The sequence below is a fragment of the Coregonus clupeaformis genome, chromosome 1 (assembly GCF_020615455.1).
Source record: "Coregonus clupeaformis isolate EN_2021a chromosome 1, ASM2061545v1, whole genome shotgun sequence".
In the NCBI taxonomy this organism is placed as follows: Eukaryota; Metazoa; Chordata; class Actinopteri; order Salmoniformes; family Salmonidae; genus Coregonus; species Coregonus clupeaformis.
The window spans coordinates 83,752,571-83,823,418 of record NC_059192.1 but is presented as its reverse complement, the minus strand read 5'-3'; the positions used below and the strand labels follow the sequence as shown (position 1 = coordinate 83,823,418).

Below are 70,848 nucleotides of genomic sequence, written 5' to 3'. Positions count from 1 at the left end.
TCTTAAAAAATAATATTTCTACACACATTACAGAACAGTTACACACTGCATTGACTATATTCACTGTTCAAGCATGCATCTGGATTACAAAGTATCAATCATGTTTACTATGTTTTATCTTTATAATTTCACAACTTTTGTATTAGAAAATGATCTATAAACGCAGCAACCTTAGCAATGTAGCTAGCTAGCTACAACAAGTAGACCTGTTGCTAGTTAGCAGGAGCAGATAGCTTTATCACTACTAACATGTCATTCCGGAACAGGGAGCTTTAGCTATCATTATTCCAAGTAATAGATTACCAAAATCTATAGGACAAGTATTGTAAAGCTAATACTGTCATCAAAGCAGGACTTGCTAATTTCATTCATGTTGACAAATAAGAAATGCCACATTATTCCTGTCAAATAAAATAACATTGTATTTGTCACATGTGCCGAATACCACACCTTACAGCCTTGGTTTCTCAAATGACTGCCTCGCCTGGTTCACCAACTACTTCTCAGATAGAGTTCAATGTGTCAAATCGGAGGGCCTGTTGTCTGGACCTATGGCAGTCTCTATGGGCGTGCCACAGGGTTCAATTCTTGGGCCGACTCTTTTCTCTGTGTATATCAATGATGTCGCTCTTGCTGCTGGTGATTCTCAGATCCACCTCTACGCAGACAACACCATTTTGTATACATCTGGCCCTTCATTGGACACTGTGTTAACAAACCTCCAAACGAGCTACAATGCCATACAACACTCCTTCCGTCCGTAGCCTCCAACTGCTCTTAAACACAAGTAAAACAAATCTCTGAAGCTGGAGACACTTATCTCCCTCAATAACTTTAAGCATCAGTTGTCAGAGCACCTTACCGATCACTGCACCTGTACACAGCCCATCTGAAATTAGTCCACCCAACTACCTTATCCCCATATTGTTATTTATTTTGCTCATTTGCACCCCAGTATCTCTATTTGCACATAATCTCTTGCACGTCTATCATTCATGTGTTAATAGTAATTGTAATTATTTTGCACTATGGCCTATTTATTGCCTTACCTCCATAACTTGCTACATTTGCACACACTGTATATATATTTCTGTTGTATTTTTTTACTTTATGTTTTGTTTTACACCATATGTAACTCTGTGTTGTTGTTTTTATCGCACTGCTTTGCTTTATCTTGGCCAGGTCGCAGTTGTAAATGAGAACTTGTTCTCAACTGGCTTACCTGGTTAAATAAAGGTGAAATAAATAAAAAACAAAAATAAATAAATAAATAAAATGCTTACCAACAATGCAGTTTTAAGAAAATTAAGTGTTAAGAAAAAAATAGATAAGAAAAGATACAAATAATAATAATAATAATAAAAATGAAAGAGCAGCAGTAAAATAACAGTAGCGAGGCTATGTACAGGAGGTACCGGTACAGAGTCAATGTGCAGGGACACAGGTTAGTCGAGGTAATTGAGGTAATAGGCCTAGTTGGAGTTAACCCAAAAAGGCTCCCAGAGATCAACCAACTACATTTAGGGGCCTATTGACGATAGTGTCTTCTGGCTGGAGGAGTTTTGTTAAGAGCCCCGACGCTCGTTCTGAACGTTAAAACGCATCACTTGCGGTACGGTTTTTGGAAACATAAGGAACATATCTTTCATATCAGCAAGAAATAATTTTCAAAAAACAAAAGGTTAAATTACTACACACCTTTATAGGATTAGGGTTAGTTTTGCCACACGGCCATATATCCATGTTACAGCGCTTGTTTACGGAAGACATACAGAAGACATAGGCACCTGTGTGTATATGTAACTGGGGAGGAAGTGTAGTTCGTCAACTGGAGGCACACACAGCTTCTGGATCTGTGCAAAACTGCTACAGTAATTGTATCTTTTTTATTTGAAAGATTCTCACTGATGTGAAAGTTAAGGGGCATATCAGTATATGTTTCTAAAAACGTTTCGCAAGCAATGATTATTGACGTTTCTAAATGTTAAAACACAGCATCGGAATTGTAGTTCACACACAGCCAACCATGGGCGAAGCTAACTGCTGAAAACCCAATGGATTAGAAAGGATTTCGAGAGCTAAGTTAGAGTAGGATGCAGAGCACCCTGCCTCTATCCTTATCTTAGTAGCCTAGTTCTTGTCATTTTTTAGACTGTCAGGATGTTCATTTCTAGCTTATAAACTACCATCCTTTGCTGTGATGATTTCTTTGATTTATTCTTGTTATTACCTTTTGTCTCCCATGATCTATTCAGCTCTCTCCTGTGTCCTGCTCCCAGAGATCAACCAACTGCTATTCACCAAGCATGGACCATCCTACTGCAGTTTGAACTAGCCCTGCCGTCACTATTAGACATTGAGACCCCATATGCATTTGCCTGTTGTCTTTTCTTTGTGGGTTTTGTCTTACAGTCTAACCAGTCTAGAGCATTTTAGATTTAAGAGCACCAACTACAGATACACATGCATGTTAGAGCATCTCGAAGACTAAATTCAATATAGAATCAGTTTGACGAGGTGAAAAACTGATTGTTTTACTATTGTAATTCTCTCTCTCTACATCGATTGGCTACATTGGTGACCAGGGTGAGATCCTTTTGATACACCTATGGAGCCTTGGCACACGAATGCTCCTAGAGAGAGGGAGGAATACTGAAGCATGCGTTGATGACCGTTCTACTGTCTCCATAAGAGGCTCAGGCTTTTGGCATATGGTAAAACTCTCATTTCTGGATTGCAACATTGTAAGATTGTTCTCCCCCCACGACACTTCTCGCTCTCTCTATATATACATTGATTGGTAGGTTACACTATATTTCGATACTTCAAATACTGCCGGAGACACCTTTGTTATTTGTCTCCATACTCCATAAATGGGGAAACACTAAATGTAGCTAGGTGTCCATCCAATTAGCGACAGTTTTTCATGCGAATATGCTAAAATCCTCATAAAGAAAATATGCACATTTTCTCACCAGTGGTGTTTCTACCAAACTGACTTGTTGCGGATGAAAATCAGTGCGTGATGAAATGTACTTTTTCGCTTAAGTTTTCATGTACTGAATAAAAATCGAAAGTTCAATGTGTTTCCATCACATTTTCAACTCTACCGATAGTTTTACCAAGAAAGCTGTTGTGTTAAATGGCAAATCTGCCTACTCTGGACTTGGCACGTGCAACAGCTCGCAGATACATTGAGATTATTATAGATAAGAGCAAGAATATCTGTATTTGTCAAACGGCACTCAAGCATCGATCATGTCACCAGAATAAGACCCTCAATACTTATTGGATTATTTAAACCACCTAAATACATTCACATTCACTGAATATTTAGTACTTCCCAACTGCTTTTTCTATATTCCTGCAGACTATTCTCCATACCTTATTCCAATGCACTCAACATTATGCATGCCCACCATGGTATTGGGCAACTGCTGACATTTGAGAACTCATCTGGTTTAGAAATCAAACTCTGGTCACCTTGTATAAACCAACACCTTGTATACATTTTGCCCAGCTGATTTTAGAGAAGATTATATTGCAAGGTATGCTTTATGTGTAGGATATGCCATGTTGTCTAATATGCATATGCAGCTGTAGTTTTTAAACCTCCATTCTAGCATACATGACACACACCTCTTTCTATCTACATGCTTTTATTTGGGTTTCTATGCAAATTATATGATTGAATGTTTCTTTAAGCCTGAAGCTAGTTACTTGACCATGACGAAACATGAGAGAGACTTAATGAAACACTAGCTTCCTGAGCAGGCAAATTGACATATACAGTAGCTGGCTAGGCTAGTCAAACTGTAACATTGGCTAGCTTTTAATACATTGGGTATGTGGTCAGTGGAATTATCTCTTCATACAATCAAGACAATTAGCATTGTATGCTGCATATTTCAAGTGCACTCGAAAACAGATATTTAGATAGCAACATGAGGGGTATGTATGGGAGTTCTGATTGGTTCCAAGTTTAGCAGTTCAGCAAATTTGCCTGAGCAGACAGTAATGAAATGAAATATACTTTTGATGAGAAAATGTGCAAGAATTAAAAGCGCCAACAAATGTTACAGTCATCATAAGAATGTTTAACTGTCATATACAAAAAATCTGCTCCTCCCTTGATGGGCCCGCCACTTACCCACTGGGCAAAAACAGGTTGAATCAACATTTTTCCTGCATAATTTCAACCCAAAAGTTAAATGTGATGACATTGAATCAACATGGAAAAATGATTGGACTTGCAAAAAGTCATCAATTTAAGGGAATTTCTTTCTTTTTTTCACCCAAGTTTTAGCCTAAATCCAATGACAGAGTGAATTTTGTTGGTTGATTTCACGTTGAATTCACGTTAATTGACAACTCAACCAATATGTAAATCAAAACTAGACGTTGAACTGACGTTTATACCCAGTAGGTAATTAGTTGATCAAGGAGCATGCTGTCACTTAGCTAGCTAGCTAGCAGGAGTTAGCTGTGTATTGTCAGCTAATTTAATGTGTACGGATGAGAAAACAAACCCTTTAATTGTCTGCACATGCTTGTGAATTGTTGAATTATTCAAGAGTGTAATATGTTTTAGAAGAAAATTGTTAAATAGTTTGTGCTTAGGGATGGATCAAAATTCACAGAATGGTTACTGGGAGGAGAATGGGGGAGGGTCATGCTTTTTCAATTTCAGTCAAGGGGAGGGTTTAGTATTTTTTTAATGTAGTACAGGGGAGGGTCATGTAATTTGTAATTAATTACATTTCTATATTTCTCAGTGTTTTAGAATTAGTTGCTTATTAGGCTACACTGTATATCAATGTGTGCCCGATACCGCCCCTCATCTCTGATTCTCCGCTGGGCGCGTAATAGCCTATAGGCTATTTAGTGTGGTCTCAATCAAATGATCCATAGCCTATAGACTATAGGCTACGAAGTGCATGCTAGGAGAAGCACAGAGAAAAGTTATATTTCTAAGATAGGCTGCAATGGGCCCCGGCCTGCTCTGCTCTTGCTGATCAAAAACTTGTTTTTTTGTGCTCCCTAACAAATGGCTGTGCTGTGTAGGCCTACTCAGTGGCCTTGTGGTTAGAGTGTCCGCGCTGAGATTGGAGGGTTGGGTGTTTGATCCCTGGCCGAGTCATACCAAAGAAAAATGGGGACCAATGTGTCTCTGCTTGGGGGTAAGGCCCTGCGATAGACTAGCCTCCTGTTCAGGGGGTGTACTTGTACAACAAGCTGCATCATGCTACAGAAACAGGAGATAGGCTCCTGCTCTTATGAGCCATTCTGGCTTGCACAAGCCAAGGTTTGTGCAAGGCTACTTACTAACCACTGGCTGTGTAGGCCTAAGGTGGCAGTTCAGGAGGAGAGTCAAAGGCTTCTTCCGAAAATATTTTTTGATTAGGTCTAATCTTGCGCGCAGACTAGCCTATAGCCTATGTTCTGTTCAGTTTGAGAAGGAGAGCGCTAAGATGAGAAGGAGGACCGGAGGTGGTGCAGCAGCCACGGCACAATCAATCGGAAATGGACAGCTCATGGTGCTGAAAGTAGGCAAATTCGAGTAGGCCTTGGCATACTTAATTTTAACTGTCTTCATTTTAATTAGACTACTAACAACAAGAGGGCTTTGTGTTGGAGCCTATTTCTTCCTATTTATGAAATAAGAGGTAGGCCTAAGAGGTAGGCCTGTTTGACAGACAAAATTAGGCTATAGGCTGCTTTATCCATAGATTTGTCAGTCAATTACTCCACCCACCATGCACTCTTTAAATAGCCTACCTCCGTGTCACTGAAGGGCTGTTAAGTTAAAACCACGACTCGAATTAAGGGGGTATGAGAAGATATGCCATAGGCCTACCTTTCATTAAAGAAAATGGCAAAAAGCACAGGCCTACTCCTTGTTAGCTTGTTAGATCTGATTATATAACATGATCTATAAAAGCGATGCTTAATGCTAGAAAAAGGCTGTAAAATACCGGGAAAGATATGACTTCGATGCATATGGGAATATCATTGTTTCGTTTCTTTGAAATTCAGAGGCTGAGCTACAACCTCTATAGCCGAGGAGACAAAGAAATTGACTTTGCTTGGGAAGTAATCTAATTCTGTCACTAACAATTGATTACGCTATTAACTTTCTGTACAATACAAAAACGATGATAGATTAATGCAATGCTTTTACTATAAAGGAGATCTTTCCACCCCTACTTTTGTCCACGGTGGTCTGTGAACCCACAACCTTCTGGACTGCAGCCCTGTGCGCTATAAACTGTTCTGCATTGCCATGTAATGCTTACAGGACGAAGAACAGTTTCTAAAACCACATAGAAACTGGGTGGTTCGAGCCCTGAATGCTGATTGGCTGACAGCTGTGGTATACCACGGGTTATGACAAAACATTTATTTTTACTGCTCTAATTACATTGGTAATCAATTTATAATAGCAATAAGGCACCTCGGGGGTTTGTGGTATATAGCCAATATACCACAGCTAAGGGCTGTATCCAGGCACTCCGCGTTGTGTCATGCGAGGAGAACAGCCCTTAGCCATGGTATATTGGCCATAAATTCTGATTTCTAAAGGTGGAAGTTGGGAGAGTTTTTGTTCGGGTGGTTCAGTGAAACAATTATAGTTTCTGAGGTGGAAGTTTTGGTGAGGGAGGCCCTGCTCTCTCCTCTCCCAGATGTTTAGTTCATTTCATTCCGATCTCCTCTGCATTATTGTAGCCATTTGCTACAGCCTGTCAACTATGCCTCTGCCTATCCCTGTTCTCTCCTCTCTGCACAGGCTACACAAATGCCTCACACCGCGTGGCTGCTGCCTCTCTAACCTGGTGGTCCCTGCACACACCCCACACCTGGAGTTCCAGGTCTCAGGCAGCCTCTGGAACTGCCGTTCTGCTGCCAACAAAGCTGACTTCATCCCAGCCTATGCTAACCTCCAGTCCCTCGACTTCCTGGCGCTGACGGAAACATGGATTACCACTGAAAACACTGCTACTCCTACTGCTCTCTCCTCATCTGACCATGTGTTCTCGCATACCCCGAGAGCATCTGGTCAGAGGGGTGGTGGCACAGGAATCCTCATCTCTCCCAAGTGGACATTCTCAATTTTTCCCCTAACCCATCTGTCTATCTCCTCATTTGAATTCCATGCTGTCACAGTCACTAGCCCATTTAAGCTTAATATCCTTGTCATCTATCGCCCTCCAGGTTCCCTTGGAGAGTTCATCAATGAGCTTGACGCCTTGATAAGTTCCTTTACTGAGGATGGCTCACCCCTCACAGTTTTGGGGGATTTCAACCTCCCTACGTCCACATTTGACTCATTTCTCTCTGCCTCCTTCTTTCCACTCCTCTCCTCTTTTGACCTCACCTTCTCACCGTCCCCCCCTACTCACAAGGCAGGCAATACGCTTGACCTCATCTTTACTAGATGCTGCTCTTCTACTAATCTCACTGCAACTCCCCTCCATGTCTCCGACCACTACTTTGTTTCCTTTTCTCTCTCGCTCTCCAACACTACTCACTCTGCCCCTACACAGATGGTAATGCGCCGCCGCAACCTTCGCTCTCTCTCTCCCACTACTCTCTCCTCTTCCATCCTATCATCTCTTCCCTCTGCTCAATCCTTCTCCCTCCAATCTTTGTTAAGTCTAATGACACTGCTGGTCCTACTCACACTGCCCTACCCTATGCTTTGACTTCTTTCTCCCCTCTCTCTCCAGATAAAATCCTGCGACTTGTGACTGCAGGCCGCCCAACAACCTGCCCGCTTGACCCCATCCCCTCCTCTCTTCTCCAGACCATCTCCGGTGACCTTCTCCCCTACCTCACCTCGCTGATCAACTCATCCTTGACCGCTGGCCATGTCCCTTCCGTCTTCAAGAGAGCAAGAGTTGCACCCCTTCTCAAAAAACCAACACTCGATCCCACTGATGTCAACAACTACAGACCAGTATCCCTTCTTTCTTTTCTTTCCAAAACTATTGAGCGTGCCGTCTTTAGCCAACTCTCTTGCTATCTCTCTCAGAATGACCTTCTTGATCCAAACCAGTCAGGTTTCAGGACTGGTCATTCAACTGAGACTGCTCTTCTCTGTGTCACGGAGGCTCTCCGCACTGCTAAAGCTAACTCTCTCTCCTCTGCTCTTGTCCTTCTAGACCTGTCTGCTGCCTTTGATACTGTGAACCATCAGATCCTCCTCTCCACCCTCTCCGAGCTGGGCATCTCCGGCGCGGCTCACTCCTGGATTGCGTCCTACCTGACCGGTCGCTCCTACCAAGTGGCGTGGCGAGAAGCTGTCTCCGCACCACGTGCTCTCACCACTGGTGTCCCCAGGGCTCAGTTCTAGGCCCTCTCCTATTCTCCCTATACACCAAGTCACTTGGCTCTGTCATAACCTCACATGGCCTCTCCTATCATTGCTACGCTGACGATACACAACTAATCTTCTCCTTTCCCCTTCTGATAACCAGGTGGCGAATCGCATCTCTGCATGTCTGGCAGACATATCAGTATGGATGACGGATCACCACCTCAAGCTGAACCCTGGCAAGACGGAGCTGCTCTTCCTCCCGGGGAAGGACTGCCCGTTCCATGATCTCGCCATCACGGTTGACAACTCCGTTGTGTCCTCCTCCCAGAGTGCGAAGAGCCTTGGCGTGACCCTGGACAACACCCTGTCGTTCTCCGCTAACATCAAGGCGGTGACCCGATCCTGCAGGTTCATGCTCTACAACATTCGGAGAGTACGACCCTGCCTTACACAGGAAGCGGCACAGGTCCTAATCCAGGCACTTGTCATCTCCCGTCTGGATTACTGCAACTCGCTGTTGGCTGGCCTCCCTGCCTGTGCCATTAAACCCCTACAACTCATCCAGAATGCCGCAGCCCGTCTGGTGTTCAACCTTCCCAAGTTCTCTCACGTCACCCCCCCTCCTCCGCACACTCCACTGGCTTCCAGTTGAAGCTCGCATCCGTTACAAGACCATGGTGCTTGCCTATGGAGCAGTGAGGGGAACGGCACCTCCGTACCTTCGGGCTCTGATCAGTCCCTACACCCAAACGAGGGCATTGCATTCATCCACCTCTGGCCTGCTGGCTCCCCTTCCTCTGCGGAAGCATAGTTCCCGCTCAGCCCAGTCAAAACTGTTCGCTGCTCTGGCACCCCAATGGTGGAACAAGCTCCCTCACGACGCCAGGACAGCGGAGTCACTCACCACCTTCCGGAGACATTTGAAACCCCACCTCTTTAAAGAATACCTGGGATAGGATAAAGTAATCCTTAAAAAAAATAAAAATAAAATAAAAAATAAAAATAAAAAAAAGTGTAAATTGGTTTTCCCACTGGCTATAGGGTGAATGCACCAATTTGTAAGTCGCTCTGGATAAGAGCGTCTGCTAAATGACGTAATGTGCCCTTGAGCAAGGCACTTAACCCTAATTGCTCCTGTAAGTCGCTCTGGATAAGAGCGTCTGCTAAATGACTAAAATGTAAATGTAATAAACCACACCCCCTATGGCTTTATTGCTTAAATAATGCCTTGTTTACATCGTCACATATTTCATTATGCCATACGGCATCTTCACGGAGTCTTGCCCCACTGCTGAACGGACAAGTGTAGTGTTTGTAAAGCAAGAAGGAGGAGAACCTGTCTCTCGTCAGAGATCACATTTATTTTGGGAGATTGCAAAAAATGACATTTTTAATCAAGACAGGATAAATATTGTTTCAGGTGATAAAACATTTTGTTTGGTTACTTTTTCCTTAACTTGTTTCTCTAACTTTATAGCAAGTCAAGCTAGCTTGCACTGTAGAGCAGCTAGCTAGTTAGCTAAAAGCTAGGCTAGGTTGAAGATACCATTGTAGCTACCAACCTCCACCTAATAATTATCAAAAACCATCACAATAAACTCAAACAGGAGGCAAAAGTCATATAATATAATTGGCTTAACAGCCAATGCGTATTATTTAACATTACTATTAAAATAGTACTCACTTATAGGAATGGGTCATTGAAGTTGCTAGCTATCCCATAAAGCCATCACCGAAAACCATATTTTATCTTCTTCTGTGGTTTGGTAACTAACTTTTCTTCGACAGACTCTGGCTGGACTGAATACGATGCAAAGTTCGAAAACGTTCAATGTGGTGTCCATCTCGCAACGGAGCCTTCAACCGCAAGGGGGCGTTGCATTACCACTCCGTTGTGGATGTCCCCATTGAAATGCATGGCATCGGGCGCAATGTAACAGAGTGTTTATGGGTAACGTGAACAAGGCTTTCCAGGCTAGTGGCTACTGTGATATTTACGGTCAATTTTAGCTGCGGACCAAGAATGTCACAATGCCAGCCACAACGAAAGATAACACAAGGATATAATGTGAATTGAAATGTAGAAATCTCTTTTGTCTGACTGCTCCTCAGACTCTCCTTCATCTCTGGAAGTGTGAATAGGGACTTAAAAGCGCTGCATGGTCATTCCGACATCTGCATTGGCATTGCAGCATTTATGTCTTGATCACACCGACGGTGTCATTGCATTTTGGTACACCAGAAGCACATTCATTTCCAATGGAACGCTGCGTTTGCCTTGCAGCATTGTGTTGCAGAGGCAGTTTCAGTGCGTCGTGTGGTGCATAAATTGGATTTATTAAACATATGCATCAAACGGCTTGACAGAAATGGTAGCAGAAGGTGAATGTTGAACTTTTGTTGCACACATATCCAGATGATGCTGCTTCCCATTTTATGCAATACTCTGTCCATGTGATCGAGACATTATAGTGATATGGCCTCTGCAGAAGTCAGGGCATTCATACTTCTTGCGCTTCACCGAGCAGCTCAGAGCTGTTGTGAAGGAAGTGAGTGTGTGTTTATACAAGATCTCCCTCCCTCACCTACCGTCAACCAATCATGTCAATGCAGAGCTATATGGAGCCCTCCGCATTGTTCCAAATTTGAGAGCCGCACAGCAATGCGGTACAGAGCTCAATTTGGCCTCTGCGTGCCTACGATGCGTCACACCATTCAAATGGCGCCTCCGACAACATTTTCGGATCAAGCATAAATTGGCTCTAAGTCAATGTCCCTGAGAGCTGCAATTGTGTCTGTCTGCTTTCAACCCTCAAGGATCAGAGGGTTTTAAGTGGCAGTGTGGCACCAAATGTCATGCCAGCCTCATCTGTTCCTCTGAAAGAGGCAGACTCCTCCCAAAATAGACATGTCAGTCCTTTGAAGCGGTTGTAATCAGACCATGAGAGGAGACGATGGGAACGAGCATCAGATGTTGAACATATGGAGGTTGGAATTAAGGGTGCAACAAACATATTAGGGTCATCTTGCAACAAAGACTGCATTTTGCATCAGAATTTAAAATGAAGGCGCCTTATTTTTGCCTATGCAAGTGTGTAGATTATTCGTGCTACTTCAATTGCATTTGTGTGTATGTGTGAAAAAAATATGTTGCTAATCCAGAGCTACACTCACACTTGAATGAATACAACACTTTAATGAATACCTCTCCTCCAAAACCAGAGGGGGAGGGAGAGAGAGCCATTGCAGTTGATATAGATGGGTTAGCACAGAACATCACAAAAACAATGCGCACGCTTCAATCGGGCAGAAGTTGTTGTGATTCTGGATGGCCAAATAGCTACCAACAATGTCAAGAAATTACCATGTGGGGAATCGTAGGAGAGTGAACGTTATTTATAATAAGGGTTAAATGGAGAAAATCGGACCTCTCTGAAATGAAAATGGATGGCCCTCATTCAGCAAAATCTATTTTACATAGGCACGAAACTTTGGTTTTAGAAATGCGGGGGACAGATTATATATATATATTTTTTCCTCACTCAGAAAAACACTCCAAACAGCCTACACGACCGCTCAGAGGCATCCGCATGCTCCTAAAGCACACCGTTGCCGTGTTTTGTATCACATTCCAATGATAAAACTGAGGGGGACAAAAATGCAATTTCAGAATGTGGGGAGACATGTCTCCCCTGTCCCCAGTGAAAGTTCCGCCCCTGATTTTACCTAAACCCTGACCTATACCCAAAATAATAATTAAAACAAAGTGGATAGCAGAGAACATGCTTACCATTTACCTTAACTTCTTGGACAGACCAGCCTTAGATATGCAGTTTTACAAACTGTTCTTCGTCCTGTAAGCATTAGATGGCCATGCAGAAATGTTGATAGCACACAGGGCTGCAGGCCAGAAGGTTGTGGGTTCTCAGACCACCGTGGACAAGAGTAGGGGTGGAAAGGTCTCCTTTAGAGTAAAAGCATTGCATGAATCTACCATCGTGTTTGCAGGTCCGAGAAAAAATGCCTTTTATAAACGTCATGCAATTCTACGTCATTGTACATTTAACATTTACATTTACATTTACGTTATTTAGCAGACGCTCTTATCCAGAGCGACTTACAAATTGGTGCATTCACCTTATGGGGGGGGTGGGGAGAAGGATTACTTTATCCTATCCCAGGTATTCCTTAAAGAGGTGGGGTTTCAAATGTCTCCGGAAGGTGGTGAGTGACTCCGCTGTCCTGGCGTCGTGAGGGAGCTTGTTCCACCATTGGGGTGCCAGAGCAGCGAACAGTTTTGACTGGGCTGAGCGGGAACTATGCTTCCGCAGAGGTAGGGAGCTCAGCAGGCCAGGAGGTGGATGAACGCAATGCCCTCGTTTGGGTGTAGGGACTGATCAGAGCCTGAAGGTACGGAGGTGCCGTTCCTCTCACAGCTCCGTAGGCAAGCACCATAGTCTTGTAGCAGATGCAAGCTTCAACTGGAAGCCAGTGGAGTGTGCGGAGGAGCGGGGTGACGTGAGAGAACTTGGGAAGGTTGAACACCAGACGGGCTGCGGCATTCTGGATGAGTTGTAGGGGTTTAATGGCACAGGCAGGGAGCCGAGCCAACAGCGAGTTGCAGTAATCCAGACGGGAGATGACAAGTGCCTGGATTAGGACCTGTGCCGCTTCCTGTGTAAGGCAGGGTCGTACTCTCGAATGTTGTAGAGCATGAACCTACAGGATCGGGTCACCGCCTTGATGTTAGCGGAGAACGACAGGGTGTTGTCCAGGGTCACGCCAAGGCTCTTCGCACTCTGGGAGGAGGACACAACGGAGTTCTCAACCGTGATGGCGAGATCATGGAACAGGCAGTCCTTCCCCGGGAGGAAGAGCAGCTCAGTCTTGCCAAGGTTCAGCTTGAGGTGGTGATCCGTCATCCATACTGATATGTCTGCCAGACATGCAGAGATGCAATTCGCCACCTGGTTATCAGAAGGGGGAAAGGACAAGATTAGTTGTGTGTCGTCTGCGTAGCAATGATAGGAGAGGCCATGTGAGGATATGACAGAGCCAAGTGACTTGGTGTATAGCGAGAATAGGAGAGGGCCTAGAACTGAGCCCTGGGGGAGACCAGTGGTGAGAGCACATGGTGCGGAGACAGCTTCTCGCCACGCCACTTGGTAGGAGCGACCGGTCAGGTAGGACGCAATCCAAGAGTGAGCCGTGCCGGAGATGCCCAGCTCGGAGAGGGTGGAGAGGAGGATCTGATGGTTCACAGTATCAAAGGCAGCAGATAGGTCTAGAAGGACAAGAGCAGAGGAGAGAGAGTTAGCTTTAGCAGTGCGGAGAGCCTCCGTGACACAGAGAAGAGCAGTCTCAGTTGAATGACCATTTACATTTACATTTTACATTTTAGTCATTTAGCAGACGCTCTTATCCAGAGCGACTTACAGTTAGTGAATATATTTTTTTTTATACTGGCCCCCCGTGGGAATCGAACCCACAACCCTGGCGTTGCAAACGCCATGCTCTATCAACTGAGCTACATCCCTGCCGGCCATTCCCTCCCCTACCCTGGACGACGCTGGGCCAATTGTGCGCCGCCCATGAGTCTCCCGGTCGCGGCCGGCTGCGACAGAGCCTGGATTCTAACCAGGATCTCTAGTGGCACAGTTAGCACTGCGATGCAGTGCCTTAGACCACTGCGCCACTCAGTCTTGAAAGCAGTCTTGAAACCTGACTGGTTTGGATCAAGAAGGTCATTCTGAGAGAGATAGCAAGAGAGTTGGCTAAAGACGGCACGCTCAATAGTTTTGGAGAGAAAATAAAGAAGGGATACTGGTCTGTAGTTGTTGACATCAGAGGGATCGAGTGTTGGTTTTTTGAGAAGGGGTGCAACTCTCGCTCTCTTGAAGATGGAAGGTACATAGCCAGCGGTCAAGGATGAGTTGATCAGCGAGGTGAGGTAAGGGAGAAGGTCACCGGAGATGGTCTGGAGAAGAGAGGAGGGGATAGGGTCAAGCGGGCAGGTTGTTGAGCGGCCTGCCGTCACAAGTCGCAAGATTTTATCTGGAGAGAGAGGGGAGAAAGAAGTCAAAGCATAGGGTAGGGCAGTGTGAGCAGGACCAGCAGTGTCATTTGACTTAACAAACGAGGATCGGATGTCGTCAACCTTCTTTTCAAAATGGTTGACGAAGTCATCCACAGAGAGGGAGGGGGGGGGGGATTCAGCAGGGAGGAGAATGTGGCAAAGAGCTTCCTAGGGTTAGAGGCAGATGCTTGGAATTTAGAGTGGTAGAAAGTGGCCTTAGCAGCAGAAACAGATGAAGAAAATGTAGAGAGGAGGGAGTGAAAAGATGCCAGGTCCGCAGGGAGTCTAGTTTTCTTCCATTTCTGCTCAGCTGCCCGGAGCTCTGTTCTGTGAGCTCGCAATGAGTCATCAAGCCACGGAGCTGGAGGGGAGGACCGAGCCGGCCGGGAGGATAGGGGACATAGAGAGTCAAAGGATGCAGAAAGGGGAGGAGAGGAGGGTTGAGGAGGCAGAATCAGGAGATTGGAGGGAGAAGGATTGAGCAGAGGGAAGAGATGATAGGATGGAAGAGGAGAGAGTAGCGGGAGAGAGAGAGCGAAGGTTGCGACGGCGCATTACCATCTGTGTAGGGGCAGAGTGAGTAGTGTTGGAGGAGAGCGAGAGAGAAAAGGATACAAAGTAGTGGTCGGAGACATGGAGGGGAGTTGCAGTGAGATTAGGAGAACAACAGCATCTAGTAAAGATGAGGTCAAGCGTATTGCCTGCCTTGTGAGTAGGGGGGACGGTGAGAGGGTGAGGTCAAAAGAGGAGAGGAGTGGAAAGAAGGAGGCAGAGAGAAATGAGTCAAATGTAGACGTAGGGAGGTTGAAATCCCCCAGAACTGTGAGGGGTGAGCCATCCTCAGGAAAGGAACTTATCAAGGCGTCAAGCTCATTGATGAACTCTCCAAGGGAACCTGGAGGGCGATAGATGACAAGGATATTAAGCTTAAATGGGCTAGTGACTGTGACAGCATGGAATTCAAATGAGGAGATAGACAGATGGGTCAGGGGAAAAATTGAGAATGTCCACTTGGGAGAGATGAGGATTCCTGTGCCACCACCCCGCTGACCAGATGCTCTCGGGGTATGCGAGAACACATGGTCAGACGAGGAGAGAGCAGTAGGAGTAGCAGTGTTTTCAGTGGTAATCCATGTTTCCGTCAGCGCCAAGAAGTCGAGGGACTGGAGGGTAGCATAGGCTGAGATGAACTCTGCCTTGTTGGCAGCAGAACGGCAGTTCCAGAGGCTGCCTGAGACCTGAAACTCCACGTGGGTGGTGCGTGCAGGGACCACCAGGTTAGAGAGGCAGCAGCCACGCGGTGTGAGGCGTTTGTATAGCCTGTGCGGAGAGGAGAGAACAGGGATAGGCAGAGGCATAGTTGACAGGCTGCAGCAAATGGCTACAATAATGCAGAGGAGATCGGAATGAAATGAACTAAACATCTGGGAAAGGAGAGAGCGGGGCCTCCCTCACCACAACTCCCAAATATAACTCTCCCAACTTCCACCTCAGAGACTATAATTGTTGTAAACTACAGCGGTTCAATGTTTTCTAGGAATATACTAACTTAGTTTATTCAGCTAGCTAACTAGGTACAGTATTATTCCGTGAAAATCGTCCGGGCACCTAGTCATAAGACGCCACAGCCAGCTAGCATGCCGGACTCCAACAACACGGTTTAGCGCCAATACTCGGCCACAACAAACCACCAGTGTATCAACACGCAAGCAGATCGTTCGTGTCCGTGTCTAACGTTGTGGGTTAGTCCCGACAGCTTGAGCGAGTCCGTCGTCAACTTATTCAGCCAGTTAGTTAGCTAGAATAGTTAGCAAACTAGCTAGCCATTGCTTTCAGACAAAGAAGAACCCCTCCTTTCACGGCACGAACACACAGAGAGAGCCAAACTAACGTTAACTAGTCACCCATGTACATATTAGCTGAATCTTTTTTAAAACCACACATACTGTATTACCGAAATTACAGGCTAAGAAGGGACAGAGAGATAGGCCTATGTGTTCATCTTATCATATTTCTCTAATGCCAAATTCATGTGTCTTGTTTGCAACGAAACTGTCCCTGTTTGCAAATAATTAAATCTGAGATGTCATTTAGGAATCTGAGCATGGTACTTTCAAAAGTTAGGCCTACCTTTCCACCCCAGACAGAGTAGGCCTACCGATGCAGAAAAATGTAAGCTTTAACTGCTGGCTACTATTCTTCCGTTGCTTAACCCAATGAGAGAAGGTCACAAGTGTTTCCCCAAAAGCTGTCTGGGTTTAATAATATTATATTGTACAGAAAGTGAATAGCTTAATCAATTGATAATGACAGAATTAGATTACTTCCAATGTAAAATCCATTTTTTGTCTCCTTGGCTATAGAAGGTTGTAGCTCAGCATCTGAATGTCAAAGAAACAAAACAACAAAACAGACTGACCAGGTGAATCCAGGTGAAAGCTATGATCCCTTATTGATGTCACCTGTTAAATCCACTTAAATCAGTGTAGATGAAGGGGAGGAGACAGGTTAAAGAAGGATGTTTAAGCCTTGAGACAATTGAGACATGGATTGTGTATGTGTGCCATTCAGAGGGTGAATGGGCAAGACAAAAGATTTAAGTCCCTTTGAACGGGATATGGTAGGAGGTGCCAGGCGCAACCGGTTTGAGCGTGTCATGAATGGTCCACCACCCAAAGGACATCCAGCCAACTTGACACAACTGTGGGAAGCATTGGAGTCAACATGGGCCAGCATCCCTGTGGAATGCTTTCAACACCTTGTAGAGTACATGCACCGACGAACTGAGGCTGTTCTGAGGGGAAAAGGGGGTGCAACTCAATATTAGGAAGGTGTTCCTAATGTTTTGTACACTCAGTACAGAGGGTTCTACATGGAACCCAAAAGGGTTCTACCTGGAACCAAAAAGGGTTCTCCTATGGGGACAGCTGAAGAACCCTTTAAGATTGTACATTACTTTGTGTTATTTATAAGGCCAGATTCAAAATCTTCATGAAATAAGTTTTACAGATTTGTTTCAGATATGCCCAAGGTCCTAAAATAGAAAATAAAATAACGTGATGGTCCATGTCATCACTATTTTAAAACAAATGTGTTAATAGGGCAGTACATTTTGTACAGAAAATGCATGTGTTCAGTGGAATGCACTGTACTTTGGCATTAAAGGTCAGCCACATCGCTCCTTTGATAGAGAACTAACTGAGTCATTGGATTATGATATAATTTTCAATAATAATTTCAACACCAAGCCCCATCGTCTTGTGCTGTGAGTCTGACAACAATTGTAAGCATGTTATTATTTTCCTTTTCTTAAAGAGAGAGAGAGAGAGAGAGAGAGAGAGAGAGAGAGAGAGAGAGAGAGAGAGAGAGAGAGAGAGAGAGAGAGAGAGAGAGAGAGAGTGCTTGTTAACTGTGGGGTTCTTTATGGTTTGGCTTATTGGACAGGTCAGAGTCTATGTTTGAAGTTGTTAGTCGTATGGAGGTTTTTGGCAATGTATGTGTTCCAGAGTAGAGAGAGCCACAGTAGCTACTGTAATTGAAAACTGGCAGTGTCTGCTGTGGCAGGTGGGAAGGTGCAAGTTACCTGAAGGTCTTGTATTTATATTGTATTGGCTTTTGAATAGAATTGACATGAGTGGATTATTTGTGTATATATCTTTTATAACATTCTTAGTAGATTTAATCACTCAAAGTTCATCTCAAAGTCCACATGATTGATGCATTTAGCTGTTGAAATTATTTTTGTTATTTGTTCACTCAGGTTCCCTTTATCTAATATTAGATTTTGGTTGAAGATCTGATAACATTCAGTATCAAAAATATGCAAAATAGAGAACATTTGAAAGGGGGCAAATACTTTTTCACGGCACTGTAAATACAGTGCTTTCAGAAAGGATTCAGACCCCTTGACTTTTTTACAAAGTGGGATTAAAATTGATTTAATTGCCATTTTTCTGTCAACGATCTACACAAAATACTTTGTAATGTCAAAGTGGAGAAAAAATTACAGCTGTAAGTCTTTCTGGGTAAGTCTCTAAGAGCTTTGCAAACCTGGATTGTACAATATTTGCCCATTGCTCTTTTTAAAATTCTTCAAGCTCTGTCAAATTGGTTTTTGATCATTGCAAACTGCCATTTTCAAGTCTTGCCATAGATTTTTAAGGTGATTTAAGTCAAAACTGTAACTACGCCACTGAAGAACATTCAATGTTGTCTTGGTAAGTAACTCCAGTGTATAACAAGCCTTGCGTTTTAGGTTATTGTCCTGCTGAAAGGTGGATTTGTCTCCCAGTAGCTAGATTTCCATTCATTTGGCGACAGATTTTCATGCAAATATTCAAAAATCAACATTAAGAAAATATGCACATTTTCTCACCAGTGGTGTGTTTCCATCAAACTTGTTGCAGATTAAAAAAATCAGTGTGTGATGACATAGTGCACACAATTTACTTTTTCGATTACGTTTTCATGTACCGAATATTTTTTTAAAGTTAAATGTGTTTCCATTGCATTTTCAACAAAAACGATTGCGTTAAATAGCAAATGTGCCTACTCTGGTCTTGGCACGTGTGCTCTAGCCAACAGCTCGCAGTACAGTGTGGGTAGGCTGTGCAGGTAGGCTAGTCTACATGATGAGATTATTATGGATAAGAGCGAGAATATTTTTATTTGTGAATTGGCAGTCAAGCATCAATCATCATGTCACCAGAATAAGACCCTCAATATTTATTGGAAAGGAGTATCAAGATCACCATGCACTTTCACCACCCTGTGAAGTTCATCATAACTTATGTAATCTGTAGCCTAATAAACTGCGTGGTTTCCAGAGTCGTGGTGGGAGCACCACACACCATGTCATCTGACTCCAATTTTACTTCAATATGATGGTTGTTATATCAATATTTGTGCATAAAGGCGTTTCCACTGCCATTTCTCGCATAATTAATTTTACCGACACTAAAAGATCCCACCATGTCGAACAAACAAATGTTCTGTCAGCATTTATAAAATTGTACCAAACTTCCTGTTTCTATCACAGGTGTCGTGATTGTTTTTTATACGTTATGACTTTACTCGCATAAAAACTGTTGAAATGTGGTTAGTGTCTGTTGGAAAGCAGACTGAACCAGGTTTTCCTCTAGGATTTTGCCTGTGCTTAGCTCCATTCAGTTTATTTTTTATCCTGAAAAACTCCCCAATCCTTAACGATTACAAGCATACCCATAACATGATGCAGCCACCACCATGCTTGAAAATATGAAGAGTGGTACTCAGTGATGTGTTGTGTTGGATTTGCCCCAAACATAATGCTTTGTATTCAGGACCAAAAGTTAATTTCTTTGCCAAAGTTTTTGCAGTATTACTTTAGTGCTTTGTTTTGGATGCATGTTTTGTAATATTTTTTATTCTGTACAGGCTTCCTTCCTTTCACTCTGTCATTTAGGTTAGGATTGTGGAGTAATGTTATTCATCCATCCTCAGTTTTCTCCTATCACAGCCATTTAACTCTGCAACTGGTTTAAAATCACCATTGGCCTCATGGTGAAATCCCTGAGCCGTTTCCTTCCTCTCCTTTCAACTGAGTTAGAAAGGACGCCTGTATCTTTGTAGCGACTGGGTGTATTGATACACCCTCCAATGTGTAATTAATAACTTCAAAAAAAATGTTTTACCCATCTACCAATAGGGGCCCTTCTTTGAGAGGCATTGGAAAACCTCCCTTGTCTTTGTAGTTGAATCTGTGCTTGAAATTCACTGCTCGACTGAAGGACCTTACAGACTATTGTATGTGTAAAACACCATTATTGCACACAGAGTTAGTCAATGCATTTTATTATCTGACTTGTTAAGCACACTTTTTTTTACTCCTAAAGTTATTTTGGCTTGCCATAAAAAAGTGGTTGAATACTTATTGACTCAAGACATTTCGGCTTTTCATTTGTATTAATTTGTAAACATTTCTAAAAACATAATTCCACTTTGACATTATGGGGTATTGTGTGTAGATTAGTGACACAAAATCAAAATGTAATCAATTTTAAATTCAGGCTGTAACATGACAAAATGTTGAAAAATTCAAGGGGTGTGAATACTTTCTGAAGGCACAAATTAACCATCATGAGTAGGCCTAAGGAACTATGAAAATACTTGAAAATAACCGCTGTTTAATCTATGAAAAATGATAATTTCAGTATGGATCATATGAGATGGAGGTCATTACCGCTAAATACTTTTTTGACTTAATAAATAAAATAAAAACAAATAGATCACATAATTACTTTTAGAAATCGGTGTGTTTGATAAATAGTATAAAACATGTCAATAATTGAGCACATCCCCATCATTTTTGCTTTCATTATTCATTTACAGAGTTTACAGGCAAAGATGTACTATTCTTTTGAAGGATTCCAAAATAAAAAAAACGTTAACCGGATTTGACTCATCTTATTGCGTCACACTCTTAACCAAAGATGGTGGATAAATGAAGATAGTGACTCAGGCTGTTTACCATAGAAAAAAATGCTCAGTTCCGGTCTGCTTAATGGGGTGGCTCTCCAATTCATTAGCAGCTGGGTCTGGTCTGCTTGGTTCATTGACTGTCATGTAAGCAGAAAATATTAGGGACGCGTTTAGATGTTCCATTGGTGGAAGGGCAAAAGATGGCGGAAGCAGACGCTGATGTGGAGCGTGGATATAATGGCGGGGGGATCAAGGAGAATTGGAATAAACCCATGGCAGAATTAAACAGATGGGTATACAGATAAGATTTACGTGGGTCCCAGCCCATGTGGGGGTGGAGGGGAACGAGGCAGTAGATGAACTGGCTAAACAAGCACTTAGTAGTGGGGATGTTGATGTTGAAGTTTCAATGAGCAAGGCAGAGGCAAAAAGACTGACATATACAGTGATGGTGCATAGATGACAGGAGCAGTGGAATAGAGATAACAAGGGAAGGCATTTATTTCAAGTACAGAGGAAAGTCAGGGAGGGGAGGATGGCAAGAAGGGACAGAAGAGAGGAGGCAATTTTTTACAAGATTGAGGGTGGGACACAGCCAGTTGAATAAGACATTAAATGTGATAGGAAAGCATCCAACAGGAAAGTGTGATTATTGTCAGGAAACAGAGACCGTGGAGCATGTATTGCTACAGTGTGGGCAGTATCAGAGGGAAAGAGAGAGGATGAGATCTAGTATGAGGGAGAAGGGGATACAGGAAATTAGTTTAAAGAGTATATTGAGTAGAACGTCATTAGATATAGTCTCAAATATTTTGTTATCTTTTTTAAGAGCAACAGGGCTGGCAGGTAGGATTTAGATTCTCCCTGTCTCTGGCCCACACTCCAGTACAGTAGGTGGCGGTAATGCACCATAACTTTGGATGCCAACTGCCGATAAACCCCACAGAAGAAGAAGAAGAAGAAGACGAATGAGAATTTGAATATTGTCCAAAATTATAGAAAAAGGAGCAAAGTAGCTTACAGTGATGAGAATGTCCCTTCTTATCTTGTAGGAGTACGTTTTGTTAATGAGGAGCAGCTGGTTGGATTACCGATTTTGAAGAATCCATTTGATATAGACAAGTTTACGCGCTGTATCCCGGGTGGCGCCATAACTCTACACAAATGCATTTCATTTCCGCCGGAAGTTGTTTGCACAACGTCTGCCGGTGTAAACACAGCGATGTCGACGCTAGCTTGGGAACAAGCTTGCCTGCAATGGTCCAAAAGGCTACTACATGCAGGTAGAAATTGTTATGCACTGCACAGGGCTTCAGCACTCCAAGTTGGTGATCTGGAACAAAACTGAGCACCTAGAAATCGAAGTACCCTACGACCAAGGCTTTGTCCAGGGGCATATCATAAGGCTGCGCACATTCTACTTTGCCCACATGCTCCCGAAAATTGTTGATGATTTTGTTGAGGGAAGGTTACAGTTCTGCAGTAAATATCTCAGCATTTAAAAACCAAAATAAACTGCCTTATTTAGGTCATGCCCACAGGAGCCAACAGATGTCCATTGTTTACATGATCTCTTTATGCTGTGCAATATATCAGTGTGCCTACTGTTTGAGTGAAAATAAAGTTTGATGTAATTTCAATCCTTAGAGTGCTACAATTTATTTTAACACAGTTCATAATTCATAGTAAGCTCATACTGTACATAAATAACACTGGATTAATTAATTGTTTTGAGGAAACTAAACAAATGGCTTCAACAAGAAAGATTGCGTGTTTAATCTTAACAGGTATTAAAAAGTAAAATACAAAAGCAGCCCACACAATTACATCACTATGAAAATATTCATATATAATATTAAAAAATACAATGCACGCAGTATTTGTTGTGTTTATCTGTATTTAATGAACAACATGGCTGGGTATTGGTAGACAGGGACACAGGGCAAGATTCTAAACCTCACTGATCAGTGGACTCTTCAGGTTAACTAGGCCAGCACAGATGGTTAAGATGTTGTCCAGTTTCGGTGCCATGCTGATGGGAACATTCTGGGATAAAATCTTAAACACCTTCAGTCTCTGGATTGCTCTTTCCACATGTATGCGGACATTGGCTACTCGCCTGGTGCGTGTCGTCTCCTCATTGGTCAACTGATTGCGCCTGTAGGTGAAAGCAGGGATGTTCAAACTGACCCTTCTCTCATCAAGCAAGTCTCGAATGGTGAACCCACGGTCCGCCATGACCTCATCACCAGCCCTCAGATAGTCTAGGAACCCACTGTCCATGGTGATAAACTTATCGCTGCTTCTGCCAGCATAGGCATCAGATATAAACATGATTAGCCCATTAGGGGCCACAGCGACGAGATATTTCACAGTGTTGCGTGATTTATACTGGCTGAAAGTGTCACTCCTTGAGTCGTGGTTTGTGGCTCTCTGCATGGCACTTTCGGCACAGTCAATGATGCAGGTGGTTCGAGGGTAGTTCCTCTGAAACGACAAGGGCATGGTGGCACGAATGGTCTCTCTTGGAAGCCAGGGGATCAGGACTTTGAACTGTTCACCCCCCATCACGTCAATCCAGTGACTAATCACAATGCTTGCCATGGATGTAGACACATTGAAGCGGTGAGCAATATCTCCTAATATTAGGTTTAGTTTTAGTTTCATCAACGTCATAAGTATTTGGTCAACAACAGGAAGGGTAATTGATGGCTTACTGAAAGGCAACAACACCGTCACCAGGGTGAAGAATTGAACCATAAGCACTCCTGTATACAGCCGGGACCTAGCATCATCAATGACCGTGGTGCTGGTCACAGTAGGACCCATTTCTGCCTCGCACTGTGTGGCCTTGTCTACTTTAACAGACTGTGTTGTTGAACAGTAAATGTGATCAATATGTGACGGATCCTCCCATTGGGTCTGGGCATCTCGAAATTCTGGTGTAGCAGGCTCGGCCTCACAGACAGGCTGACAGGTTTCTGGAGCATCTAAAAAGGGGAAGAGAAAACATGGATGGAGCTAAATTAATGCAGGCATAGAGTCCTCTCACTACAAACATCATAATGGAAAAATGTGTACTACAACATTGCACTCACACAATCATCATCACAACAGCCTGCCACCTTGCATTGTATTTATGATGTAGACTAAGGCACACGCAGGCAGGCACACACACACACACACACACACACACACACACACACACACACACACAATTAATTATGTAGCTATCGTGGGCATTGTTTGTCCCATCTCCAAAACAATCAACTGCCTTAGCAAAATACCGGTAGCAATGTTAATGTATGACAACTTCTTCATAATTAACAGTATTGTCAGCTTCATAGCTAAAGTTGCTGAACTTACCCTCAGATTCAAGTCTGCGTTTCTTTATCTGGGGGGAGGCAGTGGTCCGCTGGGTGAGTTGACGCCTCTTTGGCTGGGGAGGGCGATTGTATCCCAACCACAACTCTGGGAAAGGATTATCCTTGGTAGGTTTTTGGTCAACAAAGTGATAGGAACAAACAAAAACGTTGAGGGGTGGTTTCTTTAGATTCAATGCCTTCAGCCAGGTCCTTGATTCCGAGTCGGTATCAGGCTTGCGAAAAAATTTAAACAATGGAGCGCATGGACATTGCCTCTTCCTAGCTGGTTTGTGGTCGTAGCACTCTCTATCTAACCACTCGTTCAGGTGCTTTCTCGAGTTTTTGCAACCAACTACCGCACACGTCGTTCCCGAACCACTTTTCTTCATGTTGTAATTGTAATTTTTATATCCTCTTTGTCACTGCGATATCAGTGCTTTGTCGGCACAACGGAGCTAGCTAGCAAAACAAACCCAGCCCGGCAGAACGGAAGTGGATTGCATCGACGGGAGGAGTTCAGGAAGTAGAGCGGAAACGGCTCAAAAACGTGTGTATATCCAAACTGGTGGAGAGAGTCCTCTGTAAAGTGACAGCTGTGAGGATCACGAGAGGCGGGCTTGTTTTGATTTTTGGTTCTTCTGAGGATCTGAAGGAGCGTGTGTTGCATCTCACCCGATTTGTGAAGTTTGATATGTCCTGTGTCTCTTCGGAACAGGGCACCCCCTTGGTAATATCTGGCGTTTCGTGGGAAGTCGATGTTGCAGAGATTAAAAATAGTCTCTCCCTACTCAAGTGCAGTTGGGATATATAAACTACAGAGTCAGAGCATTTGTTCCAAGACCAATGCAGTGTGATCATTGTAAAGCTTTTGGACACGTTTCAAGTGTTTGCAGAAGGGAGAAGCCGAGATGTCCAAGTTGTGGAAAAGATCATATCATGTGTTTTAAAAGTGATGAAAATGTGACATTTTGCAATTGTGGTGGGAACCATGAAGCCACGTCTTTGGAATGCCCAACAAGGGTGAAAGACAATGAGGTGGCCAAAGTCAGGGCTGTCCAGAGCATGTTATATGCAGTGGCTGTTAAAAGGTTTGAGGGTTCGAATGGTGCTCCTGAAGAGTCCATGGTGGTGGATAGGCCTTCACTGAAGGCTGCAGGGGTTGCCGTTCAACAGCCGGACACAGATATGTTAAAGGTTAAGAAGGTGGACTTTGTGGCCTTTATAGCTATGGTGATTAATGGCACTGCCAAGGTGGAGAGGAAGTCCAGGAAAATAGATATCATTGTGGATGCGGCGGAACGGTTCCTTGAACTGAAAGACTTCTCGGCAGTGGAGTTGCATGGAGTATTGTCACAAGCCGTACCACCTTCTCAGGTCTGAGAAGGGAGATATGAAGATTTTAAGGAAGGAAGAAGTGGGAGTTTTGGGGTTTTGGTTTTGTCAATGTGTTTTTTTACTATTGTTTAATTTTGAGTGGATGAAGTTAATTTTCCCTATCACGTATTGGTTTTATTTTTACATTAGTTTTTTCAACCCCGTCCTGTTGGTGGCGGTAATACACATTTTTGGGTTGTAGTCTGCCATAAAACCCACAGAAGAAGAAATATTATCGAGTGGGGGTGTCTTGCTTCTACTTCCATCTCTGTCGTAACTACCAATAACGCGTTTAGCGCGAAAAATAACAAGAAAAGCACTGCTGACAACGAATGAAATAACCTGAACTAGCTGGCTAGCCAAGTCAAATCTTTTGACTTTGTTGGCTACCTATTATATATCTAACCGGTAGGCATTTGAGATGTATATGTGATTAGTGAAGTGATACGTTTCCAGCAAGGATCTAGCTAACGAAACATGTAAGCTTGCCTTGACTAAAACCAATAACGTTGACGCGTTAGCTAAAGTAATTTAGCCTCTCAGGTTAGCTGCAGCTATCTATAGCTAGTCATCTAAGTTAGCTATCCTCTAAACACACCTGCAAGTCGTCAGATCTCTAACGTTACAATGCAGAGGACCAAGTTGAAGAAGAACTCTGTGAGTATTTGCTCCCTTAATGATGCATGTAAAAGTAATAGCTGTCACATTAATAAGTAGCTCTCAGTTCCAATACATTACACATAGCTAAGTCAGTCATTGGACTAAGTCATTTTCTGTGTGGGGGAGTTTTGTTAAGAGCCCCGAAGCTCAATCTGAACATTAACACGCGTCACTTGGGGTATGGTTTTGTAAGCATAAGGACCTGCTTTCATATCATTAAGAAATCATTTTCAAAAAACAAACGGTTAAGACACACCTGCATATTTCAAAACATTGGGGTGTAGTGAGATACCCAATGGGCCGGACGATTCTCTTAGGTTGAAAAAACGTATATTAAAATCAATAAATCCGCCTTCATTAACACAATGGAAAAATCGAATAATGTATTATTGATGGCCAACCGAGAAAAGCTAATTTGTACAATTTAAGGCCATGTGGCCAAAAAATTATGCAGGCACTAGTAATGGTGGTGTGAGTATGCGGGTCTGGGCATAGGAGATGTAGTCATTTTTTATACAATGGGTGGGTCTAATCCCGAATGCTGATTGGTTAAAACCGCATTCCAGCCGGTGTCTATTCCACAAATTACCACTGGCTAAATCTGACATTAAAATGCCTATTTACTCTGTTCCATCTGACTGCGCAGTCCACTGTCTCATCAACCCAGCAATTTATAAACTTGATCTCCACAATGAAAAGCATCTAGACATTATCTCAAATTTCTTTTAGACTAACATTTCATTTTCAACAGCGAAGATTTGTATAAACCTTGCTGTTTGTCTTGCTGACATTTGCAACATTGTTTCAATATTCAAATTCGATCCCCAGCTGACCCATAGCAATGAACATGTCGGGAGTCAGCATGAGACAGGCAGGCAGGCAGCGCTTCTCAGCCAGTCGAAATCATGAATCAGCTGACATTGTTTTTCATGGATTATTACAAAGAAATGTCAATTGATAAAAGGTCAAATGAAACGAAGTGCAGCTAGATTGCAGTGTTTCTAACTTCAGTTTGAAGTGATTGTGTTTGCTGTGTTGTTGGCTAGCTCCTCTGAATAAGTGTCCTGACGAGAGAGCACTTTATTTTTTGTACTTTTTACCCCTTTTTTCTCCCCAATTTCGTGATATCCAATTGGTAGTTAGTCTTGTCCCATCGCTGCAACTCCCGTACGGACTCGGGAGAGGCGACGGTCGAGAGCCATGGGACAAGGACATCCCGGCCGGCCAAACCCTCCCCTAACCCGGACGACGCTGGGCCAATTGTGCGCCGCCTCATGGGTCTCCCGGTCGCGGCCGGCTGCGACACAGCCCGGGATCGAACCCGGATCTGTAGTGATGCCTCAAGCACTGCAATGCAGTGCCTTAGACCGCTACGCCGCTCGGAGGCCCCAAGAGCACATTTTCTAAGCCAGGTGAAATCGCGCCTCATTAGCTTATTGTTATGGATGTGTCCAAATAAATATCACTAGAAAACAGCTTTAACAAATGCAAATGCAGCTACTGTTGTTATTCTGGCTGCACTGTTTGACTTGACTGTAAGTTAGCCGTAGTTGGCTAGCTAGCAAGCAAGGGATAAGAACGTTGCCAACCAGAATGGCAATGGAACATTTAGAACGAATGACTGGGAAGCGTCCATACAGAACAAAAAGACTGAACGACTGGGTCGCGTCTCTGGCAACCGAACCGATAGAACGAACGACCGGCTTGGGTAGCAACCCTAGATTTGTCGGGACTATATCTTGTGGAAGGATGAAATAGTATGAATAAATTCATCAAAATAACAGTTTTAATGAAAATATGTAAATCATTATTTGAATATGTTGGTAACCCATTGTATAAAAGTGATAATGCCCTCGAAGCTGGTGTTTGGAGGATATATTGGCACGGTTTGCCGGCCCTCAACTTCGTATCAGGCCTAACAACACCCGTGCCAATATTACCTCCAAACACCGCCTTCTCGGGCATTATCACTTAATTGTGTGCATCTGTAAGTTGCTGTAAGTATGTGTATGTTTGTATTTGGTTAAAAATAATAATTATATATATATATATATATCACACTATTTCTACCACTACCGTTCAAAAGTTTGGGGTCACTTAGAAATGTCCTTGTTTTTGAAAGAAAATCAAATTTTTTGTCCATTAAAATAACATCAAATTGATCAGAAATACAGTGTAGACATTGTTAATGATGTAAATGGCTATTTAAGCTGGAAACGGCTGCTTTTTAATGGAATATCTACATAGGCGTACAGAGGCCCATTATCAGCAACCATCAGTCCTGTGTTCCAATGGCACGTTGTGTTTGCTAATCCAAGTTTATCATTTTAAAAGGCTAATTGATCATTAGAAAACCCTTTTGCAATTATGTTAGCACAGCTGAAAACTGTTGTGCTGATTTAAAGAAGCAATAAAACTGGCCTCCTTGAGACTAGTTGAGTATCTGGCGCATCAGCAATTGTGGGTTCGATTACAGGCTCAAAATGGCCAGAAACAAATAACTTTCTTCTGAAACTCGTCAGTCTATTATTGTTCTGACAAATTAAGGGTATTCCATGCGAGAAATTGCCAAGAAACTGAAGATCTCGTACAACGCTGTGTACTACTCCATTCACAGAACAGCGCATACTGGCTCTAACCAGAATAGAAAGAGGAGTAGGAGGCCCCGGTGCACAACTGAGCAAGAGGACAAATACATTAGTGTCTAGTTTGAGAAACAGATGCCTCACAGGTCCTCAACTGGCAGCTTCATTAAATAGTACCCGCAAAACACCAGTCTCAACGTCAACAGTGAAGAGGCGACTCCGGGATGCTGACCTAAGCAGAGTTGCTAAGAAAAAGTCCAGTGTCTGTGTTCTTTTGCCCATCTTAATCTTTTCTTTTTATTGGCCAGTCTGAGATATGGCTTATTTGCAACTCTGCCTTTTCAGGTGTGCAAACATAATTGCAAAAGGGTTTTCTAATGATCAATTAGCCTTTTAAAATGATAAACTTGGATTAGCAAACACAACGTGCCATTGGAACACAGGACTGATGGTTGCTGATAATGGGCCTCTGTACACCTATGTAGATATTCCATTAAAAAGCAGCCGTTTCCAGCTACAATAGCCATTTACAACATTAACAATGTCTACACTGTATTTCTGATCAATTTGTTATTTTAATGGACAAAAAAGTTGCTTTTCTTTCGAAAACAAGGAAATGTCTAAGTGACTCAACTTTTGAATGGTTATATATATATATCATACATACAGTTGAAGTCGGAAGTTTACATACACTTAGGGTGGAGTCATTAAAATTCGTTTTTCAACCATTCCACAAATTTCTTAATAACAAACTATAGTTTTGGCAAGTCGGTTAAGACATCTACTTTGTGCATGACACAAGTAATTTTTCCAACAATTGTTTACAGACAGATTATTTCACTTATAATTCACTGTATCACAATTCCAGTGGGTCAGAAGTTTACATACACTAAGTTGACTGTGCCTTTTAAACAGCTTGGAAAACAGCTTCTGATAGGCTAATTTACATAATTTGAGTCAATTGGAGGTGTACCTGTGGATGTATTTCAAGGCCTACCTTCAAACTCAGTGCCTCTTTGCTTGACATCATGGGAAAATCCAAAGAAATCAGCCAAGACCTCAGGAAAATGAATTGTAGACCTCCACAAGTCTGGTTCATCCTTGGGAGCAATTTCCAAACGGCTGAAGGTACCACGTTCATCTGTACAAACAATAGTACACAAGTATAAACACCATGGGACCACGCAGCCGTCATACCGCTCAGGAAGGAAACGCGTTCTGTCTCCTAGAGATGAACGTACTTTGGTGTGAACAGTGCAAATCAATCCCAGAACAACAGCAAAGGACCTTGTGAAGACGCTGGAGGAAACAGGTACAAAAGTATCTATATCCACAGTAAAACGAGTCCTATATCGACATAACCTGAAAGGCCGCTCAGCAAGGAAGAAGCCACTGCTCCAAAACCGCCATAAAAAAGACAGACTACGGTTTGCAACTGCACATGGGGACAAAGATCTTACTTTTTGGAGAAATGTACTCTGGTTTGATTAAACAAAAATAGAACTGTTTGGCCATAATGACCTTCGTTATGTTTGGAGGGAAAAGGGGGTCGCTTGCAAGCTGAAGAACACCATCCCAACTGTGAAGCACAGGGGTGGCAGCATCATGCTGTGGGGGTGCTTTGCTGCAGGAGGGACTGGTGCACTTCAACTGTGTATGTGTGTATGTATATATATATACACATACAGTGAGGGAAAAAAGTATGATCCCTTGCTGATTTTGTACATTTGCCCACTGACAAAGAAATGATCAGTCTATCATTTTAATGGTAGGTTTATTTGAACAGTGAGAGACAGAATAACAACAAAAAAATCCTGAAAAAAGCATGTCAAAAATGTTATAAATTATTTGCATTTTAATGAGGGGAAATAAGTATTTGACCCCTCTGCAAAACATGACTTAGTACTATGGGGCAAAACCCTTGTTGGCATTCACAGAGGTCAGACGTTGCTTGTAGTTGGCCACAAGGTTTGCACAAATCTCAGGAGGGAATTTGTCCCACTCCTCTTTGCAGATCTTCTCCAAGTCATTAAGGTTTCGAGGCTGACGTTCGGCAACTCGAACCTTCAGCTCCCACCACAGATTTTCTATGGAATTGAGGTCTGGAGACTGGCTAGGCCACTCCAGGACCTTAATGTGCTTCTTCTTGAGCCACTCCTTTGTTGCCTTGGCCGTGTGTTTTGGGTCATTGTCATGCTGGAATACCCATCCACGACTCATTTTCAATGCCCTGGCTGAGGGAAGGAGGTTCTCACCCAAGATTTGACGGTACATGGCCCCGTCCATCGTCCCTTTGATGCGGTGAAGTTGTCCTGTCCCCTTAGCAGAAAAACACCCAAAAGCATAATGTTTCCACCTCCATGTTTGACGGTGGGGATGGTGTTCTTGGGGTCATAGGCAGCATTCCTCCTCCTCCAAACACGGCAAGTTGAGTTGATGCCAAAGAGCTCCATTTTGGTCTCATCTTACCACAACACTTTCGCCCAGTTCTCCTCTGAATCATTCAGATGTTCATTGTCAAACTTCAGATGGGCATGTATATGTGCTTTCTTGAGCAGGGGGACCTTGCGGGCGCTGCAGGATTTCAGTCCTTCACGGCGTAGTGTGTTACCATTTGTTTTCTTGGTGACTATGGTCCCAGCTGCCTTGAGATCATTGACAAGATCCGCCTGTGTAGTTCTGGGCTGATTCCTCACCGTTCTCATGATCATTGCAACTCCACGAGGTGAGATCTTGCATGGAGCCCCAGGCCGAGGGAGATTGACAGTTTTTTGTGTTTCTTCAATTTGCGAATAATCGCACCAACTGTTGTCACCTTCTCACCAAGCTGCTTGGCGATGGTCTTGTAGCCCATTCCAGCCTTGTGTAGGTCTACAATCTTGTCCCTGACATCCTTGGAGAGCTCTTTGGTCTTGGCCATGGTGGAGAGTTTGGAATCTGATTGATTGCTTCTGTGGACATATGTCTTTTATACGGGTAACAAACTGAGATTAGGAGCACTCCCTTTAAGAGTGTGCTCCTAATCTCAGCTCGTTACCTGTATAAAAGACACCTGGGAGCCAGAAATCTTTCTGATTGAGAGGCGGTCAAATACTTATTTCCCTCATTAAAATGCAAATCAATTTATCACATTTTTGACATGCGTTTTTTCTGGATTTTGTTGTTGTTATTCTGTCTCTCACTGTTCAAATAAACCTACCATTAAAATTATAGACTGATCATTTCTTTGTCAGTGGGCAAACGTACAAAATCAGCAGGGGATCAAATACTTTTTTCCCTCACTGTACATACACAAATAAATGATACACACCAGTGTTCCCACATGGCCATTTCTCAATTTTACAGTGCTTGTTTACAGAAGAAAAGAGGCGACCACCTTTGCTAATTAGCTATGTTGCGTGCTCCGAGCACCTGTGTGTAAGCCTAACTCGGGAAGTGGAGTTTTGTCGATAGAGGCACCCATAACTGTGTGGATCTGTGCAAAACTACAACAGTAAGCGACAGATTGAAATTCACTGGGGGGAGGGGTGGTCCAAGGGTTGTCAAACATTTTTTTTTTTTTTTAGCTTTGGGGAGGGTTGTGTGTTTTTTTTTTTTTTTTTTATTGGGCACAGGGCAGGGTAATGTTTTTTCCCTGGTTTACATGTTATGTTCTGATCATATTTAAGCAAAAATGCCAGAGGAGGTGTACATGCTGAATGGCATAATGAAATACGTCACGATGTAAACAGGGCATTATTTAAGCAATAAAGCCTGAGGGGGTGTGGTATATGTCTAATGTACCATGGCTAAGTGCTGTTCTTATGCACAACGCAACTCGGAGTGCCTGGACACAGCCCTTAGCTGTGGTATATTGGCCATATACCACATACCCCGGAGGTGCCTTATTGCTTTTAAAAACTGGTTACCAACGTAAATATATTTTGGGTCATACCCGTGGTATACGGTCTGATATACCACAGCTTTCAGCCAATCAGCATTCAAGGCTTGAACCACCCAGTTTATATAATTTACCTATAAACAATGGCTTGACTTACTTTTGATATTACCCTAATCAATGTGTAAACGTTTGTGAAGGTATGGCTATTATTTAGCTACTGCAGGCCTATAATATGAAGGCAGTGTGATCTGGCGCTCCAACTGACTAACAATTGAACTTGAGGTGAGGAAGTCTGTTTCAGGCCTACCAGAGTTACTCCTATAATCTAACAATATAATGCTTATCTTTTATGAAAAATATTTGGATCTAAAATTAACGAATTAGCCTCCTTCTGTACTTCTATCTGTATAGCAGATGCAGTAGCCACCTGACATAAATAATTGCATGTCGGTGTTGTAACATGCAACGGCATATCTCTCTGGGGTTAGGCCGAAGCTTCTCTTCCTTTATAGATATAGGCTATACAGTGCCTTCGGAAAGTATTCAGACCCCTTTACTTTTTTCCACATTTTGTTACATTACAGCCTTAGTCTGAAATGGATTAAATAAATAAAAATCCTCATCAATCTACGCACAATACCCCATAATGACAAAGCGAAAAAAGGTTTTTAGACATTTTTGCAAATGTATTAAAAATAAAAACGGAAATATCACATTTACATAAGTATTCAGACCCTTTGCTATGAGACTCGAAATTGAGCTCAGGTGCATCCTGTTTCCATTGATCATCCTTGAGATGTTTCTACAACTTGATTGGAGTCCAACTGTGCTAAATTCAATTGATTGGACATGATTTGGAAAGGCACACACCTGTCTATATAAGGTCCCACAGTTGACAGTGCATGTCACAGCAATAACCAAGCCATGAGGTGGAACTAATTGTCAGTTGAGCTCCGGGACAGGATAGGAGAGAGATGCCCACCAATAACACAGTGGCCTCCATTATTCTTAAATGGAAGAAGACTCTTCCTAAATCTGGCAGCCCGGCCAAACTGAGCAATCGGGGGAGAAGGGCCTTGGTCAGGGAGGTGACCGAGAATCCGATGGTCACTCTGACAGAGCTCTAGAGTTCCTCTGTGGAGATGGGAGAACCTTCCAGAAGGACAACCATCTCTGCAGCACTACACCAATCAGACCTTTATGGTAGAGTGGCCAGAAGGAAGCCACTCTTCAATAAAAGGCACATGACAGCCCACATGGAGTTTGCCAAAAGGCACCTAAAGACTCTCAGACCATGAGAAACAAGATTTTCTGGTCTGATGAAACCAAGATTGAACTCTTTGGCCTGAATGGCAAGTGTCACGTCTGGAGGAAACCTGGCACCATCCCTACGGTGAAGCATGGTGGTAGCAGCATCATGCTGTGGGGATGTTTTTCAGCTGCAGGTACTAGGAGACTAGTCAGGATGGAGGCAAAGATGAACAGAGCAAAGTACCGAGCGATCCTTAATGAAAACCTGCTCCAGAGCGCTCGGGACCTCAGACCGGGGTGAAGGTTTACCTTCCAACAGGATAATGACCCTAAGCACACAGCCAAGACAATGCAGGAGTGGCTTCGGGACAAGTCTCTGAATGTCCTTGAGTGGCCCAGCCAGAGTCCAGACTTGAACCCGATCAAACATCTCTGGAGAGACTTGAAAATAGCTGTGCAGCAACACTCCCCATCCAACCTGACAGAGCTTGAGAGGACCTGCAGAGAAGAATGGGAGAAACTTCCCAAATACAGGTGTGCCAAACTTGTAGCGTCATACCCAAGAAGACTCGATACTGTAATCGCTGCCAAAGGTGCTTCAACAAAGTACTGAGTAAAGGGTCTGAATACTTATGTAAATGTGATATTTCAGGGATATCTTTTATGACAGATTTGCAAAAATTTCTAAAATCCTGTTTTTGCTTTGTCATTAGGGGGTATTGTGTGTAGATTGAGGAAAAAAGTATTCAAACGGGGGATTGTGGAGGCCAGGTCATCTGATGCAGCACTCCATCACTCTCCTTCTTGGTCAAATAGCCCTTACACAGCCTAGAGGTGTGTTGGGTCATTGTCCTGTTGAAAAACAAATGATAGCCCCACGAAGCCCAAACCAGATGGGATGGCGTATCGCTGCAGAATGCTGTGGTAGCCATGCTGGTTAAGTGTGCCTTGAATTCTAAATAAATCACAGTGTCACCAGCAAAGCACCCCCACGCCATAACACCACTTCCTCCATGCTTTACGGTGGGAAATACACATGTGAAGATCATCCGTTCACCCACACGCATCTCACAAAGACACAGCGGTTGGAACCAAAAATCTCAAATTTGGACTCCAGACCGAAGGACAAATTTCCACCAGTCTAATGTCCATTGCTTGTTTTTCTTGGCCCAAGCAAATCTCTTATTATTGGTGTCCTTTAATAGTGGTTTCTTTGCAGAAATTCGACCATGAAGGCCTGAATCACATAGTCTCCTCTGAACAGTTGATGTTGAGATGTGTCTGTTACTTGAACTCTGTGAAGCATTTATTTGGGCTGCAATTTCTGAGGCTGGTAACTCTAATTAACTTATCCTCTGCAGCAGAGGTAACTCTGGGTCTTCCATTCCTGTGGTGGTCCTCATGAGAGCCAGTTACATCATAAATAAATTCCACAAATTAACTTTTAACAAGGCACACCTGTTAATTGAAATGCATTCCAGGTGACTACGTCATGAAGCTGGTTGAGAGAATGCCAAGCGTGTGCAACGCTGTCATCAAGGCAAAGGGTGCCTATTTGAAGAATCTCAAATATAAAATATATTTTGATTTGTTTAACACTTTTTTGGTTACTACATGATTCCATATGTGTTATTTCATAGTTTTGATGTATTCACTATTATTCTACAATGTAAAAATAAAGTAAAACCCTTGAATGAGTAGGTGTGTCCAAACTTTTGACTGGTAGTGTACATCTCATACAGTGGACACCTAAGCCTATAGGACTATGCATGCAATGCCCTGATTCATTTAGTACTCAAATCTCTGACAGCTGAACCTTGAGGTGGACAATTAGTATTTTAGGAAAGTAGCCAAAAAAAAAAGTCTCAAGTTTTGCGTATGCTACACATTGAAACACAAGGAATAGTGTTTTTGTCATTTGTTAATGTCTCATTTGGCCTCGTTTATTGATGTCACTGGCTGCGCCAGGTCGGCTCTGAATGCATACGGATGTCTGTAAAATTTCTGAAATGTCCGGTAAATTAAAGTCTTCCCTGTCATGTTGTCCGGTGCCAAATTTTCCTAAAGAAAAGATGAACGGAGCAAAGTACAGAGAGATCCTTGATGAAAACCTGCTCCAGAGTGCTCAGGACCTCAGACTAGGGACGAAGGTTCACCTTCCAACAGGACAACGACCCTAAGCATACAGCCTAGACAACGCAGGAGTGGCTTCGGGACAAGTCTCTGAATGTCCTTGAGTGGCCCAGCCAGAGCCCGGACTTGAACCCGATCTAACATCTCTGGAGAGACCTGAAAATAGCTGTGCAACGACGCTCCCCATCCAACCTGACAGAGCTTGAGAGGATCTGCAGAGAAGAATGGGAGAAACTCCCCAAATACAGGTGTGCCAAGCTTGTAGCAGCATACCCAAGAAGAATCAAGGCTGTAATTGCTGCCAAAGGTGCTTCAACAAAGTACTGCGTAAAGGGTCTGAATACTTATGTAAATGTGATTTTTCTGTTTATTTATAAATTTGCAAAAAATTCTAAACGTGTTTTTGCTTTGTCATTATGGGGTATTGTGTGTAGATTGAGGGGAAACAATTGAATCAATTTTAGAATAAGCTTGTAACGTAACAAAATGTGGAAAAAGTCAAGGGGTCTGAATACCTTCCGAATGCATTGTATATTTTTATAGTCACACCGGATAGGTGCAGTGAAATGTGTTGTTGTACAGGGTCACTATTGTAGTACGGCGCCCCTGGAACAAATTAGGTCGATGTGCCCTTGAGCAAGGCATTTAACCTAATGTTATTTTTTTCACCTTGTCGGCTCGGGTATTCGAATCAGCGACCTTTCGGGAGTAGCTAGCTAGATATATTGTCATACTTTTAGTTACTTCCTCTACTGGTTGTCTGGGTGGTTGTTCCTTATGCTGCTGGAAATTTGAGATAAAATGTCCACAGGAAAAGTATAACCCAACATACCTTTAAAAACGTTCAGATTTCACCTGAAGCATGCGCACACAATGTAAATACATGTTTTTAATTGTTTGTGCACATGCTTCAGGTGATAGACATATGAATGCACTAGTACCCGTTTTTTACCAAGTCTGTTTAATAATACTTTCCTGTGGATATTTTGTCTCATTACAATATAATAACTGATTCGGAGGGGTTGGGTTAAATGCGGAAGACACATTTCAGTGAATGCATTGTTGTACAACTGACTAGGTATCCCCCTTTCCCCTAACACCACAAAGTCTCTCTGTTAATTTGCTGTACTTTGCTCCAGGTAATTGGAGGCCATCAGAAGACACTCTCTTCATTTTTCTACCCGAAGAAGCTCAAGGTGAGTCTTGAGTTATCTTCTGACTATTTTGTCTCAATGGACAAACGGTATTATTGTTGCTTTTTTCTCCTTTATCGAGCTAAGGTCTTTTTAAGTGAGTATGTGAGCATGCTGACGCCTTTACTCTTTCTTATTGAATTATCCTCACTCTGTGTAGAATTGTTGACAAACTTAAGTCTGACCTTGGTTTCAGGAGTCAACGCCTCCCTCAAAGAAAACTATATGCAGCATAACTGAGACAGACTCCTCAAATGTCACCTCTAACAAGCGCAGTGTCCTGGGGGGCATTGAAAATTCTCCCCTCTCTTTTGACCCCTTATCTGTCCCAGAGACCCCCGACAGCCAGATCAGAACCTCTCACCCTGCCAGCAGGCCTGAAGGTGGGCATCTCTCTCCTATCTGCCGCAGCCCGCGCTCCAAAGGGGGCAGCTTAATAAGGGAAAATTCTCCCAAGGCAGCTATGTTCTCCCTGAGGAGTAAGATCAGTCCCCCACCCCAGGTACAGACGGGCACCAAGAACAGTAGCATGCAGCGTTGCTCTGTGAAAAGACTGTTAAGTCCCGATGACGTGCAGGTTGTCAAGCGTCCCAAAACCATACCAGTAAAGAGGCCCTTCATTAGCCCTCTGCAGAAGTCTCTCCTTCATGGAGAGGACTTCCTGAGCGAATGCTTGCAGGTCATTGGTGACACTCAAAACTCCAAATGTACTAAATCCCAGCAGGGCACAGGCCTAGTTGGCAAAGCTGTGAATAGCAGAAAGCCATCCAAGGCTGATCAGATACTCTTTGAAGGTTGCAGTGTATTGACATCAAGAGCCAAGGAGAAGATGGGAAACGTAGTGCCATCATTAAAGCCACTGTCTGTCAAAAGAGCTTTGTCCTTGTCCTCTAATGAGAGCTCTCTCCCCAGCAGCTTGAGTGAATGTGAAGAGGAGTGTGCTTTTACTGTCATTACAGAACAGAAAGACGCCACAGAATACAATAGCTGCCCCACAGACTTGAATACAAGCGGTGGGCATGTGATCTCTCCTAGCTGTGAGAAGCCTAGTAGTGTCCCTGTAAGGAATGGAAAAACTAGACTTCCGTGTCCACCCAATCCCAATAAGAGCTTAATGGAAGTTGAAAGCAGTGCTGTCAGAGACTGTGGCACTGACGGGAAAGGAGTCACATCATCAGAAGACCACCTGGAGGGGCTGGAGGACAACTGGTTTGACGACAAAATGGAGGAGAGCTTCAGTAACACTAAGAAGGAGAAATCCAATGCTGGGTATGATGAGCACATCTAACTTACTAGGCATATACTTTTTTATATGCCTGAAATGCCTTTTTCCTGGTATGGAGTGAAATTTGAAGAAATGACCCTTTTTGTTGTTTATTTCACTAACCAGTAAAAGGAAAGGCATCCCAGACCATGTTATTCTGACTACTGGGCTGCACAACCGCTACTGGATACTAGATGTGCAGGAGGTCCATGGTGATCGTGGCTCTGTGGAGAAACATCTGACCATCACTGCCTCCAAGACCTCCCATCCTACTGAGATCTGCATTCTGAAGGATGGATGGTAATTTTCTGCACAATACATTATTTTTGAATTATTTTATATACCCAAATGAGTGGAAAAAACATTAAAAACACCTGCTCTTTCCATGACACATACTGACCAGGTGTATTGAGGTGAAGCTATGTTCCCTTAATGTCACTTGTTAAATCCACTTCAATCAGTGTAGATGAAGGGGAGGGGACAGGTAAAAAAAATAATAATTAAGCCTTGAGACATGGATTGTATATGTGTGTCATTGAGGGTGAATGGGCAAGACAAAATATTTAAGTGCCTTTTGAACAGGGTATGGTAGTAGATGCCAGGCACACCGGTTTGTGTCAAAAACTGCAACGCTGCTGGCTTACTCATGCTCAACAGTTTCCCGTGTGTCTCAAGAATGGTCCACCACCCAAAGGACATCCAGCCAACCTGACACAACTGTGGGAAGCATTGGAGTCAACATGGGCCAGCATCCCTGTGGAACGCGTTCGACACCTTGTGGAGTCCATGCACTGACGAATTGAGGCTGTTCTTGTGGCAGAAGGGGGGTTGCAAGTCAATATTAGGAAGGTGTTCTTAATGTTTTGTACACTAGGTGTATCAACCTCAATATATTTTTTTGCACATGTTGGTACATGATTCTGGGTAATATTGCTCAAGTTTATTTTCAGACAGACAATATAGATCATGTGAAAATAATAGTATGTCTTGCCTTCTCTAGGGAGTCGACACCAGTGTCAAGGGGTGATGTGGTTCACCTGGAGGGCCAATGTGTCTCAGGGATCTGGCTGATAGACAGGGAGTCAGGATTCTTGGTGCTTCTCCCTGACGTGCTCATATCTGGCACTAGCATCGCCAGCGGGATCCGCTGCATGAGACGGGCCGTGCTGGGAGAAATGTTCAAGGTATGGCCATGAAATACCAGGCTAAGTTCGTCTATCTGTTTATGAATTGATTGACCGACCTTGTTATAATGATATGTAATCCTCACCTTTGCCTTAGAGTTTCGACGGAGGCTCCAAACAGATGCTGAACGGTACGATAGTTCATGAAATCTTCCAGAAAGCTGCAATGTCTGGAGACTTCTCTATGGAAAGGCTGCAACTGCTGGCCAACCAAGCCCTCCTCAGCCCCAACTACCTGGGAGACATGTAAGAGTCATTATGCTATACCATACCATCATAATTCATACATTGATATTGGGAGTTTCTTAGGAAATGTTAAAGGGATACTTCAGGATTTTCCCAATGAAGCCCTTTATCTACTTCCCCCGAGTCCGATGAACTCGTAGATAACATTTGTATGTCTCTGCGTGCAGTTTGAAGGAAGTTACTAACTAGCGTCAGCGCAATTGCTAACTGCTAGCATGCCTTCATACTGGATGCAGAGACATTAAAAATTGTATCTGTAAGTTCATCTGACTCTGGGGAAGTAGATAAAGGGCTTCATTGCCAAAATTCCGAAGTATACCTTTAAAGGTGCAATATGCAGAAATTGCACCTCCATTTCCTGGTTGCTAAAATTCTAAACAAGCAAGTATAGTGTAGAGAATCATTGTACCATCTAAACCGCTGGGAAATATATTTTCCATATCCAAAGATATTGTATTTTCACCTGTTTGAAGCTGGTGAACAAAACCGAAAGTAAAAGACACAAAAACTTAAGCACGGGAAGCCTAGAAATAGCGCACATTGAACAAATGTACTGCTTGTTAGACTTGCTTTCAATGACAGATCTATAACCCACAATTCTATGTGAATTTGGTTGGGTTGCCCAAAAAGTTACATATTGCAGCTTTAAGTGTGGGTTTTATTGTGATTCTTCTCCATCCCCCTCATAGGTACACACTGAAACTGACTCAGGAGGACATGAAGCAGGAGATTTGGGAGTACCTGCCTGCACTGACAGAATGGGCCAGAGATTACCTTCACACCTCTCCACAGGCAGGCAAGAAACTGTTAACTCTCAAATTGTGAGTAGTACCAACTCACCCCACCCCTCTCTGTCTACTGGACAAATGAATTTGATTCTCCATTCTATATCTTAAAAAATAAAAAATAATCTTTGACAGACTGTCATTAAAAAAATGTTGGTGCTCCCCACACACAGGCCAAGTGACGGGGCACTGAGCAGGCAGGACTCAGCATGCAGCATCACTGTCACAGACTTTGTGGACATCGAGGAAAACATTTGGTCGCCACGTTTCGGCCTGAAGGGGAAAATTGACGTGACGGCAGGGGTGCGTATTCATCGCAGGGGCAGGCCTCCACTCAACAGGGTAATGCCTTTGGAGCTGAAGACTGGCAAAGAGTCCAACTCCATTGAACACCACAGCCAGGTACTGCACCAGTGGAACGAACACACACAGTCTGTGGCAGTCAGATAGCAAATACTGAGCTTTATGAACCATCCATGCAATATGGCTGCAACAGTGCTCAAACCAATAAATACTATTGTTGTTGTCCAGGTCATCCTTTACACGCTGATGAGCTTAGAGCGACGCAGTGATGCAGAGGCAGGATTCCTGCTCTACCTGAAGACTGGCAACATGCATCCTATAGTCGGGAACCACATGGACAGAAGAGGTAAGCCCTTATCACAAAAAGATGTACAGTGCCATATGACAAAGCAAAAACAGGTTTTTAGAAATTGTTGCTAATTTATTAAAAATGGAAATATCACATTTACATAAGTATTCAGACCCTTTACTCAGTACTTTGTTGAAGCACCTTTGGCAGTGATGTACAGCCTCGAGTCTTCTTGGGTATGACGCTACAAGCTTAGCACACCTGTATTTGGGGGGTTTCTCCCATTCTTCTCTGCAGATCCTCTCAAGCTCTGTCAGGTTGGCTGGGGAGCATTGCTGCACAGCTATTTTCAGGTCTCGATCGGGTTCAAGTTAGGGCTCTGGCTGGGCCACTAAAGGACATTAAGAGACTTGTCCCGAAGCCACTCCTTTGTTTTCTTGTCTGTGTGCTTAGGGTCGTAGTCCGGTTGGAAGGTGAACCTTCGCCCCAGTCTAAGGTCCTGAGCGCTCTGGAGCAGGTTTTCATCAAGGATCTCTCTGTACTTTGATCTGTTCATCTTTGCCTCCATCCTGACTAGTCGCCCAGTCCCTGCCGCTGAAAAATGGTGCCAGGTTCCCTCCAGACGTGAAGCTTGCCATTCAGACCAAAGAGTTAAATCTTGTTTTCATTAGACCAGAGAATCTTGTTTCTCATGGTCTGAGAGTCTTTAGGTGCCTTTTGGCAAACTCCAAGCAGGCTGTCATGTGCCTTTTACTGAGGAGTGGCTTCCTTCTGGCCACTCTACCATAAAGGCCTGATTGGTGGAGTGCTGCAGAGATGGTTGTCCTTCTGAAAGGTTCTCCCATCTCCACAGAGGAATTCTAGAGCTCTGTCAGAGTGACCATTGGGTTCCTGGTCACCTCCTTGACCAATACCCTTTTCCCCAGATTGCTCAGTTTGGCCGGGCGGCCAGCTCTAGGAAGATTCTTGGTTGTTCCAAACTTCTTCCATTTAAGAATGATGGAGGCCACTGTGTTATTGGGGACCTTCAATGCTGCAGACATTTTTTGGTACCCTACCCCAGATCTGTGCCTCAACCCAATCCTGTTTCGGAGCTCTACGGACAATTCCTTCGACCACATGGCTTGGTTTTTGCTCTGACATGAACTGTAACTGTGGGACCTTTATATAGACAGGTGTGTGCCTTTCCAAATCATGTCCAATCAATTGAATTTAGCACAGGTGGACTCCAATCAAGTTGTAGAAACATCTCAAGGATGATCAATGGAAACAGGATGCACCTGAGCTCAATTTTGGGTCTCATAGCGAAGGGTCTGAATACTTATGTAAATAAGGTATTTCTGTTTTTAATTTTTAATAAATTATGGGGTATTGTGTGTAGATTGCTGAGGATTTTTATTTAATCAATTTTAGAATAAGGCTGTAACAAAAAAATGTGGAAAAAGTCAAGGGGTCTGAATACTTTCCGAAGGCACTGTATATGGAATTTGTTTTCTATGGGGAACTTAGTTTTTATTGATTTATTTTGAGACAGGACCTCCATACAGTGGCTTGCGAAATTATTCACCCCCCTTGGCATTTTTCGTATTTTGTTGCCTTACAACCTGGAATTCAAATGAATTTTTTGGGGGTTTGTATCATTTGATTTATACAACATGCCTACCACTTTGAAGATGCAAAATATTTCTTTTTGAAACAAACAAGAAATAAGACAAAAACACAGAACTTGAGCGTGCATAACTATTCACCCCCCCAAAGTCAATACTTTGTAGAGCCTCCTTTTGCAGCTGCAAGTCTCTTGGGGTATGTCTCTATAAGCTTGGCACATCTAGCCACTGGGATTTTTGCAAAACTGCTCCAGCTCCTTCAAGTTGGATGGGTTCCGCTGGTGTACAGCAATCTTTAAGTCATACCACAGATTCTCAATTGGATTGAGGTCTGGGCTTTGACTAGGCCATTCCAAGACATTTAAATGTTTCCCCTTAAACCACTCAAGTGTTGCTTTAGCAGTATGCTTAGGGTCATTGTCCTGCTGGAAGGTCAACCTCCGTCCCAGTCTCAAATCTCTGGAAGACTGAAACAGGTTTCCCTCAAGAATTTCCCTGTATTTAGCACCATCCATCATTCCTTCAATTCTGACCAGTTTCCCAGTCCCTGCCGATGAAAAACATCCCCACAGCATGATGCTGCCACCACCATGCGTCACTGTGGGGATGGTGTTCTCGGGGTGATGAGAGGTGTTGGGTTTGCGCCAGACATAGCGTTTTCCTTTATGGCCAAAAAGCTCAATTTTAGTTTCATCTGACCAGAGGACCTTCTTCCATATGTTTGGGGAGTCTCCCAAATGCCTTTTGGCGAACACCAAACGTGTTTGCTTATTATTTTCTTTAAGCAATGGCTTTTTTCTGGCCACTCTTCTGTAAAGCCCAGCTCAGTAGAGTGTACGGCTTAAAGTGGTCCTATGGACAGAGACTCCAATCTCCGCTGTGGAGCTTTGGAGCTCCTTCAGGGTTATCTTTGGTCTCTTTGTTGGCTCTCTGATTAATACCCTCATTGCCTGGTCCATGAGTTTTGTTGGGCGGCCCTCTCTTTGCAGGTTTGTTGTGGTGCCATATTCTTTCCATTTTTTAATAATGGATTTAATGGTGCTCCGTGGGATGTTCAAAGTTTCGGATATTTTTTTAGAACCCAACCCTGATGTGTACTTCTCCACAACTTTGTCCCTGACCTGTTTGGAGAGCTCCTTGGTCTTCATGGTGCTGCTTGCTTAGTGGTGTTGCAGACTCTGGGGCCTTTCAGAACAGGTGTATATATACTGAGATCATGTGACACTTAGATTGCCCACAGGTGGACTTTATTTAACTAATTATGTGACTTCTGAGGGTAATTGGTTGCACCAGATCTTATTTAGGGGCTTCATAGCAAAGGGGGTGGATACATATGCACACACCACTTTTCCGTTATTTATTATTTGAAATAAGTTCTTTTTTTCATTTCACTTCACCAATTTGGACTATTTTGTGTATGTCCATTACATGAAATCCAAATAAAAATCCATTTAAATTACAGGTTGTAATGCAACAAAATAGGAAAAATGCCAAGGAGGGTGAATACTTATGCAAGGCACTGTAGTTGACTCGTTCTCTTTCTCTCTCTGTCAGAGCTGTTGAAATTAAGGAACACCCTGGCGCATCACGTTGGCAACAGCATGGAGGAGGAGGGCCAGACACGGATGGCACCTCTGCCAGGGATCATCACAGACAGACAGGCCTGCAAGTGGTGTCCCCAGATCAGGAACTGTGCTCTCTATGACCGGTACAACTACCTTCCTTCCAGAGGGACAACTACTTGTACTTATATGGTGATAGGAGATTTAGGATGACAGCAACTTGATGCCCTTAAAAATCAACTGACTTGTGTGCGCACAGGGCCGTTGAGAGCAGGGCTCCAGGCTACTACTCCAGTGATGCGCAGCAGTCGTTGGTGCAGCAGGAGAGTGAGCACCTGAGAGAGGCCCACCTGCTCTACTTCAGCCACTGGCTGCTCCTCTGTGCCCTGGAGACCCACACCATGGAAAGGAAGGGAGGCCGGCACAACATCTGGCTGCAGTCTGCCCAAGAGAGGTCAGGAAGGAATCTTGTCTTTGTAGCCCAATCCTATCGGATAATGTGGTCATTTAGCAGATGTGTTTATCCAATGTGACTTACAGAACTGTCAGCATTGACATGTGAGCTGATATAGTGTTGGAAATGACAGGATCAATAACGTATGTCTAATTCAGTGGCTTTCAACCTGTGGTCCGCAATTATTTCTATAAAATAAATGGGGGGGGCTGGGGCACTATAATTATTTTATAAACAATTGTACATTACTTTTCACTATGTAAATAGTTTAACAAACATCCATCTGTAATAATAGGTATTTAATCTGTTACATTCACTGATATAAAATGTACTCTAAATTTGAACGCTAAGACATTAAAAGTGCTGAAAAAATAAAAGTTAGGAACCGCTGTCTAATCTGTTCTTGGTTTCCAGGGAGAAGAGTGGGGGGTGTATGGGAAACATGCATCTGATTGGCCCAGTGAAGAACCAGTCAGACAGTGTTTATATCCACCGTTTTGAGCGCCATCGTGGCAGGGAACAGGGTGTGACTGGGTTGATTGTTGGCGACAGAATTGTGGTGAGCGACCATGATTTGCAGCTAATCGGTGTGGCAGCTGGATACGTCACAGACGTGAGCAGCACTGCAGTGAGCTGCTCCCTGGATCGGTAAGATGGCAGTATCAATGTCTCTCAAAACACTATGGGAGTCTGGGAATGGGATGTTTAGGGAGTTTTTTTTATATGCGTGTGTATGTATATGTATGTTTTAGCTCGTTTTTTTGCCATTTGTGTGTGTGTCTTCTGAAGTTGAAGCTGTTTTCCCCCTCATCTCCATAGGGACCTTTCAAAGTGTTCCTCTGACGTTGTGTTCCGACTGGACCAGGACGAAGGGGTAATGGGACTGAGCACCCATCTGGTCAACCTCTCCAAGCTGATGGAAAGCTCTCTTCCAAGGTCTGTTCAGTACTACTGCCTGAAATGGAAAACTATGGAGAAAATAAAAAAAATGGAACATCATACCTCTGTTTAATAATAGGTAATAACTCATGGCTTCACCTCCCCTTTGCAGTGAAAGACTAAGGGAGCTGATAGTGGATTTCCGCCCTCCTCAGTTTATAGACAACCTCAGCAGTGTGTTGCCCAGGGAAGCTAAGGACACAGTCGCCAACATCCTGAAAGGTGGGTCCTCTGATTGGTTAACCCAGTTCCCCTCTCTCTCCTTTGTGTCTCACTTTAGTTGCTACCTTTTATATAACCATTTTATTTGAATGCTAACTTAATTTCAAAGCTCTTCAGTGAACTATAACACTAACTTGGTCTTTCATCTCTGTCCCAGGGCTCAACAAACCTCAGAAACAGGCCATGAAAAAGGTTTTGCTCTCCAAAGACTATACGCTCATAGTTGGGATGCCCGGCACTGGGAAAACCACCACTATATGCACACTGGTAAGAGCGATGTTTGTAATTTCCCTGGGTGTGTTCATAAATTCAATCTGGAGTGCCAGAGTGTGCTCAGAGTGCACTCTGGGCGTTCGTAAATTCAGAGCATTGTCAGATTGTCTGTTCGTAAATTCAGAGCCTTTCGCTCTCAGAGCGCACACTGGAAGCTCTGGCTGAGGAGTAGGGTTGATCCAAGCGTTCTGACCTGACAACGGCAGTCAAGCACCCAAGCTAACTGGCTAAAGTTGGATAGCTTGCTAGCTAATTCGAGACACAAATGAGAGAACACCTCACTCTGACCATTTTACTTGCCCTAGCTGAGCTGGTTAGGCAGTTATCATTTTATCCTGAGTGTTGGTGACTGTAACTGTGCTGCTGGCAACAATTTAATTACGCTTTTTTGCTGACGTTTACTGACACCGGACATATTCAACGGGTGTTGAGCGTTCGCAAATTCATCAGTTATTCTGCGCTATGGTACACCCAGACGAGAGTGCTCTGAAATCGGAGTAGATAGCCAGAGTGAATTTACGTGCAATGTATGTATGTGTGAATGTGATGATCAACATTGGAATGAAAGGTTGTTGACTCTCCCTCCTTCTCTTTGTCCTTACTCAGGTGCGTATTCTCCATGCATGTGGCTTCAGTGTGCTGCTGACCAGCTACACCCACTCTGCTGTGGACAACATCCTGCTAAAGCTCCGGAGGTTCAAGGTGGGCTTCCTGCGTCTGGGCCGGGCCCAGAAGGTCCACCCAGACATCCTGGCCTACACAGAGGAGAGGTGTCGGGCCAATGGCATCCACACACTCCCTGAGCTGGAGAATCTTTACAACAAGGAGGTGAGTGGGATAGAGCCAACATAAAGGAGAGATGCTCTGCCACCCAACTATGTTGCACTTAACCCAGGCTTAGGAAGAGCAGTTCCATGATTAGGGCTGTTACGGTGACCATATTACCGCCACACCGGCGGTCACGAGTCATGACTGCAGACAAATTCCATGTGACCATTTAGTCACGGTAACTAGGCTTCTCCAAGCTCTGATGCTGCTGGTGGTCATTAGTAGCCTACCAAACTTGCTAACTGCCTAGTACTCCGCACTCCATTGTTCCTCTAATCACTCTGAAATCAATGCTAATCTAATCTAATCAAACACATGACCTCATGTTGCGCAACATTTCTATAGGCTATGCAATTGCATGAGTAAACCGAGTGATGGCCTTAATTTAAAAGAGGAGGATCCCATCAGCTTTCTATAGGCTAGGCCTACTATATTTATTTCTCAACTTTCCTAATATTAAGCACATTGCTTGTCTTTACAACAGGAGAATAGCCTACCTGGCTGGCATGAAAATGAACCACGGGAAAAACGTCTTCCATTCACTATTTAAGTGCATAGATGACATCATTTTTTGCCCCCTGTTTCAATACAGGTGCATGATAAAGGTCCATTCTAAATTAATACAAATTTCAATATTAGCCTGTCACTTGTGAATATATATTGTCACTTGTGACTGAAGCCCAGCATGTGCAGTAAGGCAAGAAACAGCACATGCCTTTTTTTGTAACTTTTTCAAATCATAGTCATGTAGCCTACCCATAGGCCTAAATGTTTTGATAAGGTTTGTATCACAACTAAACTGGCCAAATAACTTCTTAAAATTAAGCACATTATTCCGCTTTACAACAGGTGTAGAGCCTAACTGGCATACATACGCAGCGCGTGAGTTTCAAGTTTGGGGAAGATAACTGCCGTGAGACTGGCAGTTATTTGCTTGACAATTGCCGGGTGACAAAGTTTCATGACCGGCACAGCCCTATCCATGATCTAGAATTGTTCAAATTGACTCTCAGAAGATGGCTGACCACAACCATTCAGAGACTACAGTTCTCATACAAAAACGTAATGTAATTTTCAGTCTCTCATAACCTTTCCCGTCTCATCTCCATAGCTGGTGGTGGCCACCACGTGCATGGGTGTAAAGCACCCCATTTTCTCCCGTCGTCGTTTTGACTTTTGCATTGTGGACGAGGCGTCCCAGATCAGTCAGCCAGTGTGCCTTGGGCCCCTGTTCTATGCCCAGCGCTTTGTCCTGGTGGGGGACCACCAACAGCTGCCCCCAATTGTCCAGAACACAGAGGCCAGGTGAGTAGATTCTAGTGATGGGGCAAAAATGTATACAGTTACATATCGGGATATTATCGTTTTGACAATATCGCAATATTATTTTTGCTCTAGATTGCTGTACCTTCACCAAAACACCAGTATTTTTCCTTCATAGCTTGTTCTCCGTCTTTTTAAATAGGTAGCCAATTTGTTTTATTTCCATGACTGATAAAAACTCATGGCTCTCTCTTGTCCCTCTGCAGCAGACATATATATGGTGAGCAATGTTTGGAACATCGACTCTCAAAAAAATCACAGTATCGAATTGCAATACATATAGAATCGCAATACATATTGTAACGGCACCAAAGTATCGTGATAATATTGTATTGTGAGGTCCCTGGCAATTCCCAGCCCTAGTAGATAAACTCCCACCACCACCACCTACCCCACCTCAGGGTCGATGAAACCAAACTTACCATAAGAGTGTGGACTCTTGGAGTAGAGTTTCCTCTCTGTTTCTAATGTTTTACGTCATCAGGTCGTTGGGTATGGACGAGAGCCTATTCAAGCGTCTCGAGCGTAACCGTGAGGCTGTAGTCCAGCTGAACGTCCAGTACAGGATGAATAGGTGGGTTATTCTTCCTTACAAAATCATTTCAACTATTTCAACATTTAAAATTTCAACGTCAATCTGTTTTTCTCAAAGGTCGCTGTTTTCTTTCGTCACACCCTACGTTTTTACACTCATTTCTTGGTGTCCCCCACAGTAAAATAATGTCCCTAAGTAACACTCTGATGTACGGAGGGAGGCTGGAGTGTGGCTCAGAGCGGACGGCCAGCGCCATGCTGACCCTGCCCTCCCAGGGCTCTGTCCAGAGGGAGCTGGCGCTGGGTCTGGGCAGGCCGGAGGACCTGGCTTGGGTCCAGGCAGCTCTGGAGCCCCTCAACCCTGTCTGCTTCCTGGACACCACCCAGGTCAGTCTCTCGCTCTCTCTGACGCCAATTGTATTCTTACAATACTCCTCTTTATTTTGTTTACTATATTTTACATGACTCCACAAACCTAAATAAGCATTTAAGTGTGGTTTGTTTGACGTGTGTATTGTGTATATGTGTGTAACTGTGTTGGACCTTTGTATGTTATTGGACCTGTATATGCATGCCTCTCCTTTATGAGTGCCTCACTGCTGCTCTGTCTGGCAGGTTCCAGCCCTGGAGACAGTTGACAAGGGGGGAATCAGCAACCAGACAGAAGCTGCTCTGGTGCACGGCATAGTCAGCCTGCTACTGAAGGTGGGAGCTTCAAAAAAAGTCTAATGAAGTACACACATTTCAATTCATTCATCTGCTTTACATAGACTCACAGCAATGACAGAGATTGTATGTACTGTGTATCAGAACAGCATAACTGTCTTGAAGGAAGTATGCAGTAATCTGTCACTGCTTCCATGTCAATTTCTTTGTTCCCCTTTGGTTCAAAATGTCACTCAGTGCTCTGTTTTGTGCTTGCTCTGCACTGATCCATGTAGAGGTAGAACTACACTAACTAACCTGTTATACCCTCGTGCTCTACTAGGCTGGGTGCAGGGCCAGTGACATCGGGGTCATTGCTCCCTACAGACAACAGCTGAAGGCCATCTCAGGCCTGCTAGCCGGGCCAGCCTTCAGCACTGTGGAGGTCAACACTGTGGACAAGTACCAGGGCCGCGACAAGAGCGTCATCATCGTTTCCTTCGTCAGGAGTCACCCAGAAGGCAACGTGAGTGGACCTTAAACCGACCATGTCTCTTGAGATCTGAACCTTTACTTGGTCAAAGTACCTCATTTTTGGATGGATAGTTACAACAGATTTTTAGCAAATTTCAACATTAGTTATTTGTATATAAATTGGACATGTTGTATGCGTCATTACCTTTTTGATCTGTGTGAGACGTGGTCTGTTTCCAGCTGGGTGAGCTGCTGAAGGACTGGAGGAGGCTGAACGTGGCCATCACAAGAGCTAAACACAAGCTCCTCATGGTGGGCTCGGCCCCCACCCTGCGCCGCTACGCCCCCCTGGAAAAACTCCTCAGCCACCTCACACAGGAAAACATGATATCCTTTACACTGCCCAGCATGGCCTTAACCATGGTTGAGAGAAATACAGTGGTGAATGGATGCTGTAGAGGTGCTATGATATGTTTATGTTGTATAGAGATCAGTATTTTTTTCTGGTTTAAACAACGTGTGTTAAGTTGTTGTTTGATGATTGATAATAATTACTGTTCAATCCACTCAGGATGTTTTTCTTAACTGGCCCACGTCTTCCAGCTCCCTCCAGCAGCCCATGAGGTATTACCCATCATGCACCTGTGACAGGACATCTGAGGTAGAACAGTGCCTTTCCTCCACTCACCAACAGGAAATCAGTCTTCAGACTGATCAAGCAATGAATCGATTCCTCAATATTGATTACTTGAAAAATTACTTGAAATAGTTGATAGTATGCTAGATTTTTTGAAATTATTTAACAAGAATCCATCGCAGCTATGTTGTGTCATTGTTTTAACGCTTTTTATTACAACAGAATGTGACCATTCAAAAGTTGAAGTACACGCACCATTTACATGTTATATTGACATTCATTTTGTAATTTTCTATGTGAATAAATCATTTTAAGTGTTGTACATTTTGTTTCCCTCTCCTGTCCCAGTCAGTAAAATTACAGACTGTTGAAATACAGTCCTCACCATATGTATTAGGAAAATGAAGCTAAAATTCTAATTCTGACTACTTCAAATGGGAGGGACTAGATTCATGAAGGGCTTTTGTCTTAAAGGAGAAGTTCTCTTTATTGGGACCAAATCATCTGCATTTTGGATGTAAATGGCCAAAGTTATAGAAGAGTCCAGACACTTTTTGCGATTTCACTTGATTTTCAGAAACGTACCCTAACCAGCGATACACTTCTTCATGCTCGTTTTGCATTGCCAGAGCTTAGATAAAACATGAACAAAAGCTCCAAAAACACAAAAATAAGTCCTTTAAGAAACTGCAACGCTCTCGGAGTGTATATAGTGATGCAGGTCTTTAGATGTACATATGAAATTGTCATTCCGAACTTTATCCGCAACGTTAAATTGCAACTCGAGCCATACTTTTCTGTGTGTGCAGGCTACATGGAGAAACATCACCGCTAGATCAGGGGAACCACTCAGTCGCACAAAATGGTCTATAACGTTGCAGATAAAGTTCGGAATTACACAATTTCATGTGTACAACATCTAAAGACTTGTATCACTATACTGAGAGCGTTGCTGTTTCTAAAAGGACGTAAATACAGATTTGGTAAAAATAAACTGAACTTCTCCTTTAATGGTCAAACCAATATGTATGAAAATACCCTCAAATTAAAGGTGACATTCTGTATTTTCGCCTCTTATTCAAAATACTGGAGTATAGAGCCAAAATTTAAATTTGAATGACAAATGTAAGTGACTAACAACTTGATACAATGGAATAATCTCAAACGCAAATAATCTGTAGCCACCGCTAGGTCTACAGATTATTTTGCTAGGTCTACAACGTGAACAGTTTAGCCTCTACACAGTTAGAATCCCCTGCAGGACAGTTACAGCCTGGCCAGCGATATTCAGTCTGCCATCATCCCGTAGCTCCAGCTCCAGCTCCCCACCACGACTGGAGCACTGATAGGCTGTCACACAGGAGGAGAATGCAGTGTGTTAGTGGTAGTTATTTTGAATTATGTTTACGTGATTTATTTATTAGATTTTATTCTACTCAAGATGTACCTGTCCATCAATATCTGTAAATTGTTTGGGTTCTGTGCAATGGAATTTGATCTCCATGTTGCAATGCTGTTTACGTTACCCATCACAGGAGGTTGGTGGCACCTTAATTGGGGAGAACGGGCTCGTGGTAATGGCTGGAGCAGAATTAGTGGAATGGTATCAAACACATGGTTTCCAGGTGTTTGATGCCATTCCATTTGCGCCATTCCAGCCATTATCATCATTACCGTCCTCCCCTCAGCAGCCTCCACTGTTACCCACCCAGCATCTTTTTCTTGCCCAGTTTCTCTGACCAGTAGCCTGCAAGGACAGTATGTGCAGAGCCTGCAATGATGTAAAAACAAACTAAATTAAACGTTCTAAAAGACTACAGAATAAGACTTGCCAACGTCCGCTGTATTTACCAGTCACAGGGTCCTCAGGAATCCCGAACCAGGGGGAGAAGTTTCTGGAGTAGAAGTCATAGCCAGGCTGACAGCCAGGGGCTCCAATCATGGTGACAATCAGACCCCTAACCCTCCCGCCAGTGTCTACACGGAGAAGAACTGCTGGGTCTGGCTGCAGGGACGTGAGCACTGACCTATAACCAAACAGTCACTGTTTCAATCCCTTTCAAGTTTCCCAGCACCAGTGATAATACATAAAGTACAGTGTTTTTTACCTGTCACAATTGTCAGCAAGGCGCACCATTAGCTTTTTGGTGGTGCCACAGAGGCATACTTCTTGAACTGGCTGGTCTCCCACAGCAGCCTGCACATACATATTCAGACTGTGACAGACAAGCTTTATTCTTCACCATGAATTATAGAAACGGTGGTAAGACGGATGATGCACTTACATTAACTATGTCTTTAAATTCATTGAGACCCTGTGGATATGAAGTTTCAATTAGAAAACTCTTAAGTTACATTCATTTGCAAAGGCTTTTATGCAATACTTATAACATGTACAGTATATATAATATAATATGTTGAACATGAATGTACCACATTGATTTCATCACCTACCAGAGAAGTAGGTTTGTTCAGTGGGAAATCCATCACTATAGATTCCCCCTGTTGTCGCACATACAGCTCTCCACTCAATGTCTCAAATACCACTGTTGGGTTGACATTTTCTTTAGGAAGGGGATTGTGGAATAGAAACAATTAATTGAATTGCACTATATTCAACAACTTTGTACTAGTTGCCATTCACTTGCTTACATGTGAGATACTGTATTATGTGACTGTCATTCTTACTTTTTTTGTAAAACAGTACTGCAGCTGAAGCTAGGGTGGCATGTCCACACAGAGGAACCTCATTGGTGGGGCTGAACCAACGTAAGCAGAAGCGTGCTCCTTCAATACAACACATGTTCCCATGTCAGTAATCTTAGGATGTTCTGGTGGTGAGTTGATTTACCTTTTCTTTCCTGAATCCCATATTCCATCTACTCTCGTTCTCATTGGCATCAGTCACTCCCTCTTGGTTAATTGCAATAAAATAGAGTACCCCAGATAGCAGATTTGCAAACTTCTGCACAGAAAAATAGAATACAGTTTCAACTCTATTTCAGAATGTCCCGAAAAAGATACCTGAGCTGAAGTCATCTTTTGAATTTAGCCTTATGATGAAGGCAGTCTCTGACAGGTTCATCTCAGCAGCAATTTTCTGGTACATATCATCCTGCAATTCCTGTTTGGTTGAGAACAGTCAACAGTCTTTTTTTTGCATGATTACATTGGTAATGTTTAAGGAGGAGCACAAGTATACCGGTTAGATAACTTAAAGCAAATACTCATGTTGATTATTCAGCAACACATGAGCAGATGTAATAAGATGTAATTATGTATAAGTATTTGCACAATTAAAAAATTATACTTGCATGTAAAAGCAGACAAACTGCTGCAGGATTTCCTTTGAAAGGTAAGTTGGTAAATGCATCAACAGTGAATACTGGAATCTCCATTACTTATTAGAGTAGGCATATGCTGATTTCCCAGTGAGAAGTGCAGAAGTTTAACAGCTGCATGCATCCAACTGGACTTTAACCAGTGGGTGTATCATCCCAAAAGTCTAAAGTCCATTGCTTCCTTTCCTTTTCTCCTTTCATTCGTCTGCACTGACTTGATAGGGCTGACTTGGCTAGACAATCTCCCCATAGAATAGGCCCACCTTGAAATATTGCTCTTGTCTGTCTTTTCAGGCAGTGCAGGTGAATAGGGTTAGGCAAGTCTGGCCTCCTAGCTATTCTTTCATTGATTTCATAGAAACGGACAGGTGTAGCTATCTCTCGGTAGGCATCTGCCCTGGGTAAAAAAAATTTATCTCCAAAATAATCACAAGGAGAGGAATCCACCTAAAACAGGGGTGCGTTCAGTTTGATTCAACATTTGCTAGGTTATGTGACGGTTTGTACTGAAAGACACATTTCCCCAAAACGGTGTGTGCACCATTCCTCAACAGCATTTGCAGTCAATTATTTAGATATACACTAGATGACAAATAGGGAGCACTGTGTTAAAGCCACCATGCCTCCATCTTGGCACTCCCTCACCGCTGTAAAAATATATATATTTTGGAGGCAATAGAAAAGCATTTATTAATGTCTACATAGATTTTTGTCTACATAAGATACCTTAATGCATACTTTTACATTATCGGGCTTTCTAGCTCCCGTCTATCCATTGTTTGGATCATTTTTTCAATATTCTATGAGGGTTGTAATCCCCTGTAGCTCAGTTGGTAGAGCATGGCGCTTGCAACGCCAGGGTTGTGGGTTCGTTTCCCACGGGGGACCAGTATGAAAATGTATGCATTCACTAACTGTAAGTCGCTCTGGATAAGAGCGTCTGCTAAATGACTAAAATGTAAATGTAAAAAATGGTTGTTGACGTCAACCGCCTATATTCAATAGAGAGATGATATGCTACTAGCCTCATGCCAATATGCATAGCCATCTCGAGACAACGCAGATATAAAGTGTTTTCTGTCAAAGTTGCCGGGATGTCACGTTTCCTACTTATCAGTACACTATTAATTTAGCATTGCGAAACTTCTATTCAATCAAATTAACCTCACATAGCAAATAAGTCATTCATGTTTTTGTTGCCCAAATTCGACACTCAGGAGGACTTCGAGTTTGGTATCAACCAGACTATATCTCAGAAGATATCTGAATAATTACTGCAATATTCAGCAATATTGTTGTTATCCTATGCGCAGCGTGACTGTTCAAAAGACTGGCTGGATCCACGTTACCACTACTCTTGATGACGCGCGACCCACGTGCCTTCAAGGACGTAGATGCAAAGACAGTACATTATGAAGATAAGCTAAAACTGCTTATCCAATAGAAACATGTATCTTATTCCCGATCACACTTGTAGGCGATGTCATGGCGACGTTGGCTAGCTAAGCACATGCATAGAAACACGTCATCGGGTCCAATTGTCGTCTCGCGCCGAACTGCGCATGTGCAAGCCATCAAATCAAAGTCACTCCTTCGACATACAGTTGTTTTTGACGAAAATGAAAACTTGGCAATTTGTCACTAACGAGGTTGGAGTAATAACATGTTAAACTACTTAAGACATTGGCTCGAATATAGGTTGTGCCTTTTAGATTTGGAGAAAAGTAACAACTAAGTAAGAATTTTTCACTTCTCTTATTGACTTCTCAAACCCTGGCCTGTTTGGTAAGCGTTCCCGGAAGTCTAACGATGTTGCGCCTCTGGGTTTAGAAACTCTGTGGTAGAGGGGCTGTTGTTAGGAATAGATTTTATGTTCTCGCGACATTACCTGCTGCGAACTCACTGTTCCCTGAGAAGAACTGAGACCGGGGAAAATAAATTGTAAGACGCGTTTTATCATTTTATTCCTAAAATGTTAGTGACATCCTATTGAAATATATCATGTTTTTTTTATTCGTGTTGGTATGGATATATTTTCTGAACTGGATGGAAAGTTTTGTTTTCTGACCTAGACCGTTTGACCGTTGCGATGTCCTAGCTTGCTAGCTAAGCAAGAGTTGGCTAGCTAGCTAACGTTACTTAGCGTTTACTCCGGAACAAGACTGTCTAGCTAGCTAGCTAGCTAATAATGCATTCTCGACACCGCGTAAACATACCATTATCCATCTGGATAGTTTATGTACATTTGTGTTTTAGTTAGTCAGCAACCTATCAAGGACATCTATAATGACAGAACCCAATTAACAGCGCTTGAGTGAGAAATTAATCTGTTTGATATTCATTCTAGCTAACGTTATCTGTCAAGACTTGTATGGTCCAAAAAAGACAGTTAACCTTGTAACTAGTTAAGTTAAACTAGTCAATAATTGCGAGGTTCGCCAAGGTCAGAAGAAGATGCAATCGACCTTGAAGCAAATAACTAGCTGGTTTAACTAATTAACAATTAGCTCGCTAGCTCACGTTAACTACTTGGAAATGTAATTCCACATGTAGGCCTAGCTAGTACTGTGGTAAGGTTGTACGAATTATGCACGGTATTGCTAACGTTAATGAAGACTTGTATTGCCCTTTTCAACCATGGTCCAGAGGAAGAGACTATGTCTGTGAATGATGATGGGTATGTGGTGAGGATTCGGGGCTTGCCTTGGTCCTGCACCCAGGAAGAGGTTGCAGGGTTCTTCTCTGGTGAGTAGGCCATGTTCATAAAAGTGAAAGTGGTGGCATTCAATAGTCACTTTATCGTTTGTTTGCACCTTGTTGGTCAATGAAGAAGGCACCAATGAAGTTAATTTTGTGTATCTTGCAGATTGTAACATTGTCGGGAAAGTGAATGGAGTGTGCTTCACGTTCTCCAAAGAAGGAAGGCCCAGTGGAGAAGCTTTCGTGGAGCTGAAAACAGCAGAAGATTTTAAAAAAGCCATAGCAAAGGATAGGAAACACATGGGTCATCGCTATATTGAAGGTATTCTGTCTGACAGATCTCTAATCTGTCTGTCGTCACATTTACGCTTATCAATCAGTCAGCTAGTTGTGGTATATTATGACTGACGTTGCCCGCTCAGGGATTGACATTAAGGGTTGCCCTATTGCCCGGGACAAGTGACCTGAGCAGTTGCACAAGTTGAGCCTGCTCTGAGGTTGCCCCATTGGGCAGGTGATTATTATTATTTCAGTAGTCTGGTCTTTCTGATTCCTCCCCAGTGTGTAGGTGAAAATAGCTACTTTAAACTATCGGGCAAGTGATCATAGTCTTCGGGCAACCAAAAAATACCCCAAACTTGCCCAATGGTTGAGTGCCTTTCAGACCTTAATGTCAATCCTTGCCGTTCCTGTCCGGTCTTGTAGTGTTCAAGTCAAACCGTAGCGAGATGGACTGGGTGTTGAAACGCAGCGGCCCTACTGACTACGACAGCTGCAGCGGGTGTATGATACGTCTGCGGGGACTTCCCTTTGGCTGCAGTAAGGAGGAGATAGTGCAGTTCTTTGCAGGTACATACATAGCGTTACTTTAGTAAGGTGTCTATGAACAAAGTGTATGTCTTAAACTATGAATGCAAAAACAGGCCTATTGATGGATTAGAGTTTTCAGGCATCCAAGTAAGTGCATGACAAGCAAATACAATTCAAAATAATTTAATCCGTATTTGGCTTTTATAAGAATGTGGTGTCTTAGTATAGCATGATATTCAATCTCTTATAGTTCAATAACATACATGCACACAAATGTACAAATATCTGTTTATAAAACTATACGCAAAGTCACCACATTTTCTGGATGGCACAATGCTCCTCTGATGTTACTGTTCTTTGAATAACATGAAGTCAATGTGTTCATGGATAAAGTTCAGCAGTATGTTCTTGGGTCTTTTGGTGTGTCTAATACTAAGAGATATCACATTGAAATAGTCAAATAAAAGCGGAAAGGGCTTTTCTTTTGTACATATGGGAATGTTGCAGCTTTTAACATGTCTCCCCTTGTGGGGTTATTTGTCCTTGGGTTAAAGGGTTGAAAATCGTGCCAAATGGGATAACATTGCCGATGGACTACCAGGGGAGGAGCACAGGGGAAGCCTTCGTGCAGTTTGCCTCAAAGGAGATAGCAGAAAAGGCACTGGGGAAACACAAGGAAAGAATAGGGCACAGGTGGGGACGGAAAGTCTGGGCTGGGTATTAATTTTATGATTAATATGGGGCGGGGGGTCATGCATCTTTCCTATAAGTTAAAGATGGTATGATCATTCATAAATCACACTTTGAAGACTTTTTATTTTTTTACTTGGACAGTTACCATGCTTAATCTGGGCATTTTCTTCCATTTGATTTATTTGTCAAGCAGTGCAATGGGGGGAAAAGGGAATTAAGATCAGTGCTGCAGAATTAAGTGAGAGCCTTGACAGTACCACCATAGAGCTGTTAATAGCTGAATTGTGGGAACTAGGCTATTTATGTCAGAGTGCCTTCTAATACTGCATCATGATGAAAGTGCAAAGTCAAAACCTGCTGCAATATTAGCAGATTATGTGAAAGCTGTGCCATATTGTTACTGCTATTGTTAAAAATTCATAAATTGTATTATTCCTTGCCCCTCTAGATGTACAATAAAGCCATCTGTTTGACCCCAACTATTTAGCTTAGATAAAGTTGCCCATATGAAATCATGCACAATGTCTTGTCTGCTGATGTTCTCCATATGGCTATTATCCCATGTACTGTTCTTGTCATAACCCCACTTGCATTTAAACCCATTCAGGTACATAGAAATCTTTAAGAGCAGCCGGAATGAGATACGGGCTTACTATGAGCTCCCCAGAAGGATGATGGGGCAGAGACCCAGTCCCTACGACAGACCCATGATGGAGCGAGGTGGGTTCTTCCCTGGTCCAGGACGGGGGGGTGCTCTTTTGGACCAAATGCGTGGAGGAGGCTACAGTGGAGGTATGTGCAATAGTTTTGGTTAATGAAGTCAATTTAGTGTTTGAGAATGGACTGGATTGAGGATGGCCAATGGTCTGAAAAGCTGATAATTGATTCCCCATTCTCTGTCTGTTCACATAGGCTATGGCGGATTTGACAACTACAATGGCTTCAGTAATTACTGTTTTGGCAATGGCATGTTTGATGACCGAATAAGGGGCGATAGAGGAAGAGGTGAGATCTGCTCTTTCCTTTGTGATGTCACACTGAAGGTGTGCCTGCATTTCCTTGTCAGGTAAATTAATTCTGTGCTTGGCTTGCAGCTATGGGTGGCCATGGCTACGGTGGTGCAGGTGATCATAGCTCCCACAGCGGCTTCCACAGCGGCCATTTTGTACACATGAGGGGCCTGCCTTTCCGTGCCACTGAGGGAGACATAGCCAATGTAAGAATCACATTTTTCTAGCACCCATAATCACTCCCATTCGTCTTTCCAATGATGTCAACACGTTTAAAGTAAATATTCACAGTCCAATTATGTAACTTCAATTTGTACAATCATGGTGGTCATAGCAGCCCCTTACGCTTTGGTGTGTATGCCTTTTGGTTTAGTTCTTCTCCCCATTGACTCCTGTGCGAGTTCATATCGACTTTGGACCCAATGGAAAATCCACAGGCGAGGCCGATGTTGAGTTTAGGTCTCATGAAGATGCTGTTTCAGCTATGTCGAAGGACAAGAATCACATGCGTACGTGGATCCCTACTTCGTTTTACTCCGTTATGATTACTTCTCTCTCAATATGAACCATAAAATATAACCGTCATTTTTTAAGGTGATTTTTTTATTTTATTTTTTTGTTCTGCAGAACATCGATACATTGAGCTCTTCTTAAACTCAACTGCTAGTGGAGCATCTGAAATGGGTAAGTACTGTTTATCATCTCATCTGCCTGTATTTCAGAAAACACTCAGACAACAATGGTTGAATCAATGTTTTTAATGCCATTTCTGGATTTATTTCCTGGTTGGTTTTAGGCCGCGGCGGTGGTTTCTATGGTAACTCAGGAGGCATGGGCTCGAGACGGAGTGGACTGAGGGGGATGTTCTAAACAGGAGTAATCACCATTCTCAACCAAACGTTCAAGTCTTGAAGATTTGTTTTGTATTTGAATGTTTTCACATGTTCAGAAAAAGTACCTACTTATAATATTTTCCAGTCTCAGAGTGGAATAAAAAGTATATATTTGAGCAGTTGCATAGGCTAACCAACTATTGTACATTTTACTTAATACATTTTATATTTAATTCTGTGTGTCTCAGTATAAGATCATTTCAAGACCATTAGCAATAATGCATATTTTAGTTAATTACTACTATTGTTAGCTAATTTCCCCACTTCTGTCTGCATTTTTTTGCGCTGTAGGGCTCGATTCAATCAGATTGAGTATTAACCCGTGTTGGCCGACATCCACATAGCAGTGTTGGAGGTGTAATTGCGGTATGCGATGACGATGACAAATCGGTGAACACTGCTCGTGTCACAAACCACTCCCGTATAATCCCTACCATGTTAAAGTTCAAAACGGCGATAGAAAGTGTAGGCTCTATGGATCATAGAGATAATAACTAAAATGTCAAACCATTAACGTTAGGCTATAAAACCCCCCCATCCAAATTAACACAAAAACATGCGTTTGCCTCAGTCTAATTTGAGTGTATGAATTGAACACAGTCGGGTGGTTTCGTTGCAGCTGTGTGGATTTGACAGCTCTAACGCAGTACACCTCCAACACCACCAAATGATTGAATTTAGCTCTTAGACTTGTAAGTCATTGCTAGCACGGGTTAAAGTGCAGAGGGGGTAGGGTGGGGGACTCAGAGAAGAGTCCAAAGTGTAAAACAGTACATGATCAGAGAAGACTTAGACAGCGCTATCCCTGCCTAAAGTACTTTCCCAAACATTGATCCAGGCTCAAGATATGTGAATGTGGCAGGCCCTGGAATGGTGCAGTGTGTATTGTGTGTATGTTCATGGAAAATCTACTTTGATTTTACAAGCTGGGGCCTTTCCAGCCAGTTGTTTTGAAAGTAGTGCTCACGAGCCAAAATGGGCCCCCCAAAAATTGTGCATAAAGATGGTATTCAGATATTACATTTTAGGGTTTCCACTAGTCATAATTGGCTATCGTAAAAATTCATGAAAACAAACATTTGCTTTTTGGTCTTCATTTAAGGTTAGGCATAAGGTTAGGTTTAAAATCACATTTTAAAAAGAGAAATTGTAGAAATAGGTGGGGGTTGACTTAGTTGCTGTGGTAACTAGTGACGACCTCTTTAGCACTACCCACAGTTTTTAAACTACAGTGCGCAACATGGTTCAATGTGCCAATAAATCAAAACTGTTGGTTTTTTCAAATTGCCTCTGTCTTGGAGCTAGAATTGGGATCAAGTTTACTGTGCTAATGACCATACAGAAAGAATAATGGAGAGCACTGTATGATACAGCGAATTTAGCAAATGAGGCATGTGGTACAGTGCCTTCAGAAAGTATTCCTTAATTGTTGTACAGCCTGAATTCAAAATGGCTTACATTTTCTGACACATCTACACACGATACCCCATAATGACAGTGACAATGTTTGCTAATTTATTTAAAATAAAATGGAGAAATCTAACTTATGCTATGACACTCCAAATTGAACTCAGGTTTCTTTAAATTTCCTTTGATAATCTGGTCCTGCTTTATTTGAAGTGCATCCTAAGGCTTCATAAGCACTACATAGATGCTTCACAAATAATCTTTAACTGTATATCATGCTCTATTAAGATTCATAATGTGGCATAACTGTAACAACTATCAATTTATGTTCACAATCTTTTATGGAGCATGAAATACAGTTATAGATGATTTGTGACCCATTTATGCAGTGCTTAAGAAGACAATGATTTATGAAGCCTTCATAAGATGCACTTCAAATAGAGTGGGACCAATCATCCTTGATGTCACAACTTGATTGGAGTCCACCAGTGGCCAATTCAATTGTTAGGACACACCGGTCTATAAGGTCCCACAGTTGACAGTGCATGTCAGAGCAGAAAATATACAATTTAGTCCAAAGATCTGTCCGTAGATCTCCGAGATAAATTGTGTTATACCCCTCATCACAATTCTGAGTGTTGAAAGTTTCCAAAAGCACAGTGGTCTCCATCATTGGGAAATTGAAAAAATATGGAACTGCCTAGAGCTAGCTGTCCGACCAAACTGAGCAACCGGGAAAGAAGGACCTTGGTCAGGGAGGTGACCAAGAACTTAATGACCACTGACAGAACTACAGAGTTCCTTGGCTGAGATAGGAACCTGCCAGAAGGACAACAGTCACTACAGCACTTCACCAATCTTGGCTTTATTTATTTTTAATTTAGCCTTTATTTAACTAGGCAAGTCAGTTAACACATTCTTACTTACAATGACGGCCAAACCCGGACGACGCTGGGCCAATTGTGCGCTGCCCTATGAGACTCCCAATTACGGCCGGTTGTGATACAGCCTGGAATCGAACCAGGGGGTCTGTAGTGACGCCTCAAGCACTGAGATGCAGTGCCTTAGACCGCTGCGCCGCTTGGGAGGCGGAAGCCACTCCTGAGAAAAAGGCACAGGACTGCACGCCTGGAGTTTGCAAAAAGGCACGTGAAAGACTGGTCTGATGAGACAAATGTAACTCCTTGGCCTGAATGCAAAGCGCAATGTCTGTAGAAAACCAGGCACAGCTCATCACCCCGTCTAACACCATCCCTACCGTGAAGTATGGTGGCAGCATCATGCTATGGGTATGCTTTTCAGTGGCAGGGACTGGGAGACTGGTAAGGCTAGAGGGAAAAATTAATGGCAAATCCTTGATGAGAACCTGCTTCAGAGAGCAAACAGACTGGGGCAAAGATTTACGTTCCAACAGGACAATGCCCCCAAGCATACAGTCAAAGCAATACTGGAATGGCTTCAGAAAAAGAATGTGAAAGTCCTTGAGTGGCCCAGCCAAAGACCGGTCTTGAATCAAATTTATCAAATTTTAATTGAGGCTTTAACAAAATGCAGAATAAGTTCCGTGTGGCTCAGATGGTAGAGCATGGCACTTGCAATGCCAGGGTTGTGGGTTCGATTCCCACGGGGGACCAGTACGAACAAATATGAAAATGGGTATGAATAATTTGAAGGCTCTGTAAGTACATGGGGGCTGCCATTTTTATTCATATCCGCTATTGTGTACAACAACATCCATTTTGTATTTTATGTCCTGCAAAAACATGAAAAGAAAAAAAATCCTGTAATTTGTACAATATGCTACACATTTGTAAATGCTTAAGATCCTGTTCAATCTCTTTAATTTTCCAAGTCAAAATGACAAGATTGGCAACATGAATTAATGCTCTGCAAAGTAACCGGCTTCTAGTGAACAAGACAATATATTGAAAAAACATACTGCACACAGCATATTTTGATCATCTATGTGAGATATAGCACATCCATTTGTAATAAAGTATTAATTCCAGTTTTGGAAAATTATATATTGTAAACATTGTTTTGCTGATTGAATACAAATCAAAATCCAGCAAGTGTATAAGTGGTTACACAAATTAGTGCATCTCAAATTCCTTGCCACTTTTGTGATCAAGTTAAAAAACTTGTAGGACAAATATTTGAATAAAATGTGCAGAAAAATAACATTCTCTGAAAATAAATACAAGATTGGCATGTTTCCAAACTTAATTGTTTGCTAAATTAGCTAGCTACAGTATTTTAATGATAATACTTAAGGTAATATTTATTAGGCATACTTAATCAAAAGTACAACATACCTGTGCTGTTTCATGTAGTTTCTGCTTCTTCATAACCACTTAAAGCAGTATTGGGAACATTAGTGCTTATGGTAAACATACTTCTGAAAATGTGCCTGCATGCTACCATGCAGAAACAAATCTGTGAAAGGTACTAATTCAGTATTTTGGCTTATTTGAGGCACATGTGAATTACATCAGTTAAAGGAGAAGTTCACTTTTTTAACCAAATCTCTTTTTTGTAAATAGCATGTTATAGGAGTGTCCAGCCACTTCTTCTGCGATTTCACTTGGTTTTGAGAAACCCCACCAGCAATAGATTTCATCATGCTCTTTCTGCAGTTGCACAGATAAAACATGAACGGCTCCAAAAACATATTTTTTTTTTTAGAAACGACAACACTCAGTATAGTGATGCATGTCTTTAGATGTTGTACACAAAAGTGTCATTACGAACTTTATCCGCATCGTTATTCCATTTTGTTGGACTCGAGTGATACTTTTCCGTGTGCGAGCATTCCCAGGTTCTCACCACAATGGGAATGAGAACGCACACACATTTAAATAAAAAAAATAGAGATTTGGTTAACAAAAAGTTAACTTGTCCTTTAAGACAGTTCACCTTCAAGTGAAATAACATGACTCAACAAAACAAAAATACGATTACATCCAATGACTCCACTCCTTATCATAACAGGCTCAACAACTGTATCACACGGTCTGTAGTGAAACATACTTTAAAATAGTCTCTTATCGAGATATTCTTACTGCAGATTTGGAATGATATGCTCAGCTGCCCAAATGGTTTATCTATTGTAAGGGAATGTTGACATTTATCACAAGAACCTTAGTGTCATAGAAGTGTCACAGATATAACATCTAAAATCTCATGCTACACAAAGGGATATACCTTGTAGAATGTAAACGCTTGACACCTGATAACAGTCACACAAGCTCAGAGGTTTCCTGGTCGTCTGAGCTGCGGGAAGGTGGGGGATTGTGTTAAAGCTGCGGCTGGGCCTGAAAGGGGGCATCTCATGTGGCATTGGAGGAGCAGCGTTGGAGGAGAAGGGCGTGGCACGTATCACAGACCCTCACTGGTTTTGGCGAGGCAGGGAGGGGCAGCTCGTTGTCAGAGCAGGCATTGCAGAAGATCTCCCCACAGTTTCTACAGTGGTGCTAGAGAAATGAGACATGGAAAACACATCAGCTTATCTAGACAAGAAGTATACCCCAAGGAGAAGGTGTTATGGTTTACATAGTTGCCATTCTTGTAAATATGTCACATTGTGTTGATTGCTGTTTCAGCACTGTCCCAATTAATTTCAGACGGAAAATGTAATGAGTTCATCCTAACCTTTCTCCTAGAGATGGAGAACTCCTTCTCACAAAGTTTACAGTGGGTAGCATCTTTGTCATTCAGCCAGACCTGCCCTCCCTGGAATATTTGATTGTTAGATAGGACACTCATGGAACAGCACTGGCAAATGTCAACATGCTTGTTAGTAGTTCAGTTCAAATTAAATCAACGTTTATTGGTCACATACACAGTTTTGCAGATGTTATAACAGGTGCAGCGGAATGCTTATGTTTCTAGCTCCAACAGTGCAGCAACATCTAGCAATACAATACACACATAATCCAAAAGTAAAAAACGAAACAAATTCAGACATTTAAATTAAGTTGTTTTCATAAGAAAATGTACTGATTGGACTGAACTTTCATTTGAATGTAAGTCGCTTTGGATAAAAGCGTCTGCTAAAAGGCATATTATTATTATTATTATAATAATGATGTAGAACTCAAGACACTTACCTGAAGAGCTTTATTTGCCTCTTTTATGTCTTCGATTTTAAGTTTTGATCTGCATGAAGAATTAAGAAAAGCCAGACATCAGTTAACTGAGTACATGTCTCATATTATTCATGACAAAATCCTTAACGGAACTTTACAACAGTAAGTGCACTAACTAAAGGCCAAGAGGAATGTAAGGAGATCATGTATGTGATTATAGCCCCTCCACAACATAAAATACTGTTGCTTCTGATACAGCCTTTCCACTTTTATCTTAAAAGGTACGTTGAGATTGCTGTAACTGATGGGGGTAAGAGGCTGCATTCCTATTTGAAAGAGACAGTGTTAGATAAAAACATATATCAAATGAGTTTAAAATAGACAAGTACTCGCTAAGTTTGCAGCCCAGTTCCTCCAGGGCCTGCTCCTGTTCTTCACAAATCCCCTTCAGCTGGCTGTTCTCATCCTGCAGCCTGTGGAACTCCTGGAGAAAAACATGTCAAATACATCAATCCACTGTGTGTATAAATATACTCTACACTCATGACACAACAGAAAATATGTTGAACATAATACTTCTTAATACCACAATAAGCCCCACGAGGAACCCTCAAACCTTTTTAAGTCCATTTATTTGCTGGGCTTCAGCACTGAGCTGGGCAACGATGTCTCGTTCCCTCTCCAGGTCGTTCTGTAAGGTCTGCCGCCACTCCTTCTCAATCTTTAGGTCTATCTCCAGCTGCAGCCTAAAACAGGAACAAAATCCCGGATTACAGCCATATTACAGTTTATATTTATTGTATATAGGAATAAGTGCTAAGAGCTGCTGTAAATATACAGTATGTATGTGTACTTACATTTGCTTCTCTCTCTGGGCGATCTGCTTTTGGAGGCTATCAGCTTTGTTGGCAAAGTCGTGCTTGAATTTGCGCGCTCCATCTTCTGCAGTCCAGCGGTCTTGCTCTGCCTCTTGTAATCTGGTGTAATTCAAACCAACTGGGTAAAACTGAGGCTCCAATCACAAAGAAAAAAAGGGGTTGCAGGGGGTTGGGATGCAATGGGACAAACTGGCGAAAGAAAAAAGGGAAGACCAAACACCTACAGGCAGGCAGGCCCCTTTGGAGGGAAGATGCCCAGACAGTGGCAGGCCCCTTTGGAGGGAAGTTGCCCAGACAGTGGCAGGCCCCTTTGGAGGGAAGTTGCCCAGACAGTGGCAGGCCAGTTTGTAACATTTCTATGAACACACTCAGGGAGCTGAAGATTTGGTGTGTTCACTACACTCAGACAAATGTAATGGTGCTGCCAATGATTTCATCATTCCACGACCACAATTTCAAAACATTTAACTTTATTGTTTCATGTGACAAACAATTGTTATACTTTTTATTGGCTATGAGTACAGTATTTGCTCTTACAGATATGTTTGAGTGTATTAGTTATTACAGTGCCACAATAATGGGATGCACTACAAAACGTCCTTTTGTGAAAGAAGCTTATCTTAACATTAGACTGATACAAATACCAATGAACTGTTACTTTACGATACTGCATATGAACAAATCCCCTGCCTAGTGTTTGCTGAGAGTTAGTGGTTGTGTTTAAAAGCTCAGAAAGAGATGTCTTTAACAAGCTTGTATTGGTTCTCAGTGTCTGTGCTGGCACATTTTACAAATGACATGGCGAGTGTGCGTGTCTGGCTTAGCAAATCTTTATCACTATTGAGATCAAGTAGGTGATGAGGGGAAAAAAGGAATACAGGACGATAGAAAGAGGTGTACCGATGTAGAAATGAAAAGTGTGAGGGTAAAAGATGGAAGCAATAAAGGCAAGAAGGAAAGCCAAAAGGGAAAGAGGATGTCAATATCAGTGAACCTCCATTTTACCAAAAACCTTAAGAAATTGTTAAGCAAAGCATTCTCATAAAGATGTCACAAAGAAGATGGCAAACCAATGGCAGACAAAGGGAGGGATGGTCCGTGTTGACTGAGACATGATGAAGCTATGGTCGTGTCACAACACAACCAGACTACAGCCAAGTCAATGCTCCAAAATGATTTGCAATACGGTAAAACATACATTTATAAAAATACACCTACATGCAAAAAGAGGAAATACTTTGCATGCCACATTATTGTCTGGTTTCCTGCACACAGATTAAGCATTTCATCTCCACTGAAAATACTTTTTAGTCCAGGGCTAGGCTTAATCTGTTTCTGGGAAACCGGGCCTTAAATATTAATTGCAATTGATTTAAGAGGATCTTTAAGTCAACACCCTTACCTTTGCTCCAGCTGTTTCATGGTTGCTGTGATTTGATTGGTCTTCTCCTCCAAACGAGTGATCATATCGTTCTTCTGTTTCATGCCGTCATCAGAAGTCTGTTTGACAACACAAGAAAGCCCTCAGATCAGTATAGTTACTGGAAAATAACCTACCTTCAGAAAATATTCACACCCCCCTTGATGTTTTCCACATTTTGTTGTGTTACAGCCTGAATCTAAAATGGATTAAATTGAGATTTTCACTGGCCTACACACAATACCCCATAATGTCAAAGTGGAAAAATATATTTACAAATTAATTAAAAATGAAAACCTGAAATGTCTTGAGTCAATATTGGTTGAGTCACCTATTGGTAAATGGGTAAAAATAAAAAAGCAGACATTGACTATCCCTTTGAGCATGGTGAAGTTGTTAATTACACTTTGGATGGTGTATCAATACACCCAGTCACCACAACTATACAGGCGTCCTTCTTAACTCAGTTGCCGGAGAGGAAGGAATCCACTCAGGGATTTTACCATGTGGCCAATGGTAACTTTAAAACGGTTTATTGGCTGTGATAGGAGAAAACTCTACAATACTAACCTAATTGACAGAGTGAAAAGAAGGAAGCCTGTACAGAATAAAATTATTCCAAAACATGCATCCTGTTTGCAACAAGGCACTAAAGTAATACTGCAAAAAATGTGGCAAAGTAATTAACTTTTCATTCTGAATATAAAGTGTTATGTTTGGGGCAAATACAATATAACACATTACTGAGTACCACTCTCCATATTTTCAACCATAGTGGTGGCTCCATCATGTTATGGGTATGCTTGTAATCGTTAAGGACTGGGGAGTTTTACAGGATAAAAAATGAAACATAATGGAGCTAAGAACAGGCTAAATTCTAGAGGAAAACCTGGTTCAGTCTGCTTTCCAGCACACTGGGAGATGAATTCAACTTTCAGAAGGACAATAACCTAAAACACAAGACCAAATATCTACAACGGAGTTGTTTACCAAGAAGACAGTGAATGTTCCAGAGTGGCCGAGTTTTGACTTAAATATACTTGAAAATCTATGGCAAGACCTGAAAATGGTTGTCTAGCAATGTTCAGCAACCAATTTCACAGAGCTTGAAGAATTAGGAAAATAATAAAATGGGTAAATGTTGCACAATCCAGGTGTGGAGATCTCTTAGAGACTTACCCAGAAAGACTCACAGCAGTAATCACTGCCAAAGGTGCTTCTATAAAAGTACTGACTCAGGGGTGTGAATACTTATGTAAATTAGATATTTCTGTATTTAATTCTCAATAAATTTGCACAAATTTCTAAAAACGTGTTCACTTTGTCATTACGGGGTATTGTGTGGAATAAGTCAAGGGGTATGAATACTGTCTGAAGGCACTGTAACAAACAATATAGCCTACTCTATGCACAAAAGGACCAGCAAAATGTGCCAAACAAAAAGCTCCACAGTACCTGCATCTTTGTGTACATTTCCACGTTGATGGCCTTGACTTCATCCAGCTGGTGGCGCAGGCCGATCAGTGTGTCCTGTTTTTCGTGAATGTCCTTCTCCAACAGTTTCATGGCCAGATCCATCTCCTGCTTCATGCTCACCTGCACCACCAACTCATTCTCCACATCCTACAGTGGGGCACAAGGACAGCAGCTGAATTCTGAGTTGGCTTATGTTGGCAGTGTTGCCTCTACTATTGTATAGGTGAGGCAGGTCCACTTTCTACTGTAGCTGTTCTCTCTGCACCCCCACCACACCCCCCACAAAAAATGTTTTGGCTTCAATTGGTTTCAACTGAAAATGTGCTCCACCTAGAAAAAGTATCAAGGGGAAACGCTGGATGACAACTGACCTGGCGTAGTTGACACTCCTCCCTGAGCTGTCTCCTGGCCTCGTTGTACATCTCGTCAAGGCCCTGCCTTGACTGCTTATAGGTGTCCAGCTCCACATCCACGTCAACCTGGGTCACCTGACAGTGACACAACAGAGGAGACATTCATGGATTAGACCAGACCCACATGTCCTTAGACCACAAACACTACAAATGAGGAACATGTTTAAGTCTGACTGACCAAGACAGAGAGCAGCACATTGTAAAAGGCATACCTCAAGTTGCTGCTGAGCTTTCATGAGAACAATAGTGTTATCATTTCTAAGCTGATGGTTCTCCTCTTGTAGTTTGATTATGTTATTTTTTGCAATCGCCAGCTACAATGAAGAGGTTCAAATGAACACCAAATCAGATGTATAAAATGGTAAATGATTCAGAATGTTAGTACAGTACTAATAAGAGACTGCCATACCTCCTCAATGAGTTTAGAGTTTGATTTCTCCAAGTTATCGACCCTCCCTTGTAAGCCGTGTACTGAAGAACTGTGTCAAAGAAACAAGTGCTAATTTAGTGCCATTTCATATTTATTCTCTACCAACAGACATTTGAAGAAACACACTGCTTCAAGTGAGTCTATTGCATGTTCAACCAGACTTAAACATCCTCACAAATGAACATGAATAGTCCTTTTTGTCTTTTAGAATTCCACTTCCTGCCGTTGAACTAGTGAGCTTGAGTTCTGTAGTGGTGGAGGTTGTGCAATGAACGTAAGACAATACAAAAAGTAAGACAATAGACCAGAAGAGACATCTGTATGTGCGTAACCAGTGCCAATGACTTGGCCTAAATAAGAGCTTTATCAGCTGAAACACATGGTTGAGCAATTTTCACACACAAAAAAAATATCACAATGATACAGT

The 70,848-nt window shown here is 42.6% G+C and overlaps 4 protein-coding genes across 10 annotated transcripts in view; 2 read left to right on the top strand and 2 right to left on the bottom strand.

Annotated features, from left to right (window-relative positions):
• Positions 1-25,839: 25,839 nt before the first annotated feature.
• Positions 25,840-51,184, top strand: dna2 (DNA replication helicase/nuclease 2). The gene is made up of 23 exons (XM_041888469.1): positions 25,840-26,248; positions 37,240-37,296; positions 37,490-38,562; positions 38,684-38,857; positions 39,558-39,741; positions 39,839-39,987; positions 40,677-40,808; positions 40,946-41,174; positions 41,304-41,421; positions 44,526-44,679; positions 44,793-44,987; positions 45,402-45,635; positions 45,807-45,923; positions 46,039-46,148; positions 46,306-46,415; positions 47,028-47,249; positions 48,361-48,554; positions 49,057-49,146; positions 49,286-49,493; positions 49,722-49,811; positions 50,095-50,277; positions 50,466-50,612; positions 50,820-51,184. The coding sequence occupies exons 1-23, from the start codon at positions 26,219-26,221 to the stop codon at positions 50,871-50,873; spliced, it is 4,254 nt and encodes a 1,417-aa protein (XP_041744403.1). The 5' UTR covers positions 25,840-26,218; the 3' UTR covers positions 50,874-51,184.
• LOC121575410 (phenazine biosynthesis-like domain-containing protein) lies at positions 51,058-54,556 on the bottom strand. Of its 2 annotated transcripts, none has more exons than XM_041888514.2 (9): positions 54,177-54,556; positions 53,887-53,986; positions 53,551-53,649; positions 53,317-53,408; positions 53,148-53,177; positions 52,971-53,059; positions 52,714-52,889; positions 52,571-52,633; positions 51,058-52,212 (listed from the first exon to the last, which is right to left on the bottom strand). In XM_041888514.2, exons 1-9 carry the CDS (start codon positions 54,258-54,260, stop codon positions 52,100-52,102), a joined length of 846 nt encoding a protein of 281 aa, XP_041744448.1. In that variant the 5' UTR covers positions 54,261-54,556; the 3' UTR covers positions 51,058-52,099. The 2 variants fall into 2 exon arrangements, with proteins under 2 accessions (XP_041744448.1, XP_041744440.1); XM_041888506.2 differs by having other exon boundaries at positions 53,317-53,426; positions 54,177-54,540.
• On the top strand, positions 53,681-60,482 carry hnrnph3 (heterogeneous nuclear ribonucleoprotein H3 (2H9)). 2 transcript variants are annotated; one of them, XM_041888483.1, is made up of 11 exons: positions 53,681-53,699; positions 56,850-56,948; positions 57,070-57,225; positions 57,609-57,752; positions 58,268-58,406; positions 59,014-59,198; positions 59,319-59,411; positions 59,501-59,622; positions 59,790-59,925; positions 60,044-60,100; positions 60,213-60,482. In XM_041888483.1, exons 2-11 carry the CDS (start codon positions 56,861-56,863, stop codon positions 60,284-60,286), a joined length of 1,194 nt encoding a protein of 397 aa, XP_041744417.1. In that variant the 5' UTR covers positions 53,681-53,699; positions 56,850-56,860; the 3' UTR covers positions 60,287-60,482. The 2 variants fall into 2 exon arrangements, with proteins under 2 accessions (XP_041744417.1, XP_041744427.1); XM_041888493.2 differs by lacking the exon at positions 53,681-53,699 and adding an exon at positions 55,987-56,144.
• Positions 60,483-63,399: 2,917 nt separating this feature from the next.
• Positions 63,400-70,848, bottom strand: part of rufy2 (RUN and FYVE domain containing 2) — a 19,759-nt gene continuing 12,310 nt past the window's right edge. For 3 of the 5 annotated variants that reach the window (XM_041888451.2, XM_045223050.1, XM_041888435.2), the window contains 11 exons: positions 70,401-70,470; positions 70,204-70,305; positions 69,950-70,066; positions 69,558-69,725; positions 68,085-68,182; positions 66,662-66,781; positions 66,421-66,550; positions 66,194-66,288; positions 65,826-65,874; positions 65,368-65,448; positions 63,400-65,189 (listed from right to left, as the gene is read on the bottom strand). In XM_041888451.2, coding sequence (XP_041744385.2) covers positions 65,046-65,189; positions 65,368-65,448; positions 65,826-65,874; positions 66,194-66,288; positions 66,421-66,550; positions 66,662-66,781; positions 68,085-68,182; positions 69,558-69,725; positions 69,950-70,066; positions 70,204-70,305; positions 70,401-70,470 — 1,174 coding nt within the window. In that variant the 3' untranslated portion in view covers positions 63,400-65,045. Of the gene's footprint in view, positions 65,190-65,367; positions 65,449-65,825; positions 65,875-66,193; positions 66,289-66,420; positions 66,551-66,661; positions 66,782-67,135; positions 67,520-68,084; positions 68,183-69,557; positions 69,726-69,949; positions 70,067-70,203; positions 70,306-70,400; positions 70,471-70,848 lie in introns of those variants that run through there. The other 2 variants (XM_041888443.2, XM_041888458.2) reach the window with 2 other exon arrangements.

Coding starts and splice junctions, on each gene's coding strand:
- dna2 (XM_041888469.1), top strand. CDS start 26,219: ATGCAGAGGACCAAGTTGAAGAAGAACTCT. Junction 39,742..39,838: donor TGCTGGGAGAAATGTTCAAG/GTATGGCCATGA, acceptor CCTTTGCCTTAG/AGTTTCGACGGAGGCTCCAA. Junction 39,988..40,676: donor CCCAACTACCTGGGAGACAT/GTAAGAGTCATT, acceptor TCCCCCTCATAG/GTACACACTGAAACTGACTC.
- LOC121575410 (XM_041888506.2), bottom strand. CDS start 54,260: ATGGAGATTCCAGTATTCACTGTTGATGCATTTACCAACTTACCTTTC. Junction 53,178..53,316: donor TGAACAAACCTACTTCTCTG/GTAGGTGATGAA, acceptor TCATATCCACAG/GGTCTCAATGAATTTAAAGA. Junction 52,634..52,713: donor TCCTGAGGACCCTGTGACTG/GTAAATACAGCG, acceptor ACATCATTGCAG/GCTCTGCACATACTGTCCTT.
- hnrnph3 (XM_041888483.1), top strand. CDS start 56,861: ATGTCTGTGAATGATGATGGGTATGTGGTGAGGATTCGGGGCTTGCCT. Junction 56,949..57,069: donor GGTTGCAGGGTTCTTCTCTG/GTGAGTAGGCCA, acceptor TGTATCTTGCAG/ATTGTAACATTGTCGGGAAA. Junction 59,412..59,500: donor AAGGGGCGATAGAGGAAGAG/GTGAGATCTGCT, acceptor CTTGGCTTGCAG/CTATGGGTGGCCATGGCTAC.